General features: G+C 34.3%; 1 protein-coding gene and 1 long non-coding RNA gene across 2 annotated transcripts; one reads left to right on the top strand and one right to left on the bottom strand.

The window, feature by feature from the left end:
* The first annotated feature begins 35,863 nt into the window (after window positions 1-35,863).
* On the top strand, window positions 35,864-68,152 carry LOC142637436 (LRR receptor-like serine/threonine-protein kinase IOS1). Its single transcript, XM_075811712.1, has 13 exons — window positions 35,864-36,112; window positions 36,189-36,726; window positions 63,702-64,183; window positions 64,306-64,444; window positions 64,536-64,607; window positions 64,717-64,788; window positions 64,880-64,960; window positions 66,076-66,242; window positions 66,348-66,559; window positions 66,660-66,786; window positions 66,988-67,056; window positions 67,160-67,349; window positions 67,697-68,152. Exons 1-13 carry the CDS (start codon window positions 36,025-36,027, stop codon window positions 68,109-68,111), a joined length of 2,652 nt encoding a protein of 883 aa, XP_075667827.1. The 5' UTR covers window positions 35,864-36,024; the 3' UTR covers window positions 68,112-68,152.
* On the bottom strand, window positions 51,228-53,482 carry LOC142637437 (uncharacterized). The gene is made up of 3 exons (XR_012844639.1): window positions 53,250-53,482; window positions 52,591-52,642; window positions 51,228-51,536 (listed from the first exon to the last, which is right to left on the bottom strand). It is a non-coding gene; the product is annotated as an uncharacterized LOC142637437 (long non-coding RNA).
* Window positions 68,153-72,089: the final 3,937 nt, after the last annotated feature.

Raw genomic sequence — 72,089 nt, 5'->3', positions numbered from 1 at the left:
CATTGTGGCTTTGACTGTCAAACTCGGGATTATAATAAATTACAAAATTCAGCATATATTTTTCATGTTCTAACTTTTTGGCATATTGAAAATTTTGGAATTCAATTTGAGTACGAGTATAGTGAAAGGAAAGCAATTGTCAACGTCTGGTAACCCATTTCTTCAATTTCAGAATTGGCAAAAAAGTAACCACAGGAAGTATTGATTGTTGAGGGCTATTTTTTTAATATTCGATCAATCACAAACTTTCTAGTGGGCTAGAAAAATTAAAAATACACACATTATTGGGCATAGCCGAAACAAGCATTTACTCTCCTTTTTATTTTTTTTTTGGTTTTTTATTTTTTTTGTTTTGTTTTGTTTTGGTCTTACAAGTTATTGCGCTCTTGGCCCACCATTACTATACTACAATTATAGGGTCTTCGGCCCATATTGTCTTTACTACATGGGTTGGACTTTAAGGGCTACAAATACAAGTGAGCCTACTACAGTGGAAGTACCTTGGAAGCACACAGTCAATCCTAGCTCATAAAGTTCTTGACAAGCATTTTCCAGCACTACTGTTGAAGCTTAAGCACTTTCTAGCGGAAGGAAAGAACAAATCCCAAGTCAGTAGTTTCTTCTTCACTAGAGCTATTTGACAATAAAACAAAACCCATGTACGTACCATCTTCTTCTTCGTTAAAAATGCTAGTAACAAAACGACTGACAACACAATTAAGCTCCATCTTCTTCTTCCAGCCCACTTGCTTGTTGCATTTGACTAAGCTCATTTAGTGAAATAGTTTAAATAAAGAAATGCTAGTAACAATATTATTATTATTATTATTAATTATTATATATATATATATATAAATTTAATAAGACAGTAAAACACAAAGCTATTCAAGACTTGACAAATGGGAGCTTAAAGAATACTCCATAATTTTCTTTAAAAACAAATTCTAAAATATAGAAGTGTAACTATTCTTTCCCCTAATAAAAAAAAAATTAATAAATAAAAAATCATTCGGTACGAAGTTGCAAGTAACCAACCACTACGGCGCTACAATAGGGTCCATCCACGACACAAGTAGCATTAAAGAGTCTAAGACTAGTTTCCAACAAACCTAAGCTAATAAGCACTACAAAAAAATCGTTCTGTCCCAGCGTTTTTTTCCCAGCGCTTTTAAAAAACGCCGTAATAGATAAGTCTGTACCAGCGCTTTTTAAAAGTGCTGGTATAGGAAACCCTATTACAAAGAAATTAAAACCGGCGCTTTATAAATCGCTGCAATAGGAGACCTATAGCGGCGGTTTTTAAAAACGCTGGTATAGGATGCCCTATTGCAGCGTTTCATAACCGCCGCTATAGGTTAGGGTAATCTTTTTTTTTTAATTAATTTAATATTTGAAATTATCCTATCCCGTTGAAAGCGCTGAATAGGTAACCCTATTCCAAATAAGCCTTCAAAAAGCGCCGGGATAGGGTCACCCCATAAGGAAATGGAAAAAGGTCTACAGTTGAAGCGCCGGAATAGGGTCACCCTATTCCAGCGCTTCAAAAGCTCCTATCCCAGCCGCTTTTGAAGCGCCGGAATAGGGTCATCCTAGGCGCTTCAAAAGCGCCGGGATAGGGTCCCTCCACAATGGAATGGAGAGAGAGCCTATCCCTGCCGCTTTGAAGCGCTCGGATAAGGTCACTCCATAAGGGAATGGAGATAGGTTCATCCCAGCCGCTTGAAGCGTCGGAATAGGGTCACCCTATTCCAGCGCTTCAAAAAGCGCTGGGATAGGGTCACCCCATAAGGAAATGGAAAAAGGTCTATCCTAGCGCTTTTTGAAGCGCTGGGATAGGATAAAAAAACGCTGCAATAGGTCCTTCGTACCACTGAAAAAATTTCAGACTTCCCTCTTATATTTTTTAGCTTGGCACCACTTTGGCCTCTCATTTTTGGTCTCCCACTTCTTTCCTTCAGACCTTTCCCTCTAACCCACCCTTTTCTTCCTCATTTTCATGTTGGTCTCTCTCTTTCTCTCTCTCTCTCTCTCTCTTGTTTTTCTTGTGCTGCAGCCTCTCCCTTCCTCTCACCCAAATCTTACTCCCTCTTCATCTCTCATGAACAGCCACCGTTAGATCATCCCTCTAGCCTCCATATACTCCTTCATTTGTGGCTTTTCCCAACAAGATTTTAAGGTAAAAATCTAAGCTTTTTGCTCAATTTCTTTTATGAAATCCTTTGGGTTTTGCTATTCAATGATTATTATAGTAAATACTTGATGGGTTTTGGTGAATAATGTTAGATTAGAGGGTTAAGATGATTTGGGTACCAATGGCTTTGTTAAAATCCGAAAATTTCATATCATTTGAAGAGTTTTTGCTTTGATAAAAAGTTTTGGTTGATTAGTTTGCTAATGGGTATTTGAAGGTTGGTTTGCTAGATCAACTATATGGGTCTTGTTGTTGCATATGTTGATATGAGTTGATTTTTGGAATTTATTCTTTGCATTTTAAATGACTTTGGCAAATATGGGTGTGAGTGAAGTGATAATTTTTTATGGGGTTTCCATCTTTGTCGATGGTTTCACGGTTCCTTCCAGTTAGGTTCAATCGCTTTTTATAATAATTTTCTCGTTGAACCGTGCTTGGTTGCTGAGAAATTAAACAAGAATAGTAAAAAAGAGATATGAAAGTTGGACACTTAGACCTTATACTAAATTTTTCTAGTTCTTGGTCTGAACTCTGAACCTTTTGAATTATTTAAAAAACAGGACAATGACTTTAAAAATTCTTCTTGGGTTAGATTGGGGATTAGTTTGTCTATATTTTTTTGGGATTGGATAAGACTTTTATATGGTTGAATCAAGAGACATGGATTTGAATGTGGGATAAGAATGTGTATGTTCATGCTCAAACTATATACCTTTTTATCTTGTTTAAGTCTAAGCTTTCATAAAATTTATAGCTATATTACACCTCCAACTAAAATGGAGGCCTTCCTTAAAGTATTATATGAGAATTCAAAGCCATAGTGGTTCTATTTTTATTTTTATTTTCCTACCAGGAGGGTTTCTGAGAATTATGTGATTATGTGTAGTTGTAAGTTGTAATTGATTAGATGTGCTCAGTTGTGAATATTGTAAAGTGGGTATGCCATCATTCTGCTTTGTCCTGATTTAATCTAGTAGCGGTTTTCTTTAATAAATTACGCGACCTTAAGATTATCCTAGTTAGACATTTCACATTAAAATATAGATATAATGCTAGTCTAGTTGTAAACTTAGCCCCCAAACAAAAAGGCCTCCATATTTCTTACTGTCTTTGCCTAATCAACTTAATCCCTTCTACTCTCTTTCAATGGGAAAATTAACTTTTAACACATAGTTTTTAAGTACTTTATTTCCTAATTGCACATGCAAATGGCAGTCACAAGTAGGCTTAAAATAAATAGAAGAGGGGAAAATTTGCAAACCAAATCTTGGAAGAGACTGTCAAATGATTTTAATGTCATTATTTTATTAAGACATGTTTACTATTTGCAAGTGATTATAAAATGGGATACGTATGAATCTCCTATAGTTGATGGTTGATAGTTGATAGTTCCAATATTCTCAAATGTACTTAGAGAAAGGCATCAACAACTTACCTAACTCCGAGTTGTTCACATATTTCTTTCCATTTTCTTATTTGTCATTTGATTTTCTTGTTATTTTCTCTTTAGAATTTAGAATCGATTGACAGTGGGATTTTTTTTGCATGAAGATCCCTATAGATTCTCTTGGTAAGATTTATAAGGGAAGTCAAGAAAAAGGAAAAAAAGGATCTTATTCACTGCCCTTTCCTTCTTTCGAAAAGTTAGGCTTACCAGGGGACCATAATAAGTAAAATACTTATACATGAAGGCCCATCAACTTGGGAGATCTCTAAAAGACAAAAAGTCAGTCTGTCTTATTCTCTCGCCTCTTAAGGCTTTGTATACTACTTGTGTGTTCCTGTGGGTATTCTAGTTCTCCATAAAATCTAATATTATTGAGACCATTTCAAACATATTGAGGTAAGTCACTAAGAATTTGCATATAGAATAAACAACCAAGAAAAAGAAAAATAGAGAGAACTAGGAATAATAAATACACCCACTTAAAACTATTGTCCTTGAACTTACTTTCCTTTCCCATGTTGCAAGTATCCTTGCAGAATCTACGCTACTATCAAAAGATTGATGACATATTTTTGATCCTCCTCACTGTGCCACTGTCGATGAAGCCTAGGCCTCCTAACAGTAAGTTTTTAAAATTTTTTGTTTTGATTTTTGGTTTAGGGTTTCGATTTTGGGTTCAATTGGATTTTGTTTTTAGGGTTTTGCTTCATGGGGTTTTTATATTTTGTTGTTTTCTTTCAGGAACAAAAGGGTCTCTCTCTCAATCTCACGCAGACCTCTCTTCATTACCATTTGATTTTGTTTCAGGTATTGATTCTTGACTTTTTGTTGCTTTTAGCTCAAGTTGTAGCTTTTAGTTGCTTTTACCCTTGTTTTAAGGGTGATGTGTAATGGCAGTTAGAGGATTGAACCACATGTATCCAAGGCACTAGTTTTCATACCATAGATAAGTAATGTGTAATTGTCTCACATTACAAGTGGACAAAGTATAATTATCTCTAAAATGTTTATTAGTTTTGATCATCCCCAAGTATGATTCATCACTTTTGAACCTTTGATATATAATAAACTACACCTACCATTGTTGATGTTTAATCACCAAAGATTTCATTTTTATGTAATGGTCACCTATCATAGTAGTGAGTAATGGTCAGTTCACTTTTGCAGGAGTGGTAGCTTATTTGAAGTTTACCTTATTCTTTCCGTGGTCAAACACTAGGATTGCTAAAGGGTGAGTAAGATCTGCTTCTTAATTCCCTTAAATTGTAAAATAATGTGTCTCAGACATTACGTCGTGGTGGGTTGTTGTTTTGGAGCAAGTGGGTGGCTTGCATGGAGAGAAAAGGTGGAGTATTTTCTATTAGGAGTGTTGTTTGTTTTGTGACTTACATTTTTGAAACTCAATGTGCAATGGTGAAATCGTAGTGTAGGTGCGCCTCATAACATTCTAGACATTTGGGATGTATTATTTTATGTATAATATTCTAGACATTTGGGATGTAATTATTGATATGGTGTAATTAAATATATTTAGTTTCTTGGTTTAATGTGGTATGGTATTTTCTATTGAAAAATATGAATTGTGGCTCATTACAATGCTTGCTATAAAATAGGTATTGGAAAATATGTATTTTAAGTACACTACAAAGTGCTAAATTTTTTTTTTTATTTTAAAAATTACCTATTCCAGCGGTTTTTAAAGCACTTGCATATGTGCTTTTTAATTTTGGTCATTCAAGTCCTGTACCAACGCTTTTGGGAACGCCGGAATAGGCATGCCTATCCCTTCAAAAGCGTCGGTATAGGTCTTTTAAATTATATTCATCCATGACCTATACCAGCGCTTTTGAAAGCGCTGGCATAGGTAGTACCTATTCCAACGCTCCCAAAAGCGCTGGTATAGGTCTTGAATGCATATAATTTGAAAGGCCTATACCAGCGTTTTCAAAAGCGCTGGGATAGGGCGTATGCCTTTCCTGGCGCTTTTGAAAAACGCTGGTATAGGTCTAGTGGCCCTATACCGACTATCACTGCGCGGCGGTTTGACGCGCTGGAAAAAAAAACGCCGGGATAGGAATTTTGACCCTATCCCAGCGCTTTTTGGGGCTATCCCAGCGGTTTTGAAAACGCTGGGATAGCCCCATTTTTTTGTAGTGAAGTAACGACTATCTTAGATTACCAAAATAAGTGAAATTTGAATTTGAATTGCCTAAACTTTAAATATATAATTCTCAATTAATGATTTGTCTAAGTTTTTATGATCGATGGATTTGAACCTAGAGTTAGAATTTGTTACAGAATTGTGTTTTTTCCTTCCCAATTATGGTAGTTAGAAGCTTGGACTTGTACTTTTTTGGGGAATTATCTCTCGCATAACTGACCAAGGGTCAAGTATGTGGTCTCTTTTTTAATCATGTGAAAACTTTCAAGCTACCCAACCTTACTTGTAATAATTTGATTGACCCCACCTGCTTTTGACTCAAATAAGAATGACACATTCTTGACCCAAACCTGTTTTTGATCCCAAACCAATTAACCCAACCCAAACTCTATCCAATTAACTTGCTTGCTAGGTTTACCATTTATTAAATTTATGGTGAAACTTACAATTAATGTAAAAGAAAAAAGTATGTATCTAGACTATAAGTATTCTATAATTTTTCTCAAATAGGATGTAGAGTTATATTTGTGATATGATGATCTAAAAACCATGTGACAAAACAAAAAAATATGAAAAATGACTTGCACAATAATGAAAATTAACAGTAAGTGTAGGTAATTAAACAATATCATCTTTGCTGTTGAGAGAGAGAGAGAGAGAAAGAAATTAAGATTATCTCTTCTTTATATACTAAGAGAATAGGAATCCGGATATCCACTTTTGATTAATTCCAAAAATTATCGCTAGCTATTGTTTAGTCCAAATTAACTATTAGCAAGTCCACTCCCTAATCCCAACCTTCCAATCATATTTGATTTGAGTGCTGTAATTACCCCAAATTTTCATATGGTATTAACTGACGTATACTAATAGTGAAAACCAAAATTAGGAGTGGCAAATGGGTGGATTTGGATTGGAAAAGAAATAGGTCAAGTTCATGTGGATGGTCAAGGGAGATAGGAAGTAATTAGGAACAACACTTGTTGTGATTCAAGTCACAAATGATGAAATTATTTATAATACCTAGCACTATAATTTGTTAAAATAATTAGCTATGGACAAGTTTCCTTCCTTTAAGTGGCAAGCTAATAGTAAATCTGCATTGTTCAAGTTCTAGATTTGAGATGTGAGCAAGCATACTAAAGCTCGTCAAATGTCTCGAGACTCGAGAGGTTACACATTACATGCAAAAAAGTTTTCTAAAATAGATGAAATATGCACCAAGGATGATTTGATCTTGTAGTGGATTGGGGATACCATTGGTTGAGTGCTGATAACGAATAGTGGATGTTAGGTTCTAAGACCTTAGGGACTAATGTATTAGAACTTCAAAATGTATTGTGTTAGCAAACCATGATCAAAACATAGTCTAGGTTTAGGCTTGCTCAAAGTATGTTTCATTGTAAAGTTGGAATCAAGTAACTGCAGAATTTATTGGACTAAATCTGTAAGGCTCGATCGATCGAAAATTAAACTCGATCGATTGAATCACGTGCAGATTATTTTTTCTGTAGAATTTTCAACTCAGCCTAAGCTCGTTTGACATGTAGGGTTTTATGTTTTACTTCACATATAAAAAGAAAAATTCTAGCTACGTTTTAGAAGTCTTTAATATGCTATTTGTTGAATCTCTTGTAAAATCTAGAGTTGTTTACTTTCATACACACTTAGGATTATTAAGACCTGAATTCATGTCAAGAACTTGGTGATCGTTTCAGTTGCTGCATAAAGAACATTCAAGAAAATCAAGATTCATAAGTAGGACAACTTGTGGTTGCTGTGGATCAAAGAAAAGAAGTAGTCCGTGGACTCAGAGCTGTCACATGGTCGTGGTAGTAAGTTTTCTACTCGAGGTAGCAATATGATATTAGTAGTCTAAGCCTTATTGTACAGATTTCAATTCCTTCATAATGAAGCTGTTTTACCTTGAGGATAGTTAGGTTAAGTCCCCCCCCAAGTTTTTTATCAGTTTTGTTTTTCTAGGTCATCAGATCTTTGTGTTCTTCATATTTCCGCATTATATTTGTTTTACACATATTGGTTTAACCTAGTTTTAATTAACAAACTTGTTAATCAACTTGGCTTAATATTAGGTCAAACATATTATGTCAAGAGGTCTAAAACTTTACAAGTAGTAGCAGAGCAGGTTAGCTCTTGATTTAGGCTATTATACCTAGAGTTGATCCTTGATCCCTATTATCATGGATAATTTTAAGTGTCTTACTATTTTTTATTGTGATGTTTTGAATAAAAATGACACTATTGTTTCAATTGATCTTTTTGAGGCTTTTGAAAGCAATTTGCAGGATTTCAGTATTTTTCAAAAGATTAGTGTAATCCCTCAAATACACTCTACTTCTCATGGATTTTCACCTACAAAGCCGAAAATTTGTGCTATATGGGTGAGAAAAGACTGTCTAAGGTCAGTGTTGTTTACTTGTCCCTAATTTAATTCTTTCAATTATTTGTAGACATGTTTACTTTTAGTTTTTGGTTGTTTTATTTTCTTAGGTTGTTTTGATTGTTCAAAAATAAAAATAAAACATTGAAAATTTTCAAAAAGACAAAAATATTTTATTTTGTGTCTAGCTTTATTTTTCTTGAGGATTATATGAATTATGATATTTCTTTCTTGATTTAGAACATGCTTGACATTGTGTACCTTGTTTAGCTTGGATGAGCTTATTTTTTATTTTTTTGCACTTTGCTAGTTTTAGCTATGTAGTGCATATTGTATGGGAGTTGTTTATAGTTTTTGATCACATGATCTTGATTTTGAAGTGACATGTTTTTTATTGTTAGGACTAGAACTTAATGAGAAAAGCATAAATAACCATTTTACCATTGTTTACTAGCCAATCATGAACACTTTAGTGCATATTGTAAGATTTTGTGCTCGAGAGAGTGTAGCACATGCACAAAAAGAATATAAGGTGTAGCCTCGAATTAATAATAAATTGGTGTGTACATTATTGGGCTATAATAAAGATGATACAAATAAATAAAATTGGTGTGTACATTATCTGGCTTAAATTTCAATTTAACAATAAATAAAATTGGTACGTACATTATGAGGCAAAAAAAAAAAAAAATTACATGATTGCAAGCTTGTTTTTTAGAAGATGTGAGAGTTATATAATGTAACTCTTTAGGTGATAGTCACTTTCAAATTTATGTGATGTATAATGTAGAAATTGTGATTGATTACTATCTACATATTACCTCACATGTATCTCATGCTATTACTAGTTGCACACTACACAAGTTATTCTTTGCTAAACTTAGGACATGAAATTGTGTATGAATTTGGTTTGGCTATCCAAGATTATATATCCTATGATTTTGATACAAAATATGTTCATTTGTTGAAAATTTGGGCGTAAAATGTGTGAAAATCTTGTTTTTGAAGATCTAGATTAAATTCAAGTGATTTTGAAAAACTTTTAATCTTATACTCATGCATTTCATTCATAAAATATTGTGCTTTGAGAAGTTTCTGCATAAAATTGCTCTGTTTTCAAAAATTTGTTTTTTCTAGATTTTTGATCGATCAAACTTGTTTTTCAACTGATTGAAATTGCAACAAAATTTTTTGGTTTGAATCTGTTTGGCTTGATTGATGCTCGATTGATCGAATTTAATATTCGATCAATCGAAGCTAATTTTCGACTGATAGAAATTCATTAGTGAGCTCAATTATCTGTTTTTTTGTATATCCTGTTATTACATTTGGCCTATCTCTCATTTACACACTATTCCTCTTGAGAGATGTGTGTTTTTGTATGCTCTTGTCACCGATGCTCATATGAGTTTTCCTACTCTTTTCATTCATTCTTTGGTTAAGGTTCATAGGAGTAGTGCAAAATCTGATGGTCTTTTCTATCCTGTTTTCCTTCATAGGATTTTGTTAGACTTATGTTTAGAGGATTTTCCTGCATTCAAGCCTGTCCATATTATTGCTCCCATAGGTGCCACCTTCCGTAGGCAAAGCAGCTCAGATGAAAGCTAGCTCTTAACGCCCTAGAGTAGAGTCTTCCACAGGTGATGCATCTAGGCCTCCTTTTTAATAAGATCATTCTGTTGAGGAGTATGTCGATCCTACCACTTGTTGATCCTCCACCTTCTTCTTCAAGTGTCCTCTCTTTGGAGTATGTTGGATGCTATCATGACCATTCAGGCGACGCATGGATAGATTTTGTTGGATGTGCTCACGGAGCTTCAGGCTTTGCATGCAGATTTGGTTGGTGCTTCACAGTCTTCTCCACCACCTCCTTTTGATGATGAGTCCTGATTGTCCTTTGGCAATTCATCACAAAAAGGGGGAGTACATATGTTGTTGTGCATGGAGATAGGGGGAGTTTTTGTTAGATTGTATCTAGGAGCCTCATGATGTATATTTTATTTTGGCTCATAATGTATTTTCTTTTTTATGAGTTGTATATGTTAGGGGGAGACATTGTGCTTTATGCTTTGTTTCTTTTATTATTTCTTGCTTCACATATGCTACTTTGGTTATTCATTTATATTATGAGGTTATTCATGGTATATGTCTTTTATTTTATGTTTTGTGAAATCAAGAATTTATTTTGGTTTACTTGTATTTTCCACACATGCGTTTATGTGTTTGTTGAGTGTTTCAGAAATATACAGGTTAATTCAGTCGTAGTTGCTGTCTACACTAGCAACTGATAGATATTAGTTAGGTTAAATAGTAATTAGGGCTTTTTAAATCTAATTGAGCTTTTCGTAACTTTGAGTATTTAATGTTTGTGATGTGTTTTGTCATGGATTGACAAATGGGGAGATTGTTAGGTTCTAAGACTTTAGGGACTAATGTATTAGAACTTCAAAATGTAGTGTGTTGACAAATCATGATCAAAACATAGAGTCTAGGTATAGGCTTGCTCAAAGTATGTTTTATTGTAAAGTTGGAATCTAGTGACTGTAGAATTTATTGGACTAAATCTGCAAGGCTCGATCGATCGAAAATTAGACTCGATCGATCGAACCACGTGCAGATTATTTTTTCTGCAGAATTTTCAACTCAACCCAAGCCCGTTTGACGTGTAGAGTTTTATGTTTTGCTTCACATATAAATAGAAAAACCCTAGTTACGTTTTAGAAGTCTTTGATGTGTTGTATGTTGAATCTCTTGTGAGATCTAGAGGTGTTTACCTTCATACACAGTTAGGGTTATCAAGATCTAGATTCATGTCAAGAACTTGGTGATTGTTTCAGTTGCTGCATAAAGAATATTCAAGAAGATCAAGATTCACAAGTAGGAGAACTTGTGGTTGCTGTGTATCAAAGGAAAGAAGTAGTCCATGGACTCGGAGCTATCACGTGGTGGTGGTAGTAGGTTTTCTACTCGAGGTAGCAATAGGATGTTAGTGGTCTAAGTCTTATTGTACAAACTTCAATTCTATCATAGTGAATCTGTTTTACCTTGAAGATAGCTAGGGTAAATCCTCCCTAGATTTTTTACCAATTTGGTTCTCCGGGGTCATTAGATCTTTGTATTCTTTATATTTTCGCATTATATTTGTTTTACACATATTGGTTTAACATAGTTTTAATTAACAAACTTGTTAATCAACTTGGTTTAATATTAGGTTAAACATATTGTGTTAAGGGGTCTAAAACTTTATAGTGGATTTGGATTTGAGCAATCAACAAGTTCATAGAAATTTTTTCATTTTAAAAATAGTAAACACACAAGAGATAATTGTCACTTGTAATCTTAATAGTTGTTAGGTGGTATATAGCAGTAAAGTCTGTGGAGATGACTAATGAAGTTTCAGAATCAGTATATCGATTGAGGAAGACAAAGTGGAGGTTATTTTACTAAAAGATTGAAGTTGGTCAATTTTGCCTCTGATACCATATAGTGTTTAGAAATGTGAAGGCTATTATCTATGTATATATATAAAACCAAAGCATTTGATCTTTCTACAATTTTCACATCAACATTATTTAGATAAAAAAACAAAAAAATCAGTAAAAAAAATACATAACCTTTCACATGTTTAAACCGTTTCTATTTTTGCAACTCTGTTACCTATCCTACTGGAACACTACTAATCCTATTAAAAAGTGAAAACAACATCTAAACCCTGTTATCTCTCTCACACTCAAAAGCTGTAACTATCGCCTATAGTTCCTTCTCCCTCCCGTATTTGTGTTGTTCCTACCTTGCAACAACGAAGGTTCTATTCTTAATTTTTGTTCTTCCATTCACTTTTGTTTAGATATAATCTTCCCAATTAATTTATGCTTTCTTATTGCCTTTCTCTTCCATATTTTCATCTGTTTGCAGTATATAATACTTTTGTTTTAGAGATTGGGCCTCCTGCCAAAAAAAAAAAAAAAATTGAATCAAGGTTAAAGGTATGCTAAGTTACAATTAAAATTTTCCAATTCTTGGGTTTGGATTGTAGATTTTTGTTTTATGGTTAGAATTTGTTATTGCTTGGCAAATATTTTTGTTAGATTTTTTTTTTTTTTTCGTTTGCCCTTGAAATAAATTTCTGAATTTTTTTTAGTATAGGATTAACTGTTTGCCTATGTACATCTAATTTCTAAATATTGTAGTGATGTTTGGGTTATTGGTTTAGGATCGTTGTTATTTTATTTTTATTTTTTTTGGTTTAACAAATTTGAATTTAGGATGTACATGATATATATGTTTTTATGTATGTATATGTATGTGTGAATGTATTGGTTGGTGTAGGGTTTATTTTGAATTTTGGGTTTTTTGCTACTGCAATTCACTCAAAATTTTTACTTTATTTGAAAAAATGAAGTGCCTTTTAGGGTTTAATCTAATGTAGAATTGTAGATTCTCACATTGTTTGGCTAGGGTTACATTGCAGTTGATGATAAGTATATGTGAATGTATATGTATGTATGTATGCTTTGGGCTAGCTTTAGTTTGATGATTTAACTTATGTTTGCTCCTCTTCTTGGTATTTGTGAATTAAAGATTTAAAAAAAAAAGTTTTGTAGTTGATATTGGATTATTATGTGACTTTGTTTGTGCGCATATGTTTATTTATATTATAGCAGGGTTTCATTGATTATTGTTGATAAGTTTTGGTTTTGGGAGAAAACAATTTCTGTTATAACAGTGTTCTTTTTCTTAGATTTCAAATCCTACACGAAGCAAAAGTCTCTAAACAACCAAGAAAACAAACACATCTTTGATAGTGTTCTCTCGCTACCACAATACCATTGGCTCCACTGTTGCTATAGCTATTTTCACCAAGGGTAACCAATCTTTTTGTTATATTTCTTTTTTGTTATATTTCTCTATTGTGAAGTCATATATTCTTTTGTTTTGTTTCAATAATTTCTAGGCTCTACTCATTTATTACTATTATTTTTGGACTTTTGGAAATTTTAACATCTGATTCTTTGATTTCTCACTTTTTTTTTTTTTTTGCAAGATCTAAAATTGTCTAACAGATTTCAACAACTATATCCACAAATTATACTTTTAACTCATCTTTCTTTATATTTCTTTGTTGTGTAATCACACACACACACACACACACACACACACACACACATATATATATATATATATTGTTTCAATAAATTTTTTGGCTTTTTGAAAGTTTTAACATTTGAATTTTTGGGTTCTTTTTTTGCTATAACTGAATTTGTCAACTATATAGCCATGGATAAGTCTCCTAACAGTATCCACAAATTATTCTTTTAACTTATCTTTCTCTATATTTCTTTGTTGTGTAATCACATAGACATATATATATATATATATATATATATATATATATATATTTTTTTTTTTTGGTTTTTTGAAAGTTTTAACACTTGAATTTTTGGGTTCATTTTTTGTTATAACTGAATTTGTCAACTATATAGACATGGATTAATCTCTTGACAGTATCTTCATCTTTTTCTTATATTTCTCTGTTGTGTGATCACATAGACATATATATATATATATATATATATATATATATATTTTTTTTTTTTTTTTTGGTTTTTTGAAAGTTTTAACACTTGAATTTTTGGGTTCATTTTTTGTTATAACTGAATTTGTCAACTATATAGACATGGATTAATCTCTTGACAGTATCTTCATCTTTTTCTTATATTTCTCTGTTGTGTGATCAAATATTTTCGTTATGCTTTAATAATTTCAACTTTGAATCTTATACATGATACATTATACATTTATGCAAAGTTTTCTCGTGCATTTTACATGTTAGTGACTAATTGTATATATAATTGAATTAATATTGATAATAAACATGTAAAGAAAGTAGGTATCCAAAACACAACCAAATACTACCATCTATGATTAGTTTTAACCATTCTAATCTTTATCACTTTCTGATGAAACCCTTGCAGCTTTGTACAGGATACACAATTTTCTTTCCTTTCCCTATTTCTTTTTCCTCCATTTTCCTTGACACAACGTAATTATTCCTATTCTTTTTTCCCACAAGTCAATGGACGTCACTCATCTAGACAAAAACTAGGATTGCCTTAAAATAATGGAAATTCCTATTGCAAAAGTACTAGCAGGATAACTTTTTGAAATAGTATGTAATCATTAACAATCTGATGGAAAGAGTGAACAACGTAAATCAGAATCAATAATAGTACGTACAGAATAAGGACTAGGAGAGGGGAGCATCCATGACCACCATCACCATACTAAACAGTAAAATATTATTGAAATTAATTATTTTATATATATATATATATATATATTTCATGCATGTAGTCAATACGTAACGAAAGTAGTTTCCGTTTAACTAAAGAAATGAAATATTTCAAAGCAAATTAAGACCAGACCTTTTATAAATAAAGTATAAATAAATAAAACCATACCGGTGTGGCATTTTAGAGTTACCATTAATAATTATATATATACATATCTAAATATTTAAAAGTCTTTTAAACTATAAGGGAGAAAATGGGCATTTGCTCATTTCGCCAAAACATTTCAGCAAAATGCCTCATATCTGAAACTATTTAGGGAAATACTTCTGTTTTGAAACTCAATTTTCTAAAAATCGAGTTTCAATTTAAAACTTGATTTTTGGACAATCGACTTATAACGAACTGAAAATTTAAAAAAAAAAAAAAACAGTTTTTCTAGAATTCAAGTTCCACTTAAATTTTTTCAAGGAACTCAAGTTCCATGAACTCGAATACTTCACATGGAACTCAAATTGCTTGAAAATATTCAAGTGGAACTTGAGTTCCATGAAATTAAGTAATTTACATGGAACTCAAGTTCATGGAACTTGAGTTCCAAGAAAAAAAAAAAAAAATTCTAAGTTCATGTTCGCTATAACTCGATATTCCAAAAATCGAGTTATACATTTGAAACTCGATTTTTAGAAAATCGAGTTTCAAAACAGGGGCATTTTCCTAATTAGTTTCACACATGGGGTATTTGCTAGAAAGCTTGTGAGAAATGAGTAAAAACCCATTTTGGCCAAACTATAAGTCTATATATATCTCACCTAATATATCAAATCTTAATCCATTCAATCCAATAATAAATATAGTAATCATAATAAGGCTTAAAGCCTTGAAGACTTGGCCTGATTGATAAAGATAAAGTTTTGAATACTTATAAATATTGATTTAAACTTTTCATATTTTCCAAATTCTGTCCGTCTACTCATCCAAAAAAAAGAAAAAAAAAAAACCTGTCCATCTTTCAATCATTCACGTGGGAGCAGTGGCAGGACAAAAAAATAAAAATTAAAAAGGGGTAGAAGAAAAACATGGAACATAAATACGAGGATTGATATTAGGTATTGAACATTTTGCAATTGTTATGGATGATTGAGATTTAAAATTGCAAAAAGTAACTTTAAATCTCAATTATTGAATTAAAAAAATAAGAAAAGTAAATGTAAAATTGTAATTTACAGCTACTTTTGTGTTGGCTTTAATTCCTGTCAAATTTGATTGTAATCTTTTCAATCATATTTTCCTGTATTTATGTGGGTTTTTAATTGTAAGTGATGAGTGTAAGAGAGTGTGAAGACTCAAGCTTAAAAGGATGAACAAGTGGATTTCATGAGTCTCTCGCGAGAAACGCTAGCTTACCCGCGAAAGAACCACGTGTAGAACACATGACTGGAAGATGAAGAGTCATGCCAGCTTGGAGGTTTTTGCGAGTGTCTCGTGGGAAAGGTCATCCCGTGAAGTACTCGCGAAACTCTCTATTTGGAAAAAAGTTGTGTTTTACTTTACCAAGTCTTTACCCACACTATATATACCCTCATTACCCACAAATTGTAAAAAGTACTTTTCAAATAGAAAACCCTAGAAAATACACTTGAAAGTTAGAGATTGTTATACCCACAATCATATACACATTTCCTTATGGTTTTCCTCAACTCCTACCTCTCTATCTCTATAGCCTTGAGAGGTTGATAGCTCAAACACTTACCACACCCATTCTGAGTGTCAAGTAAAATTTTGGTACTGTTGGGAAGTATTAGAAGGAGCCTTTCATTGGCAGATGCAATCAAGCTGAATTGCGAGATTCGAAAAATTAGAGAAGACAAGGTTCCAAGAAGCCAGTTGGTAGCAAGAGCTTAGAGGGTTCAAGTACATGGAGTAGACTAGGCTTGGAGGGTCTTTTGTTATTCATGTACTCTAACTTTATTCTTTAGCGGATTGATTTCGACTTGGAGGGTTGCAGAAAGGTTTTTTACCGAGTTCTTCGGGTTCCTCTTCGATAACATGCCTCGGTGTTATCTTGTGTTTGCATCTCTCTTCTATACTCTTTAGGCTTTTCTTTATTGTTGATAATGGATGAATATGGCTTAGGGTAGTGTTATCAGTTGTTTGCACTCATGTACTCTTATTCCACACTTAGCTTAAGTTAGAGTAAAAGCAATCTAGTCGTAATTTTTAATTAGGGGTCTTAATAAGCTCTTGTATTTTTACACAAATCCAAAGCTTGGCTTCTTCCAATGCTTCGCAGTAGCACCAAAACCTCACTTGACACTTTGATTGGGTGTGGTAGGTGTTTTGGCTATCAACCTTTCAAGGATATGGATATGGAGAGGTAAGAGTATGAGGAAAACCATAAAAGATTGTGTAGATGATTGTGGGTATAATAATCTCTAACTCTCAAGTGTGTATGCTAGGGTTTTTTCTTTGAAAAGCACTCCTTACAATATGTGGGTAGTGTGGGTATATATAGTATTGGTAAAGACGTGGTGAAGCAGATAAGCCAAAATAGCAAACCAAAATATTTTGCGGGTATTTCGCTGGAAGGCCTTACCACAAGATAGTCGTGAAAACTAGCTGTTACCAGATTGTCATGACTCTTTGCATTCCAGTCATGTGCTCTTCACGTGGCTTACTTCGCGGGAAGTTTACTCGCGAGATACCTGCGAAAACCACTCCTTCTTCAATGCAAGCTTGAGTCTTCACACTTTCTCTCACACACAACCCATACAATGAAATCCCACATAAAATACAGGGTAAATATAATTGAAGAAAATTACAATTAAATTTGGTACGGAATTTAAGCCAACACAAAATAGTTGCAAATAACAACTTTACAATCTCCTCCTTTGTCTATTCCATGACAAAACCCCTAAAACAGACTTTAGACTTAAACATGAGTTTGGAAACAGTGGCAAAACTCACTCACACCTAATCTAGAAGCTGTGAAGCACTTGCATGTGTACACCTGTATCCTGAAACACTCACACACAAACAAAACTTTAATTAAGCTTATGACAAGTTGAATACAAGGTATGTATAGGAACAAGTAAAATGTGATCAAGGTAATAAGCAAGATATAAACTATGAAGCATAACTTGATCATACAAGAACAGTCATTAAAGAAAGACTACAATGAACATTTAACTAGTAAATTATCATTCGGATACACAACGCAATTAAGACCAATGCAAAAATCAATTACATATCTGAACACACAACCAATGCAAAACACCAAAGCATTTGCATTAAGGATACAAGATCCAACAAGGGCACAAGTGTGTAGTACTAAAGATAATGTATGCATTAAACTAAAAGTACTTTAAAAAAGCTACAAAGAAAGTATACATATAACAAAGTACTAAATATAAATTGAAGTTATAAACTAGAGTACTTTAAAGCTTTAAAAGAAAGCAATGTAAATAAGATATAGAACAAAAATTGCGCTTTTGATCTTGATCTCCAATACTCCCCCTTCAATCTAGCTCTTTCTCCCCCTATCATTACACTCCCCTTATCATGAACCATCTCCCCCTTTTTGTCATGGAATAGCTAGTCTTCATCTTCAACTAGCTTCCTCTAAATTTGGTCCAGTTGAGTTTGGAGAGATGTGAACTTTGCATTGAAACTGATGTGTTGGGAGTGCATAATAGATGCAAGTTTGGATAGGTTAGTGCTAATGTCTTGTATAGATGACATAATGTTGTCCAACTTCTCATCATAGGAATGAGAGCTAGAGCTTGAACTAGCATGAGGAGCATAACTCTCTTTCTTGACTCCCTTTCAAATGTGACTGATGCTAGCATTGAGAGTACGGATGTTGATTGGATTTGGCTGTGGGTACGGGTTTTCATCTTCGAATGGATGAATGCCTTTGAGCTTTAAAATTTTTTATATAAGGTAACAAAAAGGAAGGCAATTCCTTGAAGTTGTTCCTTAAGAGCAAATATCAATCTCCTCATCATTGATCAGGTCATGAAGGAACAAGGCCTGACCGAGATTCATGTACCTAGTGTTTGAGAGAGGATAGAGGTTGTGGAACATGATTGTTGTGAGAAACTCCAATTCGGGTGATAGTGATGCAACACTCGCTGATTTCCCATTGGAAGAGAACTCCAAGTTTTCTCCTAGCGATTCCCGAAGTAAATCCTACTCCAGATTCAAATCATCATACATCGGTGGCTTTGGAAACATGGGCTAGTTGATGCGCAAAATGATGGCAAGGTATGAGGGTGTGACTGTGAAGTCCTTTCCTCTAACCTAACATTTGAGTTCATCTCCCTCGGAAATGGCATTTGCATAGAAATCCTTTACCATTTTCTCGTATGGTTCATCAAAGCTTGATTGAAGAAATTTCCAATCCTTAGTGGCAAAGCTTGTATCGAGAAGAAATGCTTGCTCAACCACCCTTTCAATCAACAAGGGAGCATCCTTGAAGTATTTCTCATAATCTTGAAATGCGGCATATGATCTGGACTTGTCAACATCATAGAACCCTGTTGATGAACGAGTCCTTTTTGACTTCGGGGTAAAGCTATCAAGATCAATCATGGGTTCTTTCCCTTTGCTATTACCCATTTCACAGCTGAATTCTTGAACGGAGACATCTGCAAAGACAGAGACACAACACAGAGAAACAAGTGCAAAACCACAAACACAAGAACAAAAACTTGATTAGTACCAAGTTAGTCCATAAAACGACTACAAAGTCCTACAAAGAACATAAACAAAGTCACAAGATCATGTTATGTGGGCTAAACATGTAACAACAATCATCTAGCATGAGTGATATGAAAAATAGGACAACAAGTGTGCATAGGTGTGCATATGTGATGCATGATCAAGGCATGACAAAACACATATGGGTCAAAGTGTGTAAAACACACAACCAATGATCAAAACATGATAAACATGCATAATCATGGTAATCCGCAAAGTTTGGTACTTATCAGAATCCAAAATAACACCAAAATGCCATTTGAAATGCCATTTGGCCATTTTATCAAACACTTGGTATGCACCACTATAATTAACATGTAAGCAATGCATGACATGTGTGAATCTTGCCTAGATACATGTTAAAGTGTCACAAGAGGCCAACACAAACACAAACAAAGCAAATGGGACAAAGCCCAATCAAGAAATTGAAAAAAAAAAAAATCACTAGAAAGAAGTTTCCCAACCCTTTTAAAAAAATTTCCCAACTCATGCAAAATCTATAATCTAAGGCATAATCATATGAAATAAAGAGAAAAGATTGAATGAACATACCTTAGAGATAATAAGGAGATGATTACTCTTGAGATTTAGTTGGGTTTTTGAGAGAAAATAGGTTTAGGGTTGAGAGAGGCTCAAGGGAGGTAAAAGGGTTATGTTTAAAAAACTGTCATGATCGCCCCTTTAAAAACTGAAAACATGCGTTTTTGCGGGATAGGTTCTCGCGAAGTTACTCGCGAAAAATGCCACTATAGTATAGGAGTTTTTGTAGGATAGACTTACTCGCAAGACAGTCACCAAAGTTTCTATCTGAATTATATGTGTTTTCATTTTTTGCCTATCTCATTTTCGCGGGAAGAGCTTAGTCACGAGCTTCTCATGAAAATGCCTCTAAAGGAGTTTTTGATGAAAACATAAAAATCCAATATGAACAAAAACTCAGAAACACAAAAGCATAAAAACATTTTCAAAAACATATAAAATACTCAAAAATCTTTTTGGGTTTGATTGACAAGTAATTGAGTATACACATCACATTTGAATATGTACAATCATACAAATGAAATAAGCATTCATTGAACAAAAGACTTGTGTGTGTGTATCAAATGTGGAATAATCTTTAGTCTAGAGTGAAGCTTCAATGATCAATTCAATCAAGTCATACACAACTAGTACTAATTCAAGTGGTCTATCTCAATTATAGAAATGAACATATATGACATCTCACAAGAAAATGATCACAGAACTTTGAAGCTTTTCTTTTTAGCTTCTTACAACTTATAACTTTTGATCATATAAGAACATTAGATCTCATTTTAAGATTGATGTCTAATATTTTTTATATTTCAATTATGTGAGTAAGCCTTTATTTTTTTGAGGCACCATACATTTCAATACAAGTCGCTTTCCCTTTTTTCTAATAAAATATTAGTATGTGCAACAGCTTTTGCAGCTCATTATCTCTTTTCGAGATTTGACATTTGTTAAGCCATAGAACAAAAACATAAAAATGTGGAAAAATATATAGGCACAAGTCTATGCATGTATCAAGACTAACAAGACTATTGACTAATCATTCATGACAGGCTTGAAGATCGATTTACAACAATCACACATAGATTTCAAGATTTTTCCCACAAAGATAGATGTGTACATAAAACAAACTAAGCTCATAAATGCACTACGCCATTAGTATGAAGGTACTAGCCCAAACTCACATGTGATAAACATAATACAGGCAATCAAACTTTTTGGAGATTTTTCAATTTTTATCGATTTTTGAATTTTCAACACAGTAAAAATAGAACAAGAAAAGTAAGATCAACAAAAACAAGTACAAAACAAAACTTGGAAAAAAAACATGTAACCACACAAAAGAGACCTAAGAAGCAAGTATGCATCAATGAACACCATAAAGTCACACAAGAGATAGAAGTCAAGGGATGATACCAACACCGATGGTCTTACGGAGAGACTCAAACCAGGGACCATCAAGGGGTTTGGTGAATATGTCTACATTCTGGTTGTCAGTGTTGATAGTCACCGCATTTAGGGTTGTGAGAAAAGAAAGCCCAAACACATACTCACGGATTAGAATAAAATCAGAACTAAAAATCTAATTTTCATAATTCTTGATAGATACCCTATCAAGCAGCTGTCAAGATTCGAGCTTAGAGATACCTCAATAGACACTAGCTGTCGAGATTTAAGATCCAGTACTTCATCACTTGTTTCTTGGACAAACTCGCATGGCTTGAACACTTGAACTTGAAACCTTGTTCCTTGAAGCATTAAACACATCCTAGATCTACCCAATTACAAGTAAAGTGTGTTTTGTCAAAGGATTAGCCAATACATGATGATATATGTTCCTAACATGAATTACATATGTCCTAACAATCTCCTCATTCGACAATCCGTGACAAAACCACAACAAACAAATGAACATATGAGAGAACTCATAAATCACTCAACTCATATTCACTTGTTAACTACAATAAAATCTATCATAACACAAACTCTTAAAAAACTTTGCAAGAAGAAAGTTCATGGCAAGGAAGACTTTGACAACCTGTATTTCTAAAACACTTAAACAAAACTCATCATTGCATCTTAGTGTGAAACAAAAATAAAATATTGCATATAAACATATAAGAAGCATGTGCATAAAGAGAGAAATGAAACAACACATGAAGAGATAGGCAAAAGATCTGTAATAACAGCCTCATCATATATATATATATATCATCAAAAAGTACAAGGTTTTCTATCACAAAGTGGTCACAAGACCAAAGGTACATGAACTAAGTATCTAAAAGATAAAAAAAAGAAAAAGAAAAGATACATAAGTCCTCACTACATCCCTCAAAGTATAGACACTCCCTCTATAAAAAATTTCCTATGTACTAATTCTCCTCCTAAATACATGACTATTCTCATACCTAAAACTACTCTCCCTTTTTGTCACGAATGACAAAGGGCAAGTAACTCAAGCAATCATCTCATCATCGCTGGAGGAGCTAGCACCATCATTCTCATCACAACCATCATCAGAGCCACCGTCGTCGTCCTCATCTGCAGAAGTCTCTCGAGGAGTGGGAGACTCAATGAAGCTGCCAAGGTGAGCTTATCATCGTGCAATACGACTGACACGGGTGTTCACTTGACACAACTCATCACTGAGAGTGTCAAGGCGAGTATCCATGCGCTGAAGCTGCATCATGATCTCATCAAGAGGCACACTGGCCGCAGAAGAAGAAGGAGTAGATGTGGATGGAGCTGAAGAAGCTGGAGGTATCACCATCTCAGTTCGTGGCCGCTTCGGTCAAAGCTGGGCCTCACTCCGTCTGACAGTCACCGCATTGATGGCACACATGATTGAGAAATGATCGGAAATGGGAAAGGAGATAGAAAAATGGTGAAGGATCCTTGTGATAGCTAAAGGAAAGATAAGTTTATCACGGGTCGCTGTATCCCTATATACATCAATAAGGGAGAGGATGAAATGAGAAGGGAAGTCTATAGTAAGATGCTGTAGGAGGGACAACAAAAATTGAGCACGAGGCTTTGTGATAGAGTTATAGTGAGACAATTGATGTAAAACAAAAGTCATCACCGTATTAAGAAATCTCGGACCTTTAGCAAAGGCCGTGCAACGGGTGTTCAGACTATCACCCCTAAGAGGAAGGAGTCTCATAGAAGAGAGACATAAGCTCGTCTTTAGACACAGTCTTAAGATGCTCACAAGTGGGGTAGTTAGGATGCGCCACCGTCAAGACATGGAGCACCTTGGATACAATATCCGGAGTGACCATAATGCGCGTACCTCGAACGTGAGTAGAAAAATGAGGTACTGAATAATCGAAACCGTGCATATTGGAGTAAAACTTTTGTATGATCACAGAAGGACAAATGTTCGGGAGCCACACAGTGACTCCCAACCCCTACTGTGGATGACAGTAGGTAGGTCAGTATTGGAAAAGTCCGATAAAACGATTTGGCATTCCGAATGAATGCCTCATCGGGAAAAGTTCTCCAAGAAGTCCTTGCGGGCTTTCTCATCTCGGAACCAAATAGGAGAATGGGTAGGATTAGAGGAAGATACCCTAGAATGAAGAGGTTTTCGAGACGGAGTGGATTTCAGTTTAGGTGCCATGATGCAGACTAAAAGAAGGAGAAAAAGGGAGACAAACAGAAGAGCACCAACAATTCAATATAAGAATATAAAGAAATGAAGGTACGTACGCATGAAAAATGCATGAACATGTGACATGCAAACTTAAAAGCATCATAGGCTCAGCTTGATCCAAACCTACCAGCACACAAGTTTGCAATGAGGTAAACACACATTTAAAATGCATGAAACATTGTTATAATGCAAATGTGATGCAATGCATGATCATTTAGGATCAAATATACAAAACCCATCCCAAAATTTTGCAAAAACCTCTTTAATTTTGAAAAACCCCAAATTTTTCAACAAACCCCAAAAGTTAGGTCAAAAGAGATGAAATGCATGATAAGATGAGAGAAATGAGATCATACCAGAGGAATAAATCTCTCTTGAGACCAAAATATTAGTGGGAAAGAAGTTTAGATTGAGAGAGAGGTGTTTAGGAAGGTGAGAGGTCAAAAAGGATCGAGAGAGATCGAAAAAAGTGAAGAGAAATTTGCGTTGACACTTTATATAGAAGATCATAATTCTTGATGTATTGAGAGGTGTCGAGAGCTGTCAAGAATTAAAAGGCAAGAAATAGCTATAGAGGAGCTGTCTAGAGGTTCCCACAACAAATGAGCTCAATGGATCGAGAAGCTATAAAGCAACTATTGAGGAAACAGAAACTTTCTCGATGAATCAAGGAGCTATCGAGAAGCTATCGAGATTGCGATAAAAAGAAGCTTAAGAGCTCGATAGATAGCCTAGCTGTTGAGAGGTATCGAGAAGCTATCGAAATTGCTTAAAACAGTTTTTCAAGAAGAGAAAAAAAAAAAAAAAAACCAGATATGAATACAATCAAGCATGCTACTCAACCAAAGATCCAAACAACAATTTTAGCTCTAAAAAAATCTCTCAAACAAGAAAAATGTCAAGCATTTAGATCCAAAACACACGCATACACACTAAACAAGTCTAACCAATTTTATGTTTAAAAAAATAAGTCAAGACGGTTTAGTGGGTATACATTAACACATGTATTCCTTGTGATAACTAAATCACATTGTACCAGCACATGTATCAAAAGTAGCAAAGAATATTGTATGTTGTGTGTAAAAAAAATCGCAAGATTATATAAGTGTCTACATGTTATGACGATTTAGGACATAAGCAAATCAATTTAACTCACACACAATCATAATTTCTTGATAGAGACTATCACCTTCGAGGTACATCCTATAACTCCCACGTCTCCTAAAATACACGCTTGCAACCATATTTTAAAGTATTTTGATTCTTTTTACTTTAATTTTTCTTTGCATATTTTTCTTTAAGCATATCATGCATGGACATATAAGAGAGAGAAAAGAAATACTCAATTATGTTAAGTTTTTGACATTACACTTTTACTATGCTGAAGCACATAGATGTCATTTCATGATTGGCGGGTAATAATGGTGAGATGGTTATTTATGCCTTTCTCTTAGGATTTTCTAGTCCTTCCCATCAAAAAGGGTGATACGAGTGTTAAGTACAAGAGATAACTTAATCTTACTTGAGCCACAAATCTCACTTGCTTAGTTGTACATAGAGATGCTCATCTAAGTTACAAGAGATATAAAATTTAGAAAACTTTGTTTCATTAGCCATTCGAGGTACACAAGTATCAATATACACAAACACACACTGTTTTTATATTTTTCTAATTTTTCAAAAAAATTTATTTTTATGAAAAAAATATAACAAAATTGAAAAAAAAAAATGTCAAGCAAAGCAATGCATAAAAACTAGACTAACTCAAAATAGTAAAGCAAAACACACAAGTAATGCAAAAAAAAAAAAAAGGAGAGAGAGAGAGAAAAGTGACTGAATCACTTAGAGTCTTTTTCCTTCCATACCTTAGAGGAACCTTTTCTTTTAGCGAATCCTTGAACCGGTGAAGGGGGGAAGCATTGCAACCATTTAAGTTCAAAAGGAACATGAAGGCTTTGAGGAGATCTCCAAGAGGAGGAAGAGAGGATGGAAACTGACTCAGATTTCCCGATGGGACCATGCTGTTGCTCTGTTGGGTGGCTAGTCACTGATTGCAATTAGGTCGACTATGTCCAGCTATTCCACAAAGATGACAGAGATGCTGCTTCTTCTCTTTGGTCTTTTGAGTATTACTCTTTTTAGCCCTAAGGTTTTTGGTTTCTTTCTTAGCAAGCTTAGAGGTGCTCCTAAGATAGATTTACCCTTATTTATGTTCTCACTAGCTATCACATTTTTAACATCATTGTTCTTAGATTCAACATTATTAGTAGGAGAAACAAAAACAGTAGTGCTAGAAGAAGCAATATTTGGAGAAGAGAAATCATATCCTAAACTGGTTCGATCAGAAGCAGATTTCTGCATACTGAGTATCTCATCAAGCTTTGCACTTGAAGTCCTCTCCAACTGAGCTCTGACTTGAAACAGCTCCGCTTCAAGCTTTTTGGTCTTTTTAGCTAAGAAATTGTTTTCAAATCTCAGTGCCCCTATAGTCTGATTAGCTTCATCAAACTTTGTTGAGATTTCTTCTCGTTTAAGCTCCACATCACTAAACTTCTTGGTGGCTAACCTATACAACTTCTTATACTTTTCAAAGACCTTGTATAACTTTCAAAGGCAGTGTGTATGTTATCTTGTTCATCCATCTTCTCAAACTTTGACTCCACCAAGTCCTCTTCTTCATCCATATCTTCTACAATTCCCTCAGTAGGATTGATAATGGCGGTGGAGGTATTCAGGATTTTGTCATCCTTATTTTTGTAATCATCCTCAGGTTTGGTGTCGCTTAAAGTAGCAGCCAGTACCTTGCTTTTCCCAATGGACTTAAGATAAGTAGGGCACTTTTTTTTCATGTGATCGAAGCCTTGACACCCAAAACACTTGGGTTCTAAGAGAATAGTGTACTGACCGCCATCCCTAATATCCTTCTTCCCTTTGTCTTGGCTTTTAAACTAAGAAGAACTAGATTGCCTACGATCCTTGTCGAAGCCCTTTGCATTGACATTCTTCATGAACTTCTTGAATTGCCTTGTGATGTAGGACTTCATTTTGGAATCGTCATTGTCCGAAGACTTATCCGTGTCATTGTTCTTGGCCTTCAGTACCATGCTCTTACCCTTACTTTACTTCCCAATCCTTGTCAAACCCAACTCATAGGTCTGTAGATTGCCAACCAGCTTAGTCAAAGGAATTTGGTCGATATCCTTTGATTCTTCAGTAGCAATGATCTTGGCATGAAATCTCTCAAGTAGTGATCTGAGTACCTTTCTCACAATCTTGGGTTCAGAAATGGTTTCCCCAAGATTAAAAGTTGAGTTCACTATATCCTTGAGCTTGGCATAAAACTCATCAAATGACTCATCCTCCTCTATCTTAATCTCTTCGAAGCTAGTAGTGAGTCTCTAAAGCTTTGAGTCCTTGACAGCCTTTGTTCCCTCATAAGTTGTTTGGAGAATGATCCATGCTTCCTTTGCAGTTTCAGTGGAGGATATCTTCTTGAACTCCTCATTAGTGACCACATTGAATAAGGCATTTAATGCCCTGCTATTGAAGCTTGCCGCCTTGATCTTAATATCATCCCAATTGGCTAGCGCTTCCTTCGGCTTGGTCCAGCCTATCTCCATAGCTTGCCACACTTTCTCATCTAAGGATTGCAAGAAAGCTCTCACGCTTTCCAATATGCATACCATCAAATAAAGGAGGAAAAATGAGTGATTTTCTTCTACCCATGACAAAAAGGGGTCAATGGATCACATAGCAAAGATTAAAAACAAACTAATCAGAGTGTGACCGCTCTGATACCACTTGATAGGCCAAGACTGTATTGACCCCTTGTGATGAATTAATTTATTAATTAGCCAAGTTTATGAATTAATCAAATTAACATGCAATGTATGTGGCAACATAAACAAATCACCAACTAAAATAAAATGCAGCAGAAAAAAAAGTTGACAAGGTGATTTGTTTTTGAACGGGGAAAACCTCCAAGGAAAAAATCCCACCTGGTGATTTTAAGGTCATCACTCTTGAGAATTCACTATTATCACAACAAGCGGTTACAAGTAAAGGAATCTCAGTACCTTATACCATCCTACAGTTGAACCCTTACCCCAATACCCAACTGGACTTGTTCTGTAGTGACACTATCTACTTTTTATGCACGGCTCCTAGTACGTGACTAACCAATAGAAGCGTGGATCCTAGTACGCGACTTAATCACCAACTTAAGAAGGATGTTGGCTGCAAAGTTTTTCAGTTCATCACATGATGAAGATCACGAATTTGCTTGGTTACAAAACCCTATGGTGTACAAATACAGCAGCTTCTTCAAGAGAGAGAAGAACTAGGCAAACTAGGTTTTCGATTACAATTTGCATGAATAACTCTTTGCTTCACACTTGTGCAACTGTGCAACCTGTAATGGCCTTTAAAATTTCCTCATATATGTTTAGGGTTGTGAGAAAAGAAAACCCAAACACATACTCATGGATCGGAATGAAATCAAAACTGAAAATCTGATTTTCATAATTCTCGATAGATACCCTATCTGTCGAGCAGCTGTTGAGATTTGAGCTTAGAAAACTTTTTAAACCTCGATAGACACTAGCTATCAAGTTAGCTGTCGAGATTTAAAATCCAACACTTCATCACTTGTTTCTTGGACAGGCTCGCATGGCTTGAACACTTGAACTTGAAACCTTGTTCCTTGAAGTATTAAACACATCTTATATCTACCTAATTACAAGTAAAGTGCGTTTTGTCAAAGAATTATCCAATACATGATGACATATATTCCTAACATGAATCACATATGTCCTAACAAAAAGATTTGAAAAGGTTCTTTTTGGTATGGAAAATAACAAGGCGTAAGTGTAAGCACAGTTGAAGACTGAATTTTCCACGAAGTATCGAACACGGAAAAAGTGAGACCCTAACAATGATCTCGGAAGACCTAGAAAAAACGATATTCAAATTCATGTCAGCCAATGAGCACCTAGATGATTACACATAATGACATAAAGCAAAACTCTGTCCCCTCATAATGACCTTTACTCAAATAATTGGAGTTCGAAAGGGATTTTTGTCACTGGTTTTTGTTTTTGTTTTTGTTTTTTTTTTTGGTAATGACTTTTCGCTATGCTAATTCATCATAAAATCTAGAAATATAAGAAGGGTAACACAAATGGACAGTACGTCTACTTTCAGATTTCAGTATCTCCATCTCCTCTATCACTACTCACTACTTTTCTCTGCGAGTTGCAATATCTTAAACTCTACAAGCACTCTCTCTCGGACAAAAACTTGCAATAAATTATGTATACCTTCAATACGTCCTATGATAAGAGGACTCCTATAATATTACAAAGGATCATGTTAACGGATACCCTTAATGTAATTATTAGTAAATCATAATAGGAAAGATTTGATACTATTTTTATAGAAAATGTAAAAAATTGTAAAAAATATTTATATTATTTTATCATTCTCCGAATAAAATATTTTCAAAAATGGTTCCGAAACTAATGCTCTAAGGGCATTGGTTAATATTTTCCTATTAACGAAAGTAGAAGCATTATTATTACAAGCTTGTAATATGTGCCTACATGTGAGTCATGTGGATTAGAAAGGGTAAAAAATAAAGTTGATAACAACAATACAATTTGGATATTCTGCATTTCATTAGAAAGGGGATGTTCCTTTCTGAACAAGGACCGTATTGGTGCCTATTTCTTTCATCAATTATGGTGCTAATAATTAAAATCAGCTAAAGTGCTTTTGCTATAAGATGTTCCTACAAGTTGTCCCTACATTTACTATCTCTTTTCATCAATCAATCAACTATCCCTGTTTCACGTTCTTCTATAGATTTTTTTTTAAGAGATAAATCATCATGGAATCTAAAGTTGATACTGTAGACGAAAAAACATTAGACTTTTACAAATTAGAATCTTAATATAAGGCCCTAAGGTAAAAAACAAAAAATAAAACAAACCTTAATATAAGGTAATTATTTTGAAAAAAAAAAAAAGAATCGGTTCAAAGTCGAGTCTAGTCCCATATCGCTTAGGTCTGTGTTAGGAGAGGGACTTATAACTCGCTCCGCGACTCTAACTACCGCACGCAGTTTTAGAGTTGGTGTGTGAGTTTAATTCCTTATTCCATTATGCTAAGTATTAAGTCTAGGTTTCCCTTTCCCCTATTCAAAAAAAAAAAAAGAAAAAAAGAAAAGAAAAAAGAATTGGTTCAAAGTCGAGTCTAGTGCCACATCTCTTAGGTTTGTGTTAGGAGAGGGACTTATAACTCGCTCCGCGACTCTAACTACCGCATGGAGTTTTGGAGTTGGCGCGTGAGTTTAAGTCCTTATTCCATTTCGCTAAGTATTAAGTCTAGGTTTCCCCTTCCCCTATTCCAAATCCAAAAAAAAAAAAAAAAAAAAAAAATTTATAGGAGCATTTACATGAACTTATTTGAAAGTCTCAAATCTTAATATGATGCTTTTTTTTTTTCTTTTTTGTAATGCACCTATTAGATATTTTTTGTTAAATTGTATTTTTTTTAAAATAAAAATACTACAACTTTCATTAAGAACAAAAGAAATTCAATATATCATTAGCCAAAGCAAATTCAATCATACTAAAATTTTCCTCTATTCATATTACATAGCTAGCAGCACCCTTGGCATATATTGGTGTCTATTTCTTTCATTGATTATGGAGCTAATAATTAAAATCAGCTAAAGTTCTTCCACCATAAGTTGTCCCTACATTTAGTTTCTATTTTCATCAATCAATCAACTATCCCCTGTTTCACTTTCTTCTATAGATTTATTTTTTGAGAGATAAATCATTATGGAATCTAAAGTTGATATTGTAGATGAAAAAAAATTAGACTTTTACTAATTAGAATCTTAATATAAGGCCCTAAGGAAAAAAAAAAATAACCCCTTAATATAAGGTATTTATTTTGAACATTTGTGACTTCTTACAATTAAAATAAATCAAGTTTATTGAAATTCCTAAAACTCAATATGATGTTTTCTTTTATCTTTTTTTTTTTTTTTTTTTTTTTTGTAATGCACTTATTAGATATTTTTAGTTAAATTGTATTTTCTTTTTTTAATAAGAATATTATAACTTTCATTAAGAAGAAGAGAAATTCAATACATCATGAGCCAAAGCGGACTCAATCATACTAGGATTTTCCTCTATCCATGTTACATAGCTAGCAACACCCTTGGCATATCGCGCCAATACATGTGCTAGTCGATTCCCTTATCACTTTACATGACATACTTGTACCATTCTGAACTATCGCATCTTTTGCTAAATTCCCAAGATAGTTTTAGCTATAGTAATCAGAGGCTCACCTATATTGTTTACGGCATTAGACACGAATTTTGAATCACATTCAAATACTTCCTCTTGAATGCCCACATCCCACTCAAAAAAGATACTTTCTTCCAAAGTAGTCAATACATAACTAAAGTAGTTTCTGTTTAACTTAAGAAATCAAATATTTCAAGGGAAATACTAACCAATGCTCCAGGGAACCATTTTTAGAAAGCTTTTATTAGTAGAATGATAAAACAATAAATGTTGTTGACAACTTTTTATATTTCCTACAAAATTAGTGTTAAAACTTTCCTATTATGGTTTATTAACAATTGTTCTAAAGACATCTGTTAACATGATCCATATTTCAAAGAAAATTAATACCAAAGTGGGTTTTAGTTAGCTCAACTATTAAAGTTTCTAATAGTTGTATAAGAGATCTTGAATTCAATCTCCACCTATACTAAAAACCGATTGGTGTCTTGGTATGATGATAAAAAATTATAATCAGGAGCGGACGTCATATGTTGAAATTATCTCAAATATAATAATAGTAATTGCAATAAGGCTTAAAGCCTTGAAGACTTGGCCTGATTTGATAAAGATAAAGTTTTGAATAGTTTTAAAAATTGATTCAAACTTTTCATATTTTCCAAATTTTGTCCATCCATCAATCAATCATTCACTAGGGAGCAGTGGCAGGACAAAAAAGGAAGGGGGGGGGGGGAAGGTAGAAGGAAAACATGGACATGAAGATGAGCATTGAGATTAGGTATTGCACCTGATGCAATTGCTATAGATGATTGAGATTTAAAGTTGTAAAAAACAATTTTAAATCTCAACCATTGAATTAAAAATAAAAAAGAGAAAAAGTAAGAATAGTAGAAAATTATTGTGAGAGGGGGGAGGGGGGATTAATTGCATGGTGCAATTGTATATAGAAATTGCATCGGATCTCAATCCTTAGGCTGAGGAGGGTGCAATTAGTAATGTGACAACAATCAAGGGACGTAATGGCACACAATGGCTGATTTTTTCTTCTTTTCTATTTTCTAGTTCAATTCAAATTTATCGGCTGAAATCTAGTATTTACTTTGTTCACTTTGATACCATCAAAACTATCTTGGTATGGCCAATATTTAAATCAACATGATATGAAAATGTTTTTGTACCGGCCTAAGTATCAAAACCGCAAATATCAATCATATCAGTTGGTATGGTACAAAATTTACTCGTTTGATGTGTATAATTCAACCATCCCACACACTTAGTAATTTTAGAGAAGCAATCCTTAGAGGGTAGATCCGAGATACTGACTAACCACTTAAATTTACTCTAAAAGGCTTATTAATGCTAAACTTTAGTTAAACAATATTTCAATTTTTTTAAGTGTATTTCAAAATTTTAAATTTAAGTTAATCATAATTTATCAAGCTGTTAAGAGTCTTGAATCTTAGTGATATTGACTAGTCTCATTTATGAAGAGAAATAGGGTGAAAATTCCCTTCCTTCATTTTTCATAACAATTTGCTAAAATAAAAAGTATAAAAATTTATCTGCTTGACCGACTTATGGTATGATAAATAGATAGGTTTGGAGAGGGTTTAAATTTTCAAACTAAAGTTGGATGGATTTGGAAAATTCTTAAAGTTTAATGGGATTTGATATAATAATAAATAGAAAAAGGATTTGCGAAGGTTCTGCTCGGCATGGAAAATAACTAGGTGTTAGTGTAGGCACAGTCGAAGACTGAATTTTCCACGAAGTATCGACCACGGAAAAAGTGAGACCCTAACAATGGTCTCGGAAGACCTAGAAAAAGGGATATTCCAATTCGTGATCGTTTGTGTTTGCATTTGCGCCAAAATTAGTGGGTTCTGTGCAATGTTCACAAGACCCACAAACTACTTTTTTTCAAAAAATCAATTTTAAAATTGTCTCACGATAATATTCACACATTTAAAAATTATTTTGTTACAGTGTTTTTAATTTTTAATTTTCAGCAATAAACAATATCCATACATACCCTTCATATTAGCTAATAAGCACCTGAATGATTGCACATATAACAAAACTGGCTATCCCCTCATAATGACCTTTACTTAAATAATTGGAGCTTGAAAGGGATTTTTGGCAATGGCTTTTGTTTTTTCTATTTTTTGGTAATGACTTTTAGCAATGCGTATTCATCATAAAATCTAGAAATATAAGAAGGGTAACACAAATGGTCAGTACGTCTAATTTCAGATTTCAGTTCCTCCATCAGTGAATATACACCATCTCTTCCATCACTATTCACTACTTTTCTCTGCGATTTGCAATGAGTTAAACTCTACAAGCACTCTCTCTCGGACAAAAACTTGCAATAAATTCTGTATGCCTTCAATATGTCCTATGATAAGAGGGCTCCTATATAATATTTTCCTATTACAAAAAGTAGAAGCATAAAATAAAATAAAAGTACAAGCTTGAAATATGTGCCTACATACGAGTCAGGTGGATTAGAAAGGATAAAAAATAAAGTTGATAACAACCAAGAATTTGGATTTTCTGCATTTCATTAGAAAGGGGATGATCCTTTATTAATAAGGACGGTATTGGTGCCTATTTCTCCCACTATAAGCTGTCCCTAAAAGTTCTCCTTGCATTTACTTTCTCTTTTCATCAATCAATCAATCAACTATCCCCTGTTTCACGTTCTTCTATAGATTTATTTTTGAGAGATAAATCATTATGAAATCTAAAGTTGATTTTGAAGACGACAAAAATTAGACTTTTACTAATTAAAATCTTATATAACACCCAAGGAAAAAAGAAAAAGAAAAAGAAAAAGCTTAATATAAGGTAATTATTTTGAGCATTTGTGACTTTTTATAATTAAAATAAATCAATTTTACAGGAGCATTTGCAAGAACTTATTTGAAATTCCCAAATCTTAATATGATGTTTTCTTCTTTTTCTGTGATGCACATATTAGATATTTTTAGTTAAATTGTATCTTTTTTTTTTTTTTTTTAATAAGAATACTATAACTTTCATTAAGGAGAAGAAAAATTGAATACATTATGAGTCAAAAAGGACTTAATTATACAAGAATTTTTTTCTATCCATGTTACGTTATACACCTAGCAACACCCTAGGCATGTATTGGTACCTATTTCTTTCATCAGTTATGGTGCTAATAACTAAAATCAGCTAAAGTGCTTCCACTATAAGCTGTCCCTACACGAAAATTATATGTTGTACCCGGCATATATGCCGGGTCTCTCACACAGAGGCGGGCCCTACAGTGTGTGGGACCCGCCAGTGTGTGAGTGACCCGGCATATATGCCGGGTACACCATATACCAGCCCGTCCCTACAAGTTGTCCGTACAGTAACTTTCTCTTTTCATCAATCAATAAACTATTCCATGTTTCACGTTCTTCTATAGAGTTTTTCTTCTTAGAGATAAATCATTACAGAGTCTAAGGTTGATATTGTAGACGAAAAAATTAGACTTTTACTAATTAGAATCTTAATATAAGGCCCTAATGAAAAAAAAAAAAACTTAATATAAGGTAATTATTTTAAACATTTGTGACTTCTTACAATTAAAATAAATCAAGTTTATAGGAGCATTTACACGAACTTATTTTGAAATTCCCAAATCTTAATATGATGTTTTTATTTATTTATTTTTTTCTATAATGCACCTATTAGATATTTTTAGTTAAATTGTATCTTTTTTTTTCTTAAAAAAAAAAAAGAATACTATAACTTTTTTTAAGAATAAAAGAAATTTAATATATTATGAGTCAAAGCGAACTCTATTATACTAAGATTTTTTTTTATCCATGTTACATAACTAGCAACACCCTGGCAGATATTGGTGTCTATTTCTTTCACCGGTTATGGTGCTAATAATTGAAATTATATAAAGTGCTTCCACTATAAGTTGTCCCTACGTTTACTTTCTCTTTTCATCAATCAATCAACTATCTCATGTTTCACGTTCTTCTATAATTTTTCTTTTTTTTGAGAGATAAATCATTATGGAATCTAAAGTTGATATTGTAGACGAAAAAATTAGACTTTTACTAATGAAAAAAAAATTGCAATTATTTTGGTATGTATTTTGGTCCTTAACTATAAAGTTGTAATTTCTAACTAGTTTTTACTGGCTTTAATTTCGTACCAAATTTTATTATAATTTCTTTAATCATTTCCCTATATTTATGTGGGTTTATTTGTTAGGGATGAGTGTGAGAGATTGGTGAAGAATTAAGCTTCAAAAGAAGAATCAGTGCAGTTCGCAACTAGCTTGAGAGTAAAGCAACTTACAAAAGGTCACGTGTAAAGCACATGACTAGAATTTGAAGAGTCATGCCAGATTGTCAAATTCACGAGTACTTTGCGAGAAAAACCATCTCACGAGGTACCCGCAAAACTCTTTATTTGGCAAAAAGAAATAGTGTTTTACCAAATTCTTTACCCACACTATATATATCCTCATTGAAAACTCTAGCAAAAATACTTGAGAGTTAGAGATTGTTATACACACAATAATCTACATATTTTCTCTTGGCTTTTCTCTACTCCTATCTCTTCATCTCTACATCCTAGAGAGGTTTTAAGTTCAGACACTTACCTCACCTATTCTGAGTGTTGAGACATTTGGTGCCTTTGGGAAGGATTGGAAGGATCTATTGAGTGATGGATGCAATTGGACTAAATTACGGAATCCGGAAAGCTAGTGAAGATAAGACTCCGAGAAGTCCGTTGGTAGTAGGAGCTTGGAGGGCTCAAGTACATTGGGTAGATTAGGCTTGGAGGTTCTTTTTGATATTCGTGAACTCCAACTTATTTACTGGTAGATCAATTTCGACTTCGAGGGTTGCGGAGAAGTTTTTCGCTGAGTTCTTCGATTTCCTTTTCGATAACACGTCTTAGTGTTATTCTATATTTACATATCTCTTTCTTACTCTTTAAGCTTTACTTTTATTGTTCATTGTGGTTACATATGACTTAGAGTAGTGTTACTGGTTTATTGTGCTCATTTACTTTTTTTCAGCACTTTGATAAGTTAGAGTAAAAGCAATCTAGCCGCAATTTTAAATTTGGGGGTCTAAACAAGTTTTAGTGTTTTCACACTAATTGAGCTGTCATTAACCTAGCCGTGTTACTGTTCTCTCAAATGACTGGAAGACTGGAACTTATGAATAGAGTATAAGATGGCGGAAAACATGGCTTTGTTGGAATAGCTAACAAGGAATTTAGATGGTGATGGGGAGGTTCAAACATTTCATCGCTGAATTGCTTTGTGGATTGGCTCTTATTCTTCTGGTTCATGCTCAGGATCAATCAGGTATGATAATCTAAATCTTGCAATTTTATTGGTTTATGTTATGGCTATGGCTAAGATATTGCTATTTTTCTGTCAGACTTCGTAAGCCTAGATTGTGGATTCCCAGAAAATTCGAGCTATACAGAGTGGAAAACAGGCGTAGGTTACATTTCTGACGCGGGATTCATAGACTCTGGTATAAATAGACAGATATCAACTGAATTTAAAGGTGATCTTCAACTACAATTATGGAGTCTCAGAAGCTTTCCTGAAGGAATCCGAAACTGTTACAGAATAAAGATTATGCAAGGTACCAAGTATTTGATCCGAGCAACTTTCTTTTATGGGAATTATGATGGAGAAAGTAAGTTACCAGAATTTGATGTTCATCTAGGAGCAAATATGTGGGGTACCATCAAAATAACGAATGTATCCATTAGTTTCGTCAAGGAGCTGATACATGTACCATCTCTAAATTATATACAACTGTGTCTTGTAAACACGCAACGTGGGACACCGTTTATATCCGCAATAGAGTTAAGGCCATTGCCCAATTCGACGTATGTGACAACAGATGGATCACTAGAACGCCTTTGGCGCGTGGATGTTGGTTCCGAAAGCAATATACAATACAGGTTAGTCATTTATTGGGACCTTAATAAAAATATGAAAGATTGCTTCCAATAACAGTGAAGTAGCGGGCTCGACTTAAGCTTAACTCGTAAAGTTTTTTGTTATAGAATATAAGATTATATAATGATTTTAACCCTACCTACATCAATAACTTATTAGATTTTTGGCCTGATAACATCTTTTTAAGTATATTATGCTTCTCCCACTGCCACCCCACCCCCAACACACACTTTGCTTCGAGGTTCTGTCCCTACTTCCCATCCTCTTGCGTCAACCGTCCTAGTTCCTTAAATCCAATTCTCTCTTCTTCTTTCTATGAAGCCTCCATACCTTGATTTTCACAGTAAAATTTCACTTTATTTAAAGTAAATCACCTCAAAATTTCACTTTGAGAAAAACTTTGATTCTCTCATAAAATAAAAGTGTTAGGTTCAAAATATTTAGGAATAAATGTTTAGGTTCTAATTTTATGTATGTTGGCAAACTGAGTACTAAAAGATGTCTAGATTAGATTTTTAAGTCTTAGAATAGTATTAGACATTGCTCAAGATGTTTCAAATCAAAATTCAAGAACAGTCAAGCCGTAGAAAGAAGAATTCAGAAATTGCAAGGCTTGACTGATCAAGAGATAAGCTCAACCAATTGAACATCGATTTTTGCAGAATTTAAATTAGGCCTAAAAGCTCGCGATACGTTTAGGGTTTGTATCCAACACTACTAAGTATAAAAGGAAAACCCTAAATTACATTTCAGAAGTTCTAGGAAGTCTTGTGAGTTACTTCTGTGAGATTTGTGAGGTTTTGTAGCCTTTTAAATGCCTTGAGGATAGTTTAGGTTTAATCCTCCTCAGGTTTTTTACCATGAAACTGGACGATTTCATTGGTTTTCTTTGGTCATTATACTGCTTGTCTTCTTTACTTTTCTGCATCAAGTGATATGATTATTTGTGTTTAACCTAAATCTATATAAATGAACTAAGTAAGAACTTGGTATTTAATTACTTTAAAAAATCTGAGTGTACAAGGGTTTAAATAATCCAACAAGTGGTATCAGAGCGAGTTAGCTCTTGATTAGGTAGTTTTAAATAGAGTTGATCCTTAACCCCTGCTATCATGGAATGTGGCCTCTCTCTAGTGATCCCTCCCCACTTCAATGGGAATAACTACGCCTACTAGAAGGCGAGGATAAAAGTCTTCTTGAAATCTCTGGATGAGAGAGTTTGGATGTCCATGGAAACTGGTTGGGAAAGACCTGCCACTCTTGTGGCTTAATGGACTGATGCTACAAAAGAAGCAGCTAGCTTTAATAGTAGGGCTATAAATGTAATGTTCAATATTGTTTCAATAGAAGAATTCAAAAGGATTTCTAATGTAGAGATAGCACATACTACTTGGAATATCTTACAAACTGTACATTATTGTACAAAAGTTGTAAAAATTAATAAATTGCAATAGTTTACTTCTAGGTTTGAGAACATTGAAATGGAAGATGATGAGACATTTGATGAGTTTTATGTCAAACTGAATGACATAGTAAACTCTGCTTTCAATTTGGGTGAAGTTTATGAGGAAACTAAGATAGTTAGGAAAATCTTAAGATCCTTGACTGAAGACTTTAGACCCAAAGTCACAGCCATAACTGAGAGCAAGGATGTGGACACTATTTTTGTAGATGAACTCGTAGGATCCGTTCAATCTTATGAGTTTGACCTACCCAAGACTAACAAGTCCAAATATATGACCTTGAAATTTGTAGATGATGTTAATGGAGATATGAGAGTTATATGATATAACTCTTTAGGTGATAGTCATTTTCAAACCAATGTGATAGATGATGTAGAAAATTTGTTTGATTATTATATACATATCACATTTTCTGTGCTTTGTGCACTTACTAGTTACACACACTACATGCAAATCAATGCTAAATTCTGTACATATGACTGTGTGTTAACTGATTTGACCAATTTTTGATTACTCATGAAATGATGTTTGATAAATTTTCTTTGGTTTGAGTTGAATTTGAAGAAAAGTGTTTTAGAAGTTTTAAATAAAGTGATTTTTACTTCTATTTTGTGAAAAGTTTGAAAATTTAAGAGAAAAATGTTTTTGAAATCTTCTAGAAGTGTTCATGTGCATTTCATATCATAAAAACTGGTTTTTAATTGATTTGCTGCAAAATTTCCAAGATTTTCAAAATTTTAATTTTTTTTTTCACTAGCTCAATCAACTAAAGTTGTCCTCGACCAATCGAAAAAGTCCAGTTTTTAGGCCAAAAATCTCTATTTGGTTCGATTCTTGCTCAATTGCTTCTCAATCAATCAAAAATTTTCTTTGATCACTGCTCAATTCCTCTCAACTGATCAAAATTCAAAAATTTTGAATTCTTAAGGATTGACAGATCAGTTTTTGTCCTATGCTCTCTTTCTCTTCAACTCCTCCCGATTCCTCTTCAAGCTCAAAATTTTTTTGTCTTTTTCAAGACAAAGCTTCAAAGGTTTTCTTCTACACATTTGGTATGACTCTTTTACCCTTTCTTTTTTATCAAATTACGTACATCTCATGCATAAATCATTCAAATTTCTAAAAATTTTGAACTTAAGAAAATTTTGTGTTTTTGATGTTTTTGAGTGTTTTGTTTTAAATTGATCAATGGGTTTTTGTGTATGCATTCTCTAAAGATGATTCTTATACTTTAATTTAAAAAATTTCATGGTTCTTGAAAAGTTTTGAAATTAGGGTTCATGTGTTCTTGAGGAAATTGGGGTTTTTATAAAATTGGGCTATATTGAGTAAAATTAATCCTTGTTATTGATTAATTGTTTGATTATAATATGTTTTACACTTGTTGTGATTATCAATTTCTCAATTTGGGTGTCTTTGAAAAATTAGGGTTTATGTTCTTCATAAACTGTGGATTTTTCATAAAACTTGATTTTCTAGGGCATTTTTTAAGAATTGTGAGAATTTGAACACCTCAATTCATTAGTTCATGCATCATTTGAGTCAATGCATCATGCATTATATAAATTTTGAAGATTGCGCACACACACACACACACACACACACACACACACACACACACACACACACACACATATATATACACATCATGTTTATCTCTCTAATGCAACCTACCCTTAGCTTTGTGTTTCTGTTATGTTTCTTCTTTGGGCGCTAGCGCACGTGGGTCTGCTTTTAGGGAGTACGCCTCGGCTGAGTGGATCAGGGCGAAGAAAAAGGAGTCGTCACCTAGTTTTATGGTCTAGGAACCATGTATATAGCATCCTTACGTGAAACGACTTGATCTTACTACCAAAGTATGGGTTCGGAGTTTAGGTACGATTTTGGGAAGGTGTTAGGCATCCAAAACTACCCGACCTGTGGGTCTGCTTCTGTTCATTGTGTCTTACATCTTAGACTCATTAAAGTTACATTTAACATTACATTCTAACTCACACATACATTAACATGCATCTAACAATCAACATGGCATTTTATCCCAAACCTTATTATACATCTATCATGACAAATATATCAAACCTAGCATACATCTACCACACATATCATCACATTACATCCAAGGCAGGAACATGTATATATCAAAGCAAAAACAAGGGCAGCAAACAAATTATATTATCATTCAAAGCATGGCATATAAAAGTTCATCAAAGGAAGATAAAGATCTTATAACAAACAAATGCATGTTTATGTGAATGCATGGCTTACCTTACTTACCTTACTGCACCTCAGCACCTATGCATCAATGAATGAACATGTGAATGCATGCTCATGGTATTAAAGCAAGAAAAGAAAAGAAAACCCTAATCTAGCATGTTAAAGACAAACAAACAATTAATAAAAGGAACAAAGACTTAAAAACCATAAAAGGAACAAAATAGGGGCACATGATATGAAAGAAACAAAGAAACAGAAGCAGAAAACTTGAACTAAGGTTTTTGGGTACGAGTATGCGTGCGCATACATAGGCTTGCGTACGCAGGCCAATTGTATGCGTATGCATACTATGACTTTGATTACGCATACAGAATCATGCGAACGCAAACATACCTGAAGAACCCTAACCCAGAAACTCAGAAACACATAAGGTAGAGTAGAATTTTAAAATAGAAAATCTAGCAACCTAACATGCTTTTAAACAAAAAAACAACAAAAACCTAAACCAAACAAACATTTCTAAACACAAACAAAGCAAAGCAAGAAGATTAAAATGAGATAAAAAGCAGAATGAAGAAAAGAGGTTTGAACATATAGCTTGATTTTGACTATTCCCCTTAGTCAAATCTATTCACAATCATAAAAAAGTTTTAGTAAACTTAAAAACTCAGAGGATCAAGCCCAGAAAAGGTCCCAATCAAAATAAAATTGACTTGAGGATTTTTTGTGAAAAACTCTCTCTTTGATTCACTATTTTTAGTGAATCTTAGGTTTTCTGTTAGGATTTTTTGTGTGTTTTGAAAAGGTTCCATGTATGCTTTTATATAATGAGAAAATAGGGGTTTAGAACGGCTCCCAGACAATGTGAGATTCATTCCAAACCTCAACATTAATGTAGAAAACTTGTCTTTCATAGTTTTCGGAACCCTAGCTCCGTGCGTAGGTCTGTGCCTGTGTACACATGCATCAAACATGCGTATGTAGGATATTGCCTACATATGTAAGCCTTTCCTTGGCCTTTAATTTTCCAAAAATAGATTTATTTGCTCATAAAAATTTATATTTTCCATTTTAACATATCTCGTGTAATCTAATTGGGCCCTAAACCAACCTTAGGCCTTAGAATTTTAGCATCATTGGGGAACAAGGGCCTGAGTTATAAGAGGTACAAAATGCGGTGTCTATAGATGCCCCTCTTTTGATTGGTGAACTTCGCTAACAAAATCAAAAGAATAAGAGACAAAAAATTTTGTTTCGACGTACAGCTTAGGCCCAACCCACGCACATGGCACACAACACGCATACATGGGATGGGGTGCAACTTTGTAGAGTCACGTGGGAATTATATGTCCGAATTCCCACCTTTGTTGCTTGGGAAATGAGCAAAAACAGTTTCGCTATCCCAAAACCTGTTTTTTAATTGCAAGCAAAAGGCGAGTGACTAACTGTCCTAAAGTCACTAAAAAGAAAACAAACAAGGCCAACGGCCGCAACCATTAACAAAACAAGTTCTATATGATGTGCACATATCCCTCTGGATATGTGCACAAGTTCTATATGATGTGCTTGCATGTTCAATTCCTGGAGGATATGTGCACAAATTTTGTATTTTGACTTGCTTGACTGGTCTGTGGCCTATGCTTGCATATTCAATTCCCATGGGATATGTGCACGAGTGACCTTGGTGTTCCGACTCAAGATGGAGTCTTGGGTGAAAGATCCACTAGGGATGATGAATGACTCATCGGGGAGTATGATCCCCTATGGAGTGTGTTGATGACTCTCGAGGGAGTCTTATGGGAATGTAGTTCACTAAGGAAGATAACTTGCTATGAAGTTTGGTGGCAAGGAAAACTTTGGTAACGTGTAGCCCATTGGGGAAATTTCTTCTTCTCCTTCATGGCTCACTAGGGAACTTGTGTTGATTTCACCCACGAAGGGTTTTATCAACTCCTTAGAGGATATCTTCTTCACAACTCATGAGAGGGTTGCCTTTGTGTCTTGGACCTATATGGGGGCCCTTCCGTGATACTGTACTTTACTAGGAATTTGGTTGATGATCTAAACTCACGGAGGAGTTTACTTGGTGACTTATGATCCATTAAGGGATGTTTTGATGCTTTCAATCTACTAGGGGATCCTTTGAGGGCCTTTATGTCTTTTACCCGACTAAGAGTATTTCTGTCATTTTTATGTATTCTTGAATTTTCCTTTACACTTCCTACCTTTCGAGAAGTCACTAGGGATATTCTTTAATTTTTTTTTACTAAACTACACGAAGTTTAGTGGGGCCTCAACTACATGTAGTTTAGCCACTAGTACATTCCCGCCTCTTCAAATTTCCTTAACAGTTACCAACCGTTTCTTCTCTTCTTCTTCTTATTTCTCTTCATCTTCCTCTTCTTTTTACATTCTCTCTAACTCTCTAACTTCCATTTTTCTCTCTACAAAAACTCCCTACCTCTCTCATTTCTTCTCACAATCTAATTCTCCTTTTTCACACTTCTTATCCCAAAACTCTCTTCTTCTTCCAACTATGTCATCTTCTCAATGGAACCTAAGTCCAAGAAAACCTTCTATGTGCTCTCTAGTCATGCCTTCAATCTCCTTCCGACCACATTTCCTATGATAGACAGGTATAACAGTAATGACTTTCCCTGCCTTAGGGGTACTAGGATGGGTGGATGGAGGAGGTATTCCTTGGTAAGTTCAAAGGCTTTCTGACATTCATCGTTCTATGCATGGGGTTCGTTCTTTCTCAAAATCTTGAAGATAGGCTCACAAGTGGAGGTGAGTTTGGCAATGAACCGACTAATATACTATAGTCAACCCAAGAATCCCATTATTTCTTTCTCACTCTTAGGTGGAGGCATATCCAATGTGACCTTGATTTTCAAGAGGTCAACTTCTATCCTTTTATCACTTACCAAAAGCCTAACAATGTCCCAGGTGTTATTCTAAAGGTACACTTTTGGGGGTTCAACCTCAATCTATACTCTTTAATCCTTTCAAAGAACTTTCTTAAATTAGTGATGTGACCCATCTATCCTAGGATTTCACAATCATGTTGTCAACATATACTTCAACTTCATTATGCATCATGTCATGTAATAAGGCTGTGGCCATCTTTTGATAGGTTGCTCCTGCACTTTGAGCCCAAACAGCATCATCGTGTGACAATAGATTCCCCATTCTATGGTAAAAGTAGTCTTAGTCATATCCTTAGGAGCCATCTTGATTTTGTTGTATCTTGAGAAACCATCTATGAAAGACATCAAGGCATTACCGACCTTATTATCCACTATGACATCTATATGGGGAAGCTCTTTGATACTAGGCATATCTTCATAGGACCATGCAAACACTTCTTGGAATTCTATGAGAATCACTTTGAGATCTTTCCTTATTTTTTTTCATTTAGGGTTGAGCCAATTTTAATTAAGTGTGGATTCTCATCATTGCCCAAATTAATAGTTTCAAAAGTTGGTTCTATAGGTTCAATTTTCTTTTCCAAATGTTTATTAATTTCATTTTCAAATTCATTAGAATCATTTAAGTGTAGAATTTCAATATTATGGGACACATCAAAATAAGCTAAATCAAAATTCATCTTATTGAAAATGTTGAAAAGTACATTGGCACTTACATTACAAAATTTATTTTCCCCATTCTTAGAAAACCCAACCCATGTCCAATTATTGAGGTGCCCGTGGCAGACACGATGAAACTTTCCTTTAAGGCGCATCACTTTCCTTCTTGTCCTCCTTGAATAAAGTATTTAGCTCATCAGACCAATCTTCATCTTTCAAAGGCCCACACACATGTATAGCTTTGGTTATGTCATACGGAAGTTCACTTTCGTTATTAAAAAACCAGTCACCATCATCTTCACTCCAATAGCTAATCACTTCATCATCTTCTCCCCCCTCCTCATCTTGGGTCAACACAAGGTATTGATCATCATCGGAAGGAGGGTCCGTGTCGCATTCAAGCATAAAGCAAGCTGGGGCAACTCTGCCGCCGAGGTCCATTCTGGCCAATTGTGATCCTCCCACGATCTTGCGTTTCTTGATTCAGAGAAATTGTTGACATGGGCCCTCTTAAAAGTCCATGGTCCAAGAGCACTTCTCAATTGTGGCAGGAATTTTGGTAGGAGAAGGCGGACTTTCCCTTTAGTCATCATTCAATTGATATCTTCTTGAGTTAAGTTATCAGACATCATGGCACGTGGAAAACTGGGAAGTTTCAAATGAATTTTAGTAAGTAGATGCCCCCATTAAAAAGGTTCTTTGATGTTCTTGGAAAGTCTTTAAGTCCATTTTAGTGAAGGCCCAATTACAAAATCATCCCCTTTCCTCTTATTAACCTTGCCCCATGTTTTATTTGGCCCTTAGTCCATTCACAATAATGCTCTCATGTTACTCTCATGGGCTTTCATTAGAATGTACTTAGAGATTTTCAACCCTTCATCTCAAATATGGGCCTACAATGTGTTCATCACCTTTGAGATCTTCTTTTTTGAAGTAGCCTACAATGTAATCATCATCTTTTTGAAGTAGCCTTCTAGCTAGAATATATTGTAGCCTTTCCTTCAAAGTCCATAAATCTCTCATCATTTTGGGCCTAGGCGTACAACAAAGAGACCCAAGATTAGAGAATTTCATGTTGACTTATGGGATGTTGGATGCTAAGTCCATAGCATACTTATTATCTTAAGCCCAAGGTTCTCTTTTCCAAGAAGACTTTTGATTTAAGCTTATAATAGCAATTAGACTATGGTCTTATGAACCTTTCAAGTTAAGATACACCTTTGGATTTTGGGATAGACTAATTGAACTTTAATTTTTGTAGAATTTAAATTAGACTCGATAGCTTGTAAAATGTTTAGGTTTTGTGTCCAACATTTCTAGGTATTAAAGGAAAACCCTAAATTACATTTCAGAAGTTCTAGGAAGTCTTGTGAGTTACTCCTATGAGATTTGTGAGGTTTTGTAACCTTCTAACAAAGCAAGCATCTATTGAATAGAAGATCCATATACAAGAACCGGTGGAGATAAGTTGCTTCATACAAAAGATCAACAACTGCTGATGATCTAAAGCTTTGAGTGGGATCTCCGAGTCACAAATGGAGGTGTTTGTGTGCGACAAATTCAGATAGAAGAGTTTGTGGATTCGGAGATGCATGTGGTCACGTGAGTAAGTATTACAATTTGTAGTTTTAGATTTAGGGAAAAATCTATTGTAAAACTTTCATTCTATTTAGTGAAGTTGTTGCCTTGAAGATAGTTTAGGTTAAATCCTCCCCAGATTTATCACCTTGAAACTGGACAGTTTCATTGGTTTTCCTAGGTCATCATATCGCTTGTCTTCTTTACTTTTCCGCATTAAGTGATATGATTATTTGTGTTTAACCTAGATCTATTTAAATGAACTAAGTAATAACTTGATATTTAATTAGGTTAAAAAATTTGAGTGTTCAGGGGTCTAAATAATCTAATAAAAAGACACAACTTGAATCAATAAGGTAAAAATAAAAAAGAAAACTCTCTAAAATTTTACTAAATTAGAAAAACCTTTAAGAAATCTTAAAAGAACACAAAAAATGTAGATAAATCCTAATTCGTGTTAAGAAAAAATTGGGCTAAAAATAAGAAGAAGGAAAACAAATCATCACAAATATTTTCTTAAATAGATCAGAATTTAGAAAATAAAAAATATAATAAACACCAAAAAATTGACCTTATATTGTGCTCTAGACCACTTGGGAAAACATAAGAACACAATTTTGACTATAAACTTAGTTATAGCTAATGGCTACAATTCTCTCTAAAATAATTAACATTTTTTCATATTTTGAAAATCTAACTATTGGATTGCATGTTCTTTATGTCTTCAACATACATGTGAAATTTCGTGTCAATCAAATATTTACTATTCAATCCATAGACTTATTTTTTATGCATAATTTTAGGTTATAAAAACTTGAAATTTAAACATTTGATTGATAACAAAACTATTAATCTTTGATCTTCGAGAAATTTTACAAGCATGGAGGATATAAGAAGAAAATGTAATCTAATAGTGGATTTTTCAAAATTCACATCCAATTTAATGAAATTTAGTGGAGTTGTAGTCATTAGTTACAACCAAGTTTGTAGTCAAAATGCTACTCAAGTTAAAATTCACGTTGTGGAATCTTCCATCCCAAGAGACAAAATATTTCAAATACTTAAATGGCTTTGTCTTCTTTCCGTACTTACAATCAGATGGAAATTTACAATCAAAATATCCTATTTGTAGTAAATCTAACTAAAGTTAACAAACTTAGCTCTGAATTGTGCCAACTTCTCAGATAGAGATCTGTTCCAAACGTTAACCTCCAATCCATGCACTTCAAAATCTCATTGAAGCTTTGAATCACATAGACCTCTAGACTATGACTCCAAGACCACCCTTCAAGGTTTAGATTCAGCACCTTTGATGACTTTGTTAGGTTCTAAGACCTTAGGGACTAATGTATTAGAATTTCAATGTGTAATATGTTGGCAAACCATGATCAAAACTTAGAGTCTAGATTTAGGTTGCTCAAAGTGTTTTTATGTGTAAAGTTAGAATCGAGTGATAGAAAAATTTATTAGACTAAATCTGCAAGGCTTGATTGATCGAAAATTAGACTCGATTGATCAAACCTCGTGTAGATTGTTTTTTTCTACAGAATTTCCAACTCAACCGGAGTCCATATGACGTGTAGGGTTTTATATTTTGCTTCAAGTATAAAAGGAAAAACCCTAATCACGATTTAGAAGTTGTTGATATGTTGTGTGTATGAATCTTCTGTGAGATCTAAAGGTGTTTGCTTTCATACATACTTAGGATTATCAAGATCGAGATTGATGTCAAGCACTTGGTGATCTCTTTGGTTGTTGTTTCAAGAGCTTAAAGAAAAACACAAGTAGGAGAACTTGTGGTTGCTGTGGATCAAAGAAAGAAGTAGTCCGTGAACTCGGAGCTATCACGTGGTCATGGTAGTAAGTTTTCTACATGAGGTAGCAATAGAATGTTTGTGGTCTAAGTTTTATTGTACAAACTTCAATTCTTTCATAGTGAATTTGTTTTACCTGGAGGATAGCTAGGTTAAATCCTTCCTAGGTTTTTTACCGGTTTGGTTTTCCTGGGTTATCATATTGTGTGTTTTTTTACTCTTCTGCATTGCTTTACATGATATGATTTGAATGTGTTGACCTAGATTTGAATAATTTAACTAAGAAATCACTTGGCTAAATGACTAGGTTAAACAACTCTTGTTTAAAAGGGTCTAAAAGCGTACAAGTGGTATCAGAGCGGGTTAGCTCTAGTTTTTAGATCTTTTGATCTAAGAGTTGATCCTTGACTCCTGCTGTCATGAAACACGGTCACTCATTTGTGATCCCACCACACTTTGATTGGAACAACAATGCTTACTGGAAAGTAAGGATGAAAGCATTTTTGAAATCCATTGATGAGAGAGTTTGGAACTCCATTGAATACGGATGAGAGAAACCGACTACTCCTGTAAGTGAGTGACAAACTTGTTAGAAAGAAGCAGCCACTTTTAATAGCAAAGCCATGAATACTATTTTTAATATTGTTTCTATAGAGGAATTCAAGAGAATCTCAAATATTGAGGTTGCTCACACTGCATGGAATATTCTCCAAACTGTGTATGAAGGCACAAAGGCAGTAAAGATCAATAAGTTGCAGTAGTTAACAACTAAATTTGAAAGCATTAGGATGTCTGATGATGAAAGTTTTGATGAATTCTATGCTAAGCTTAATGATATTGTTATTTCTGCTTATAATTTGGGTGAAATTTATGATCAACCTAAGATTGTTAGGAAAATTTTTAGATCCTTGACGGAGGATTTTAGACCCAAAGTGACTGTCATTATTGAGAGCAAGGATGTGGACTCCATCCCTATTGATGAGTTTGTAGGACCTCTCCAGTCCTATTAGCTTGACCTACCCAAAACAAACAAATCCAAATTAATGGCTCTTAAGTCAGTTGATGATGTTGATGGGAATGGATTTGATGATGAACTCTCTTCTACAAAGATTGCATATCTTGTCAAGAACTTTAGAAACTTTCTTAGGAACAATAACAGAAGGGGAAGAGGTAAAAGCAATGTTGAACCTAGGAATTTTAAGAGGAATGAACCCTCTAAAGTGAATAATACTAATAAAACTAAAGAGAAAGTAGGTCAAACCTCTAATAATTCTTTGGAACAACAATGTTTTAGTTGTCAAGGGTACGGTCATGTGAAATCAGAATGTCCTACATTTTTCAGATCAAAGGGTAAAGCTATGGCTGTAACCTTTAGTGATGATGAATTTTCTGATCATGAGTCTGGTAGTGATGAGAATGGAAACTTCAATACTTTCACAGCTACTACGGTAGTTGATGAAACTGTTGTTGCTGAAGAGAACCCTTCTGATGGGGAACTCTCTGATTGTGATGATTTGCAAGAAGCTTACAATAAGCAATGCAAAGTTGCTGCAAAGAATGCAATGAATGTTAATTTAGGTTTAAAGAAAATTGCTTCACTTGTACTTGATAAGAAAAAAATGTTTTTAAAATTGCTTGATGCTAGTACTTTAATTGATAAAGTGAAAACTGAGAAGAAGATGTTGCTTGATAAGATTAAGAAATTGGAACTAGAATTATCTATTGCTAGAGAACAAACAAATAGATCTGCTAGTTCTAAACTTGATCACATGTTGAGTGTTCAGAAGTCCCCTTTAGACAAAACTGGTCTAGGTTTTGTAGAAAGCAACTCGATGTTTGAAAATCGTTCCACAAATTTTGTTTCTTAATCTGAGCCCCCTGTGAGTGAGATTGTCAAACCAGTAAAAGTTACACCTCCTAGGAAGATTAGGGTTGATCTTAAAGAGTCTAAGCTTAAGAATCCTTCTCTTCCTAAGGATAAGGAACATGATAGACCTTAATGGGTTTGTCATTTTTGGTGTGTATGATATTTGGCCTAAATATCTATTTGTCAATGAAATAAAATTGGTGTGTACATTATGAGACAATACAAGAAACTTCCATAATTGCAAGCTTGTTTTCTAGGAGATGTGGAAGTTATATGATGTAACTCTTTAGGTGATAGTCACTTTCAAACTTATGTGATGAATTCTATAGAAAATGTGATTGATTACTATCTACTTATCAGCTCGCATGTATCTCATGCTTTTGCTAGTTGCACACACTACACAAGTTATTCCTTGCTAAACTTAGTACATGATATTGTGTGTGATGTTGTTATGGTCATCCAAGATTATATGTGCCCGGATTCTAATTCAAAATATGTTTAATGGTTGTGTTTTAAGAACAAATTGGTTGAAAAACTTGTTTTTGGGAGATTTGGGTTGAATTCAAGCGTTTTTGAAAAACTATTCATCTTATACTCATGCATTTCATCCATAAAACAATGTGCTTTGAGGAGTTTCTGCATTAAAATGCTCTATTTTTCAAAAATCAGAGTTTTCCAGTTTTTTCGATTGATTAAACTTGTTGCTCGACAGATTGAAAATGCGATAAAACTTTTGTTACAATCTGTCTGGCTCAATTGATGCTGGATCGATCGAATCTAATTTTCGACCAATCAAATTTCGGTCTAAAGGTGTTTTAAAAACTGTTTTCTCATGTGTTCTTCATTCTTTTTAAAACTTTTCAAACACTCTTTTGATTGTTCCTCTTCGACCGATCCAATCCAAGCCAAATTTGTCATTTTCTTCCTAAAATTTCTCAAGGGTTTTTATCTTCTTGTGCTTGTAAGTCTCTTTTACCCTTTTTTTTTTCTTCATTTTATTCACATTTTTCATGCATTTTAGTTGAAATTTTCAGACTCATAATTTTTGGGGTTTTTGTTTTTTGAGTTGTTTTCTTTTACATTTGATCATTGGGTTTTTGTCTCTAGATGGTATTAACATGATTCCCATGCATCAATTTGTTTCATTTTGTGATTTGGAAAAAATTTGAAATTCTAGGGCTTGAAAGTTTAAGAAATTGGGGATTTTGTTCAGTTGGACTAAAATTGATGAGATTGACTTGTGTTATTGATTGATTATGTCATTATATGATGTTATCTAACTAGTGTAATGATAAATTGATCAATTTGTTGGGATTTTTGAAATTGAGTTTTTTGAAATTTGGGGTTTTTGTTCTAAAACTCTATGTCCAAGTCAATCGTTGGTTTATAATATAGAATTGAACAAATTCAATGCATTAGAACATGCATCATATCTGTATTCATGTCATGAATCATATAGATTGTTATTTTCTGTACTTGGTTTATCTAACCCTTTCTAATGCAGTCGGCCTTGGGTTTTCTTTGTTTTTTTTTTTTTTTGGTTTCTGTTTTTATCTTTCCTTTCCAATCCTTAGCACCATGGTTAGGAAGACTAGAGCCAACAGGAAAAACACCACCACCCCTTCTACCTCGGCTTTCGATAGTGAGAGATTTAGGGTTGAGAAAAACCAAGAGACCTATGAGAAGCTTAATATATTTAGGTCTTTTGGGCTGAGTGGAAGGTGATTTCATATGAGCTTGATGGGGAGATTAAGAGTAACTTTGAGCGTAGGGGTTGGTTGACTCTTATGGATACAGAGTACCCTCCTCTGGCTGCCTTGATAAGAGATTTCTATTCCAACCTCTCTATCCACTTTGATGATTCCAACACTCACTGTCACGCCCCAAACCCCAAAGGGTTCAAAGTGTGAGAAAGACATCTCAAGTACCTGTAAATTTTTACTTTTCGACAATTCAATCCACATAAATCCTATCAAGTATCAACATCAAGAATTATCTTAATAATTTCATTGAATATACTCTCAAAGTAAGTCAGAGCTCTAAGCATTAATTACAAAGACCATCGGCCACAAAAGAATAGAGGTCTGAATAATAATTACATTTCAACAGCTTGTCCCATCAGTGGGAAACATAGTCACAACCACTATAATATACAAAAGAATGAGTCAAGCCTATTCTAAAATGTACATCATCAAATAAACTCCATTACAAAAGTTCAGCCTCCATCAGTAGTTAGTCTAACTACTATTAGCCACCAAAAGCTGTCTCAAAATATTGTTGCCTACTCTGAAAAGTTTATAAAAAATAATGGGATGAGACTAGGCCCAGTAAGTAGCATAATTAATGGGGGTAGGGGAAATGCAAGTTCCAACTTCAATAATAATAATATGACAAGAATGGTTAAATAATGAAATACCAAATTTCTCTAAGTAACTACCTTGAAACAATATACTACAATCTGTGAGTACTAACAATATAAATTTCAAAGCCATAATATCTAATATAAGACAAATTATCACAATAATATACCACACTACCACATAGACCGTTCAGGGGATCCACCCATTCACAATTGGCATAATATTGTCCTCTTTGGTATGCAGACTCTTGGCCCCATGGATAGCAGCCTCACCCATACCCTCAAGGTTTTTCTCTCCCCCCATGGGCAGTAGAGAGAGTGCGTCAAATAGGACCTCTTTTGCATGTGGTCTTTTGGCCCCATGGACAGCAGCCTCACCCACACACAATTAAGGAACCTCTTCCCCCCATGGATAGTAGGGAAGAACGCGTCATCCAAAATGAAAGGGCACTGACCTAGATTTGATTCCGTTGTCACAAAGACTACGAAAATCAAATCGGGTGATCACTGGAAAATCACACATGGCATGGTGTTAAAACTACTTAATGCTCACAAGTTACATTACTTTGAACACATAGTTTATATCCAAGTAGTTTCAGAAAAACCTTAAATAATCTACTTCCACAAAGTTTGTAAGGTTTTCAACTTCATTCTTGCCACAAAGATTTTCTATCAATTTCTCAAATACTAAGACAAGATAAGCATCTTTAAATTTTCTATTATACCATAGAATCCATAATTTCCTTATCAAAGATTAAATAAAAGATGCTCATTTTTCCATGTCAACAATTCATACATTTCCCCAAATGCAATACCAAATATGATGCATTTTTATAGATAATAATATGTAATAGGGTCACAACACGACAATTTAAAGAAAACGTATATTCATATATAATTTTCCAAAATGCGTTTGACCCAAAAACATCGTTTGTGAAATATGAAAATTTTCCAAAAATATCCCATTAAGAAGCTACTTACCTCGCAACCACAAAAGCCTAACTCTCCAAGCTCCAAGGAGATTAGCTAGAACCTAAACAATTATCAAGTAAACCTATCACAATAAGTACAAAACTTGAAATTGTATCTAACCAAAATTTAGGATTTGCCAAATAAACACTTAATTAGGCAAGCCTACTATTTAACCTCATCAAAAATAATATATGCCATTCACAAGGTTTCTCAACAAATTTATTCACAAGGTATCAACTCCAATTTATAAAGTTAACCCATTTCATAATATCTCCAACATTATGTCTAATTTTCATAAGATTTACACTACATCATTAAGAGACCCATTTAGGCAAAAATCAACATATCCTCCAAGACAAGAAATTTAGAATTTCACTAACTCCAAATAAACCCAATGACAATGGTAAAATTAAATTTACCAACCATCATACATTATATCTTAAAACCCCTAAATTTTTCCACCATACATAAACCTTGAATAGCCATTTTAGCACAAAAAATATATATACCCACTCATCAAAAATTCCACCAATACAAAACCCATACATAAAAACCCATAAATATCACTTCCAATGCACATAAATCACATGGGTATCATTATCAAAACTTAGATAAAAATATCCTCAAGCAAAAGTGTAAAACCCACCAAAAGATTAGAAATTTTTTACCTCAAATAAAATGATGAAGATGCTTATGGGTTCCTAAGACTTTTTCCGGTGATCTTGCCGGAAAAATGATGGTGAGATGGTGTGTTTTGGAGAGGAGGCCGGCGGGTGAGGTGAGGAATGAGTGTGTTTAAGTGAAGAGAAAAGAAAGAAAAATGAAAGAGAGAAAGAAAGGTGAGAGCCGGCCAAAAAGGGAGAAGAAATAAGAGAAAATGAGTGGTGGAGAGTGATGGGTAGTGGGGTTAGGTGGGGGGCACGTGGGAGGGCCAAAAATTTGACCTCTCCCTTTTTTTTTTTTTTTTTAAAAAAAAAAAAAAAAATTTGACAGGGACATGACACTCACTATGTGATGAGTTGGATAAGGGGTGAAGAGCATGTCATTACTCCTTTAGTTGTGGCCTCTGCTCTTAGGGTACCTTTGGTACGATAGCCTGTGTATCCTTATTCTGAGACCCCTCATCTCGATGACATTATGTCATACCTTACCGGTACTTCCATTAGTTGGGGTATTGATCCTTGTATCACCTCCCACGAGCTTGCTAAGCTCAATTACTTGTTTTTCCAGATTTCTTGTCATTCGATTTGACCTATCTCTCATTTACACACCATTCCTATTAAGAGATGTGCTTTTTTGTATGCTCTCGTGACTGATGCTCCTATGTGTTTTCCGTCTCTTTTCATTCGTTCTTTAGTCGAGGTTCATAGGAGTAATTCTAAGTCACATGGTTTGGACTTTAAAGTTCGACAACTAGTATCTATCGAGGTTTAAAAGTTATTGAAGCCCGTGGCTTGACAACTATCTTGATAGATGGCAATCTATCGAGGTTTATGAAACTCAGTTTTTCTGGACTGCTTTTCATCCAATCTGTGAGTATGTGTTTGGGTTTTCTTTTCTTACAACCCTAAACATATAAAAGGATTATTTTAAGGGTCTTATCAGGTTACGCAGTCAAGAGTACAATTGCATAAGAGCATAATTACTCAAGTGTAACTGGAAACCTAGTTTGCCCTAGTTCTTGAAGAAGTTGCTGTGTTTGTACACCATAAGGTTTTGTGATCAAGCAACTTTGTGATCTTCATCTGTTAATGAACAGAAGAACTTTGCACCTAACATTCTTCTTAAGTTGGTGATCAAGTCACGTACTGGGATTCGCACATTTTTGGTTAGTCACGTACTGGGAGCCATGCAATACAAGGAGAGATTGTCACTACAAGACAAGTCCAATTGGGTATTGAGGTAAGGGTTCAATTATAGGTTGGTATAAGGCACTGGATTCTTATACTTGTAACCACTTATTTTGATAATAGTGGATTCTCAGAGTGGTGACCCTAAAATCACCCGGTGGAGTTTTCGCCGTGTAAGTTTTTCCTATTTGTAAACAAATCACTGTGTCATTTAATTTCTGCTGTATATTTAGTTATTTGGTGATTTTTTTGTGCTACCATGCTCATTGCATGTAATTGAACCTAATTAATTTACTTGGCTAAATAATTGGTTAATTCATCACAAGGGGTTAATACATTTTTGGCCTATTAAGTGGTATCAAAGTAGGCACACTCTGATTAGGGTTTAATCTTTGCTGTGAGATCCATTGATCACTGTTTGTCATGGATAAAGGACAGTCACTTATTGTACCTCCTTTATTTAATGGAACTAACTATGCATACTAGAAAGTACACATGAGAGTTTTTTTGCAGTCCTTAGATGAGAAGGTGTGGCAAACTGTGGAGATAGGCTGGACCAAGTTAAAGGAAGGGCCGGTTGACTGGGATGATGCAAAGATCAAGGCAGCAAACATTAACAAGAGAATTGAATGCTTTATTTAGTGCGGTCACAAATGAGGAGTTCAAAAAGATCTTCTCCACTGAAACTGTAAAGGGGGCGTGGACCATTCTCCAAACAACCCATGAAGGAACCAAGACTGTCAAGGATTCGAAGCTTCAGAGGCTCACTACTAGCTTTAAAGAAATAAAGATGGAGGAGGATGAATCATTTGATGAGTTCTATGCTAGGCTCAAGGACATAGTGAACTCAACCTTAAATCTTGGGGAAACCATTTCCAAACCCAAGATTATGAGAAAGGTGCTTAGATCTTTACCTAAGTGATTTCATGCCAAGATTACCGCCATCGAGGAATCCAAGGATATTGACAAGATTCCTTTGACAGAGCTCATTGGAAATCTGTAGACTTATGAGTTTGGTTTGTCTAGGCTCGAGAAGTCAAGCAAGAGCAAGAGTATGGCATTGAAGGCCAAGAGCAGTGACAGTGATGAGTCTTTTGATGTTGAAGATTCTAAATTGAAGTCCTACAGTACCTTGCAGTTCAAGAAGTTCATGAAGAATTCCAATGCAAAGGGTTTCGACAAGGACCGTAGGCAATCAAATTCTTCGCAATCTAAGAGCCAACACAAAGGGAGGAAGGAAGTTAGAGAGGATGCTAGGGATGGCGGTCAGTACACTGTTCCTTCAGGGCCCAAGTGTTTCGGGTGTCAATGATTCGATCACATGAAACAAGAGTGCCTCACTTAACTTGAGGATGATTCTGAAAATAAGGATAACAGAATCTTGAATGCCTTCACCGCCACTGTCAATCCTACTGAAGGGATTGTAGAAGATGTGGATGAAGAATAAAACTTGGTGGAGTCAAAATTTGAGAAGTAGATGAGCAAGATGACATCCACACAGCCTATGCAAAGCTAAACAAGGTCTCAAAAAACATGAGAAGCTGTATAAGTTGGCCACCAAGAAGCTCAATGATGTAGAGCTTGAACGAGAACAACGCTCCACAAAGTTTGATGAAACCAATCTATCCATTGGAGCACTGAGATTTAAGAACAATTTCTTGGCTGAGAAGACCAAGAAGCTTGAGGTGGAACTGTCCCAAGTGAGAGCTCAGCTAGAGAGGACCTCAAGTGTAAAGCTTGATGAGATGCTCAACATGTAAAAATCTGCCTACGGTCGAACCGGTTTAGGGTATGATTTTTCTTCTCCTAATATTGCTTCTTCTAGTACTACTATTTTTGTTTCTTCTGCTAACAATATTGATTCTGAAAATAATGATGCTAAAACTGTGATAACTAGTGAGAACATAGATAAGGGTAAATCTATCTTAGGAGCACCCCCTAAGCTTGCTAAGAAAGAAATAAAAAATCTTAAGGCTAAGAAGAGTAATGCTCAAAAGTATAGAGAGAAGAAGCAGCATCTCTGTCATCACTGTGGCGTAGTTGGACATACTCGTCGGGAAACCAGAATCAACTTTCATCCTCTATTGCTCCTCTTGGAGATCTCCTCAAAGCCCCTATGTTCCTTTCGAACTTGAACGGTTTCAATTCTTCTCCTTCATCGTTGGTTCAAGGTTTTACTCAAAGGAAAGGTTCTTCCAATGTGTGGAAGGAAAAGGGCGCTAAGTGATTTAGTCACTTTTTTCTCTCTCTCCCTCTTTGTGTTATGTTTGCATTACTTGTCTGTTTTGATTTTTAATTGAGACAGTCTAGTTTTTATGCATTGCTTTATTTGACATGTTTTTGTTTGGTTAATTTTCAGTTTTGTTTTTATATTGTTTTTCATTCATAAAAAAAAAATTTGAAAAAAAAAAAAAAACAAAAACAAAAATAGTGTGTGTTTGTGTACATTGGTACTTGTGTATCTTGAATGGCCAATGAAACAAAATTTTTTAAATTTTGTATCTTTCGTAGCTTAGATGAGTATCTCTATGCATAACTAAGCAAGTGAGCTTTGTGGCTCGTGTTTGTGATGAGTAAAGTTAAGTGATCTCTTGTACTTAATACTTGTATCACTCTTTTTGACAGGAATGACTAAAAAAATTCTAAGAGAAAGGCATAAATAACCATCTCACCATTGTTGCTCGCCAATCATTAAATAACATTTGTATGCTCCGGCATCGCAAAAGTGCAATGTCAAAAGGCATAACATGATTGGGTATTTCTTTTCTCTTTCTTGTATGCCCATGCATGATAGTCTTAATAAAAGAAAAATATGCAAAGAAAAATAAAAGCAAAAAGTGTGTATTCTAGGAGATGTGGGAGTTATAGGATGTACCTCGAAGGCGATAGTTCCCATTAAATAGTTATGATCGTGTGTGAATTAAATTGATTTTCTCATATCTCAAATCGTTATAACATAGAAACACTTATGCAATCTTGCGATGTTTTCACACATAACACGCAATATTCTTTGCTACTTTTGATACATGTGTAGGTACAATGTGATTTGGCCATCATAAGGTTTACATGTGTTGATATATGCTCACTAAACTGTCTTAACTTGTTTTTGAAATATAAAACTGGTTAGATTTGTTTAGTGTGTGTGTGTTTTGGATTTAACTGCATGAAATCTTTCTTCATTGAGAGACGATTTTGAGAGCTTAAAATGTTGTTTGGATATTTGGTTAAGTAGCATGCTTGATTGCATTCATATTTGTGATTTTTCCTTCTTTGAAAAACTGTTTTTGAGCAATCTCGATAGGTCTCGACAGCTAGGCTATCTATCGAGACTTTGCGGCTTTTCTTTATCACATTCTTGATAGCTCTCGATAGTTATCTCAAATAATCGAGAAACTTTCTGTCTCCTTAATAGCTACCTCGATCCATCGAGCTTCTTTGATGCGAAATCCTCCAGTTAGATCCTTAATAGCTGGTTCGATAGCTGAAAAGCGTCTCTTTAAAGCTTGATAACTCTCGATAGCTCTCGATCAATTGAGCTTTATGAGGATTCTATATAAAGAGCCATTGCGGTCTCAGCACTCACTTCCTTGATCTCTCTCGACACTTTTAGACTCTTCACCTTTCCAAACCTCTCTCACTTACTTCAAACCTCTTCCCTACTCATTTTTCGGTCTCCAGATCTTCTTTCCTCTTTGGTATGATATTTTCTCACTCATTAATCATGTATTTCATTTTTTTTGACCTAACTTTTGGGGTTTTTGAAATCTTTTGGGATTTTTCAAAATTTTTGAGATTTCGAGAAAATTTTGGAATGAGTTTTTGTTAAAATGATCTTTAAACTTCAAGCATTGCATCACATGTGCATTGTAACAATGTTTCATGCATTCTAGATGTGTGTCTACATTATGGAACTAATTATGTGCTGGTAGGTTTGGTTTGGGCTGAGCCCATGATATTTTTACTATTGCATTTCACATGCTCATGCATTATCATGCATACGTACCTTTAATTTCATATTTTGATATATGTGTTGCTTGGTGCTTTTCTAATTGTTTCTCTCTTTCTCTCCCTCTTACGTTAGTTGCATCGTGGCAACTAAGTGTAAATTTGTTCCATATAGGAACCCTCTTCGTTCCGGGGCCTCTTTAGCTTATTCTCCCTCTAATCCCATTACTTTTCATGTAAGGTTCCATGATGAGAAGGCCAAATCAAACTTCTTTGAGAACTTTTCACGACGAGGCATTCATTCGAAATGGCAAGTCATTCTGTCCAATTTTTCTAACACTGATCTACCCACTGTTATTCACAAAAGGGGTTGGGAGTCACTTTGTGGCATTCTGGCCACGTGTCCTTTTGTGATCATTCAGGAGTTCTACTCCAACATGCACGGATATGACACTTCTATACCCCAGCTTGTCATTCACGTTCGGGGTATACGCATGGTAGTTACTCCGGGTATTGTATCCGACGTACTACACGTTCTTAGGGTAGAGTTTTCTAACTATCCTAATTGTGAGTGTCTGAGGACTATGTCCAAAGACAAACTTTCGTCTAGTTTCTGTGAGACTCCTTCTTCTTGAGGTAATCGTCATTTCACTAGTTGCTCGGCCTTTGCTAAAGGTCCGAGATTTCTTAACATGATCATGAATTTTTTTCTTCACCCTTTGTCTTATTATGACACTATTGCAGAGCCTCGTGGTCACTTTTTACTTTCCCACATTAAGGATCTTACTATAGATATCCCCTCTCATTTCATACTTTCTCTTATAGATGTCTATAGGGATACGACGACCTGTGATAAGCTCATCTTCCCTTCAGCTATCACGCGGCTCCTTCGCCATTTTTTTGTCTCCAATTCTGAGTCTCCCCACTTCACTTTCATGTGTGCCATTGGTACTGCTACCGTTAAACAGAGTTTTGCATAGCTTCGCTAGAGGCAGACTCAGACTGAGACGCCTGCTCCTCCAGCTTCTACCGATCCATCCACTTCTACTCCTTCATCTTCAGTAGGTGGAATGACTCTTGAGGCCACCATGACACAACTTGTGTGTATGGATGCTCGCCTTGACACACTTAGTAATGAGTTGTGTTAGGTGAACACCCGTGTAGGTCGTATTATACGACGATAGGTTGTGATGGGTAGTTTCACGGTTGCTTTTTCTCCTTCTCCACCGGCGTTTGAGGATGAAAGTGACGATGGCTCCGGCAGTGATGACGATGAGGATGCTGGCTCGCCTAGTGATGATGAGATGTCTACTTGATGTACTTACCCCTTTGTCACTTGTGACAAAAAAGGGGAGTAGTTTTTAGATGAGAGTAGTCATACTTATAGGGGGAGGGTTCTTGAGTGTTCATGAGGGATGTAGTGAGGATTTTGATGTATCTTTTCTTTTCCTTTCATTTTAGATACATTATATCTTGTATATTGGGTCTTGTGACAATTTTGACATACATTGTATTTATATTTGCTTTATATATATTGATGTATGTTACTTCACCTATCTCTACGTGTGTTGTTTCTTTTCTCTCTCTATACATATGTTTCTTATTTATTATATGCAATCTTTTATTTCTGTTTCACACAAAGATGCTTAAATGAGTTTTGTTTAAGTGTTTTAGAAATACAGGTTGTTAAAGTCTTCCTTTCCATGAACTTTCTTCTTGCAAAATTTTTCAAGAGTTTGTGTTAGGATAGATTTTATTGTACTTAACAAGTGAGTATGAGTTGAGTGATTTATGAATTTTCTCATATATTCATTTGTTTGTTATGGTTTTGTCACGAATTGCCAAAGGGGGAGATTGTTAGGACATATGTGATTGGATGTTTAGAAACGTACTTTACTTGTAATTGGGTAGATCTAGGAAGTGCTTAATACTTCAAGGAACAAGAGTCCAAGTCTAAGTATTGAAGCCACGCAAGTCTGTCAAAGAATCAAGTAATGAAGTGCTAGATTTTAAAACTCAACAACTAGTATCTATCGAGGTTTAAAAGCTGTTGAAGCCCCTGGCTTGACAGCTATCTCGATAGATGGCTATCTATCAAGATTTATGAAATTTAGTATTTCTAGATTGTTTTTCATCAAATTCATGAGTATGTGTTTGAGCTTTCTTTCCTCACAACCCTAAACATATATAAGGATTATTTTAAGGGTCGTATTAGGTTGCACAGTCAAGAGCACAATTGTACAAAAGCATAATTCTCTGAGTGTAACCGGAAACCTAGTTTGCCCTAGTTCTTGAAGAAGGTGTTGTGTTTGTACACCGTAGGGTTTTGTAACCAAGCAACTTCGTGATCTTTATCTGTTGATGAACAGAAGAACTTTACAGCCAACATCCTTCTCAAGTTGGTGATCAAGTCGCGTACTGGGATCCACACATTTTTGGTTAGTCACGTACTGGGATTCATGCAATACAAGGAGAGATTGTCACTACAGAACAAGTCCAATTGAATATTGGGGTAAGAGTTTAACTGTAGGTTAGTAAGGTACTGGGATTCCTTTACTTGTAACTGCTTGTTTTGATGATAGTGGATTCTCTAGAATGGTGACCTTAAAATCACCCGGTGGGGTTTTTGCCGTATAGGTTTTCCCCATTCGTAAATAAATTACCGTGTCATTTAATTTTTGCTGCATATTTAGTTATTTGGTGATTTTTTTGTGCTGCCATGCTCATTGCATGCAATTGAACCTAATTAATTCACTTGGCTAATTAATTGTTTAATTCATCATAAGGGGTCAATACATTTTTGGTCTATCACCTATTTTTATTCATAGGATTTTGTTACATTTAGGATTAGAGGAGTTTCCTGCATCTAAGCCTATCATATCATAGCTCCCATAGGTGCCACCTTCCTTAGGCAAAAAGCAGCTCAGATGAAAGCTAGCTCTAAACGCCCTCGAGTAGAGTCTTCTACAGGTGTTGCATCTCATCCTCCTTCTCCAAGTGACCCTACAGCTAAGGAGTTTTTCGATCCCACTACCGCTGTTGATCCTCCACCTTATTTTTTGGATGATTCATCCATTCAGAGTATGTTGGATGGTGTCATGACCATTCAGGCGGCCCATGGACAGCTTTTGGTAGATGTGCTCGCGGAGTTTTAGGCTTTGCGTGCAAATTTGGCGAGTGCTTAACAGTCTTCTCCACCACCTTCTTTTGATGATGAGCCTTGATTGCCCTTTGGCAATTCGTCACAAAAAAGGGAGTGTATATTGATGGAGATATGGGGAGTTTTGTTAGATTGTATCTAGGAGTTTTACGATGTATATTGTTTTTGGTTCATGATGTATTTGTTTTGGTCCTGATGTACTTATTTTTGTGGGTTGAATATGTTAGGGGGAGACACTTTGTTTTGTTTCTTTTATTGTTTCTTGTTTCATATGTGCTACATTGATTATTGATTTATATTATGAGGTTATTCATGGTATAGGTCTTTTATTTTTTATTTTGTGAAATCAAGAACTTTATTTTGTTTTACTTGTATTTTCCACACATGCTTTATGTGTTTTTTGAGTGTTTCAGGAAGATACTAGTTATAGGTTTATTCAGCTGTGCTACTGTCTACACTAGCAATTAATAGATAGTAGTTAGGTTGAATTATTTTTGGGCATGTTGATTTTTGAGTGGGCTGTTTGTAACTTTGAGCATTTCGGTTTTGTTGTGTGTTTTGTCACGGATTGGCAAAGGGGGAGATTTTTAGGTTCTAAAACTTTAGGGACTAATGTATTAGAACTTCAATGTGTAATATGTTGGCAAATCATGATCAATACTTAGAGTCTAGATTTAGGCCGCTTAAAGTGTGTTTATGTGTAATATTGGAATCTAGTGATAGCAAAATTTATTGGACTAAATTTGCAAGGCTCTATCGATTGAAAATTAAACTCGATCGATCGAACCTCGTGCAGATTATTTTTTTCTGCAGAATTTCCAACTCAGCCCAAGCTCATATGACGTGTAGAGTTTTATGTTTTGCTTCAAGTATAAAGGAAAAATCCCTAACCACGTTTTAGAAGTTGTTGATATGTTGTGTGTATGAATCTTTTGTGAGATATAGAGGTGTTTACTTTCATACACACTTAGGGTTATCAAGATCGAGATTGATGTCAAGAACTTGGTGATCTCTTTGGTTGCTGTTTCAAGAGCTTAAAGAAAAACACAAGTAAGAGAACTTGCGGTTGCTGTGGATCAAAAAAAGTAGTAGTCCATGGACTTAGAGCTTTCACATGGTCCTTGTAGTAAGTTTTCTACACGAGGTAGCAATAGAATGTTAGTGGTCTAAGTTCTATTATACAAACTTCAATTCTTTCATAGTGGATCTATTTTACCTTAAGGATAGCTAGGTTAAATCCTCCCTAGGTTTTTTATCGGTTTGATTTTCTTAGGTTATCATATCGTATGTTATTTACTTTTCCGCACTGCTTTACATGATATGATTTGAATGTGTTAACCTAAATCTGAATAATTTAACTAAGTAATCGTTTGGCTAAATAACTAGGTTAAATAATTTAACTAAGTTGTCGTTGAGCGTCAATCATGACTTTCATGAGCGCCATCCCTCTTCTTTCTTGCTAGTGTCGACATTATCCAGGCAGGGTAGAGATGATGGGGAACGCAATTAGTATTTAAAGAATAATAAGAGGCGAGAGAAAACTAATTCTAGTGCTCTAAGTACTAATGTGAGGTGTTTTGGATGATGGAGAGATCCTTAGTTAGTTTAAAGTAAAATTGAGTCTTACTATAATAGGGGATCATTTCCAAATTTCAAGAATGGGTTGTCCTTAGTTTTAGTAAAGGCCCCTGAATCATATTTTTTGTCTTCAGTCTTATTCATGTTTGATTTAATAAAATTTGAGGGTATGATTGACTTCATTAACCTAACTGTGATTCTTTAGGATAACCTAGGTATAATTGCCTAATGTTTTATCTTATTTTTTAAAGGCTATGTTTTATTCATTAATTTAATACCAAAAACCATCAACATATTCAAGATTCCATTTCTTATTACCTAAATTCTTAAACTTCAAACCTTATATAAAGAGAATAGTACAAGTCATTTTAGAAGTAAATGTTTGGAGTTCTGAATTACAACAAGGCTCTCAAGCCCATTGATTTCTTTTCGTCCTTTGTTTTTTCTACTCTCATATTTTATCTTCAATTTAAAATTCAACAATTACTTCTGTAAATCTCAAGCTACTCACAAAGATTATATCTCTTTTTAACAGAACAAATATTCAAGTAGTTCCTGTTGTATACTAAATATATAGTTTTACTCAGGTATAAATTCGATGTTTATGATCACATGTGGTGGCCCTTTAATTTCAGAGAGTGGACAGGTCTTAGTTCCTCGCTTACCATTGAGTCCCCAAGTTCCAATCCTTATCGGCCACCATCTGTTGTCATGAGTACTGCTGCCACACCAATTAATGATGGTGCTCCCTTGGAATTTCACTTGGAGCCAGAGGATGTAACTGCAAAACATTATATCTACATGCACTTTGCTGAAGTTGTAAAGCTAAAAGCCAACCAGTCCAGATCATTCAACGTTATACTAAATGGGAAGCACTGGTATGGACCTTATGTTCCAAAATATTTGTGGACATCCACTTTGTATAGCAAAGATGCATTGAATAGTACTGGAGGACAATATTTTTTCTCACTCGTGAAAACTGAAAATTCAACACTTCCACCCATCATCAATGCAATTGAGGCATATTCAGTGAAAAATCTATTGCAATCAGAAACTGACCAAGAAGATGGTATGTTCTTCCACACCAGCATTTCACTATGCATTTCATTATCTCATGTCTCGTGTCATATCCTTGTTTGCAAAATTGCTATAGAATTTTAATTACTTGGATCATCAATTTGAAAATATTAGTTGGCGCTATAACAAAGATCAAGTCAACTTATGGAGTAAAGAGAAATTGGCAAGGAGATCCGTGTGCCCCACAAGCATATTCGTGGGAAGGTCTAAATTGTAGCTATGATGGTTATAATGCCCCAAGAGTAATATCCTTGTAAGTTTATGCCTTCTTATAAGCTTTATGACTTTCACACTTACTTGAATTATCTCCTAATTAGCTTATGGTATAATGTAAATGTAAACAGGAACTTGTCCTCAAGTGGATTGACGGGTAAAATATCTGCTGATATATCAAATCTCGTAATGTTACAGTGTTTGTAAGTATTTGCAATATACGTCAACAAAAAAGTAGAAACATGAAAATGATTAACAAATTCGTGACATGATTTGTATGATGAGGAATTGTACGTGATTTATTCATTTTAGGGATCTATCAAACAACAGCTTAACTGGATTAGTACCTGATTTTCTTTCACAATTGCAGTACTTGACGGTCTTGTAAGTAACTTGGATTTATAGAGTAATATTATACTATAAGTTTCTTGGTTAAAATATCTAGAGGCAAATCTTATTCACTCTGTCCTTGAAGAAATTTAGAGCGAAACCAGCTAAGTGGTTCAATTCCAACAGAACTTCTTGAAAGATCAAAGAATGGTTCACTACTGTTAAGGTATGGTTTTTGTCAAAGACGATGACATTTTTTTATTTATTTTTTGTTGGTAAGACGATGACATTTTTATTTTCATAATTCTCCTAAATTTAATTTTCATAAAGTAGTGAGGATTAAATTGTAATTTGCACCCTTAAAATTAGTGTAATTTAAATTTTACCCCTTAAAGTTTCAAAATTTAGATTTGTACTCATAAGGTTCTACATCATTTGGATTGAAGTTCTTTCACTAATTAATGCACCGTGATGAGGTAATTTAATTTCATCTCCAAAGATTTCAAAATTTGGACCCATAAAATTACCTTGTTTTGAGTTGAGGTGACATATAACGAACACCTCATCACGGCATATGGGCAGAAGGGTTAAGTTCCAAATGGTATGTAGTGTTAGGGGTACAAATCAAAATTTCAAAACTTTATGAGACAAAATCAAATTTAATTCAAACTTTAAGGGTGAAATTACAATTTAGTCTCGGATAAAGTATCTTTTTTTTTTTTTGTGGATAAAAAGGTAAGCTTTGTATTATAAAGGAAAATCAGACTAGAATACATCATCCAAATCACTAGGTAGTACTTCTACCAATACATCAGTGTATGCAGTTGAAACTGCTCTCCTAACTAAGACATGAGCCAACCTATTACCACCCCGGTTGACATGCATAAACTGGCACTGCCGCAATGACTCTCCAAGCCATCTAGTTTCTTCATTCAGTTGACCAAGTAAAGTATTGTGTCGACCCGATCCAGCTAACACCTGCACAACCCGAACACAATCTCTCTCAATAAGCACATTGGATAGGCTCAATTCCTTAGCAAAAACCACAGCTCTTCTCGCAGCCAAGGCCTCTGCCATCTCCACAAATTGTGTCAAGCGAACATGTTGACTAAGAGCAGCAATAACACACACTTCGTGATCCCGAAACATGACCCTAATTCCAGTACAGTCCGAGGCCTCAAACATGGCAGCATCCACATCTTCTTTTTTTTTTTTTTAGAAATATCTCTACAAAAGCTAAAGCATATAATTTTATGACACAAACGAAAAAAAAAAGGTTATTGTGATTTAAATAGTTATCGCCTTACTTTAAATCGTTGCCATCAACACTGTTTTTGCTAGTGTGGGTGAAAGTTCAAATTTTTGTGGATCCGGTTCTTGCAAAAAGAAGAAAAATATTGTCATTCCAGTGGTAGCATCAACTGGCGGATTCTTTATCCTCTCATTGACTGTTGCGGCCATCTTGTGGGTGTTAAGAAGGAGAAAACAACAACATAAGGCTCAAGAAGGTTAAATTTGAAATATAAGCTACACTTTCATGTAGACATGGAGAACATTCTCCTGAAAATAAGAGTTTATTATTCTCATAATGATCTTTGCAATTGCGACATTAGATACTAAACCCAACGTCCAGAATCCATCACTGGAGTCGATACAACGACAATTTACATATTCTGATGTCCAAAGAATTACAAACAACCTTGAGAGGGCTATCGGTAAAGGTGGATTTGGAACAGTTTACCATGGATGCATAGATGACACTCAAGTAGCTGTGAAGATACTTTCTCCATCCTCATTTCAAGGGTATCAACAATTTGAAGCAGAGGTAAGCAACTATAACTTTGCATTCTTGATCTTTCACACATGCACATTCTTAGATTTTTGTACGAAATAAATCAAGATGATACTTTGCTTCTATATTACAGGTAAAACTTCTTTTAAGAGTTCATCATAAAAACTTGACTAGCTTTATCGGGTATTGCTACGAAGGAACACAAATGGGGCTTATTTATGAGTACATGGCTAATGGAGACTTAGAAACACATCTTTCAGGTTTGGTCATAACTAGAGTATGAAAAGAAGACTCCACATTTTTATCTCATCAACATGATTTTACACAGAATTAGAAAATTAGCATATTTTAGGATGAAATATAATTTTCCTTTTTATAATTTCTTTCATTATTAACCAAATGATTAACGCTACTTTATTTTGAATAACACAACCACAAAGGTTAAGGTGCTTTATTTGCAGATGCAGATAATAATGTAAAAATCTTGTGCTGGAAAGATAGACTTCAAATAGCACTGGACACAGCACAAGGTTAGTGAACAGTTGATATGTACAAGTATTTTTTATAATTATCTTAACAAAAAAGAATCATTCTTACATCTTATATATAAATGTTGCCGACTCTGAAACTTAGGATTGGAGTATCTGCATCATGGTTGTAGGCCACCTATAGTCCATAGAGATGTGAAGCCTACAAACATCTTGTTGAATGAAAATTTCCAAGCCAAACTAGCTGATTTTGGTCTATCCAAGATTTTACCAACTGATGAAACCACTCACGTATCAACCGTTGTTGCTGGCAGCCCTGGCTACTTGGACCCAGAGTTAGCATTTATGTTATTTAATTTACATATTATCTTCATTACTTATTAATTTCCTAATAAAAAAATTTATTAATTTCAAATAAAAATGTGACATTCATTGTTCAAAAAATGTTACCAATTCTGAGATTAAAATAAATACAAATCTGGCAATAAAACCAAATGATATTGTTTGAAATTATTTTTATGGAAAATTTTCAAAAGAAAAATAAAAAGAAGATTTGGATTTTGGTTTTATATGATATAGCTTGTTTGTTTTGATTGACCAAACAATTGTGAGATTAAGAGGGAAACTTTGTTTAGAACCACATTGAAACATATTTGTAAAGATAACATACTTTTACTTGCAGGTACTCTATATCAAATCGGTTAACAGGAAAAAGTGATGTATACAGTTTTGGTGTTGTTCTTTTGAGGATAATCACAAATCGCCCGGTGATAGAAAGATCTCATGAGATGAGTCACATAAGTCACTGGGTGAGCTTTATGCTTTCTAAAGGAGATATTGAAAATATTGTTATTGATCCAAGACTCTATGGAGATTACAACATTAACTCCATTTTGAAAGCTGTTGAAATAGCAATGGTTTGTGTATCTCCAACTTCCATTAAAAGGCCAACCATGGATCAAGTAGTGTCAGAACTCAAGGAGTGTTTGGCAATTGAATTATCTCAAAGGAAGGGGGGCTATGAAGAAGAATCAATAGATTCAATTGAAATGATCAATATGAATCTGTCTACTAACGTCAATGCTTTAGTGAGGTAAAACAGTTTGCAAAATCTAGATTGGCGTGTTGGATCTTAAACCTTTTCTACCTTTGGCTTTTTTTTTTGTCAAAGGTTTTACTTTGATTAATGACATTACAGTATGTTATTGTACTCATAATAGTCCCAATGGACCATTTGTGTCTAATATGTTTAAAACCAATCATGTTCTCAAATTCATGTTTTCCAAGAAAAATAATGAGTAAAAAAAAATATTTTAAACACATTAAAAATATATTTGAGGTTCAAATGCCATTTTGATTTCTTATATTTCAAAACATAAAATTAATTCGTTTAACTTTCTAATTGCTATCATTTTGATCCACCGTGTTTCAAAATTTACAATTAATTAATCACTTTTTAAATTGCTGTTATTCACAAAGTTCTAAGCACTAGATGGGGCTGCTTGCTCCTTGTTACCTGAGCATACTTCTTTGATATGTTAATGACTCTTATGGCCAATTATGTTTAATAGTGCTTTCTATAAATTAAGCAGTTGCTTTAGTCAGTCTATAATAGGAGTGCTAAGTGGTATTTTGTTGTTCTCTGATTTGCAGGTTGTAAAGTCTGCCAGAGGAGTTAGCTCTGTTTTTATCCGAGTATGAAATTTCTGAATTCTCAAAAAAAAAGAAAAAAAAAAAAGAAGCTAATGATAACAAAACCATAATAATGAGATTGAATTATTAATTTACTATGATGGTGAATTATTTTTTTTTTTTTTTTTTGTTTTTTTTTTCCACAACGAAATGGGGGATTCTAATTCTATTCTTTTTTTTTTTAATAAAATAGTTGGACAATAGTATAAAAATTATAAGACTTTTAATTTCAAATTAGCATTTTCTTTTTCCTACACAAACTTCTAAATAGCCTTTTTTCTATTATAATAATTATATATAATTCGATGGTTAAAAAGTAGGGAATTGGAAGGTAATGTGAATCTTGGACATCTCAATCAGTAATATTAAGAAATACTAGTCGAACTACAAGGGTTTTGAGTTTTTGGCTCAAATTAGCCATGTTAGTTGGTAGAAGGTTGTGTTAAGTAAGTAAATGAATGAGAATATAGGGATGCAAAATTAGGACTTCTTGAGTCTTAACCCGGTGAAAATGTACACTTTTGTAGCGCAAGGAATGTCAACTTTGGCCGTCAATCTCAAATTAGCCTATGTGTGACTTTGTTTTCAAGGTGACTTGGATTTTTTTTTTCCTTTCTTTTACTAAGCAAAGCCCAAGTTTTGATCTATGGATAAACTTAAATAGGACCACTTTTAGCCTCCATACCACATTTATTCTATTCTACAATTAAAAACGTGGGTTTGGATCATGTATGAAAATAAAATGATGCAAAAGGAGTCAGGCCTTGTTTTGTGTGGGTTTATAGGGTTTTTGACAAAAGTAGTCATCAACAACATTCATATTAGACTTATTTGCAGTTAAATTTAAGTATCCAGTTTAAATGTTTAACCACACACACAAAATAATAATAATAATAATAATAATAATAATAATAATAATAATAATAATAATAATAATAATAATAATAATATTCTATTCAATTGTATCGACTAATTAGATATTTATATTCAGAGCATGTCCAGGATATATATATACACACACTATGTGGAAACTTCGTCTTTATTTTTATTGAGATTAAGCTTGGTAATTTTAAACTATAATACCAAATAAAGTTCATCCATTTTTAAGCAATACAACTATGTAAGAATGAGACTAATTAAGAGTGAGAAGGTTCTTGGTCTTTAAGCCGTGTATGAAGAGTAGGCATGTACCACTATGAAATCCACTAATACTTCTCTTCCGCTAACCATCACGGGGGGTTGGATCTGGCCTGTCAGTGTCACTACTGTCCCATCAAAAGCAATAAGGGCAGAGGGGGTGTTATTGATGTGCATTGACAATAGTTTAATTTTGCATATTTATATCATTGTTAGAAAGCATTATCATATTTATTTTGAGGTAATTCATGCATTTTATATTTGGTTTTGGAATAATGCTAAATAGTCAATTTTGTGCTTAATTGAATTTTATTTCATGAATTTGTCTTTTGTAGGAGAATAGAACAAAATAAGTGGATTTGTGCAAAGAAGAAAGCTAATGGACTTTACTTTTACAATGACTATGATGTAGTCAAAGAAAATCAACCCAATTAAATTTAAGTCTAATTGGAGCAAGGAATCAAATGAAATTTGCATTAAATCCAAGTCCAATTCGGATTAGAATTTCAGCCTGCACATTAGTTAGTATTTTTGGCATACCGTTCGACTCAGATGTCCAATTGAGATGGTTCAAGTTGGGCTGCAATGTAACTTAAAGGGTTATAGCTTTGTAGTTTGCCCAAAGTCCAAATTTTGACGTTTAATGGGCCAAAATCGTCGGTTAAGTGAAGCCTAAAAGTCTAGGATTTTCTCCAAACGGGAATTAAATTTGTAATAGGATTCCTTGACCTATTTAAATGCTCTTTTGTTAGGTTTTGACTTTGCAATGTTGGCAAACCATGACAAAAACTAAGTCTCATTGGTTTAGAATGGTCTACATTGAAGTCCAAGACAAAAAACTCAAGTTCGGGATGAAAAAAATGAGTTATAATCTGTTTCATTCGATTGGTACTCGATTGATCGAAAGTTGTTCGATTGGTACTCGAATGATCGAAAGTCACATATTAGCAAAAAAATCTGCAAACGTAAAAAGCCCACAACTTGACCATGTAAAGCCCAAATCGCAAGCCGTTTTTTCTAGTATTTAAAGAACATTATAAGCTAATCCTAGAGAGGGTTTTCATAGTTTTTTTTAGAGAGATTAGAGTGCATCTTGTGCCATTTTTTTGATCTAGGGTTTTGTACCCAAAAGCTCTTTAAGGTTGTTGTTTATGCTGTGTGTGTGAATCTCTTGTGAAATCTAGAGGTGTTTGGTTTTATACACACTTAGGGTTATCAAGATCAAGATTGATGTCGAGAGCTTGGTGATCTTTTCAGTTGCTGCATAAAGAGCTTAAAGAAATACAAGTGTTACACTTGTGGATGCTGTGGATCCAAGAAAGAAGTAGTATGTGGACTTGGAACTGTCACATGGTCGTGGTAGTAAGTTTTATACTCGAGGTAGCAATAGGATGTTAGTGTTCTAAGTCGCTATTGTAAAACTTCAATTCTTTCATAATGGATCTGTTTTACCTTGAGGATAGTTAGATTAAATTCTCCCCAGGTTTTTAATTGGTTTGGTTTTCCTGGGTTATCATATCGTGTGTTCTTTATATTTTCGCACTGCTTTGCATGATATGATTTACTTGTGTTAACCTAGATCTGAATAATTTACCTAAGTTAATCACTGGGCTAAATAACTAGGTTAATCTGTTTGTGTTTAAGGGGTCTAAAAATGTACAAGTGGTATCAGAGCAAGTTAGCTCTTGTTTTTAGGTCTCTTGACCTAAAATTGATCCTTGATCCCTATTATAATGGATAATTTTAAGTGTCTTACTATTTTTGACTATTTTTGGTTGTGATGATTTGAATAAAAAGGACACTATTGTTTCTATTGATCTTATTGATGCTTGTGGAACTTTTTGTAGGGAATTAACTAAATCTATGAAAATTGCTAAGAGATTCAAATAAGAGTTAAAATTGGCTAATCTTGAAAAAGATGAATTGATTGTGAGATTAGATGAATCTAAGAAAAAGAATGAATTTCTAAGAAATCAAATTTTCTCTTAAGATGAAAAGATGAAAAGCTTGGAACAAAAGTTAGTTGAGTCTAAAGCTATACTTGAAAATTTGACTAGTGCCAAGCCTACTGTTGATAACAGAAGAGTTTCTATTTCTCTTAAGCCTAAAATTGAGAAAGTTTATATCCCTCATTTCAAGAGGAATAATAAAGAATAGACTTATTTTGCTAGGTTAGACAAAGGTAAAAGTTCTGATGTAGATGCTGAAATTTCTAAATCTATGTCTAAACCTGCTGCTAGTGTGCA

The sequence above is a fragment of the Castanea sativa genome, chromosome 5, assembly GCF_040712315.1.
Source record: "Castanea sativa cultivar Marrone di Chiusa Pesio chromosome 5, ASM4071231v1".
Classification (NCBI taxonomy): domain Eukaryota; kingdom Viridiplantae; phylum Streptophyta; class Magnoliopsida; order Fagales; family Fagaceae; genus Castanea; species Castanea sativa.
The sequence above is the reverse complement of the archived record's forward strand: the minus strand, read 5'-3'. Positions and strand labels throughout refer to the sequence as shown.

Coding starts and splice junctions, on each gene's coding strand:
- LOC142637436 (XM_075811712.1), top strand. CDS start 36,025: ATGGTGATGGGGAGGTTCAAACATTTCATCGCTGAATTGCTTTGTGGA. Junction 64,608..64,716: donor CTCGTAATGTTACAGTGTTT/GTAAGTATTTGC, acceptor TATTCATTTTAG/GGATCTATCAAACAACAGCT. Junction 66,560..66,659: donor ATCAACAATTTGAAGCAGAG/GTAAGCAACTAT, acceptor TCTATATTACAG/GTAAAACTTCTTTTAAGAGT.